Below are 72,089 nucleotides of genomic sequence, written 5' to 3'. Positions count from 1 at the left end.
GTTTAGATGTTAACCCAATAACATTAGTTATTCCAATGGGTATGCATTTTGGAGTATTATGTATCGATGAAGTTAGTCATTGTGGAGTTTGATTATCAGAATACCTCATGCTGATTTATTTTGTCATAGTGGAGTGTGCATTTCAGGTTAACTATGCCGATAAAGGGAGGTTGATAGAGTGTCATCGAAATGACTTGTTCGTTCATTCTAACATTTTTTCTTATGCCAATTGTTATGACTATTCCGATGAGTAGTCTTTTGGCCTGAAGGTTTTTAGTTTAGGGTAACCTATGGCGATATGGTCTGTCAGCATGGAGATTGTGCTTCAGGATAACTTATGGTGATATGTGAAATCGAAGGTAAAGATTCAATCAGAGTAACTCATGCCAACGAAAGGGAACAATGACATCACAAGGCCATCAGGATGGGTTGTGAAGGCAAAGTAGAGGCAAGATGTCATCCTGACAGTTAAAGCTATTCTGATAGACCTTCAAGGAGATGTATCAGAATGAGTCAACTCGATATGGGTAGCATTTTTGTAGAGCATACCATGACTGCAGTCTGATTGTCCACATGGATGTTTGACCTGGTTTGATGAAGTGACCTGGATGCAGATTGCGAAGAATTTGAGGACACATTGCATGCTGACAAACATAGGGATGATGTGGCGTGTGGAAACGCCATGATGGCGAAGTCCTCCTAGTTTAATCTTGCAAATCAACAACTTAGATTCAAAGTTGATCATGAACACATGATTGACGCATTTGGGAACTTGAATTTCTGACTTTGAGAATGCAAACCGACTAAATGGATGATCTATAAGCTGCTGTAGAAATTGTACAGATCATGGAGCATGACAATGGGGAAGAACAATGATTGTCCTGTGTGTGATGAGTTATGATCCAACCGACTGTTTGGATGTGATGTGTGGTTTATGAACTCAATAGTGGACATAGTATAAAGTTGTTGAAATAGAAGGAGAGAGTAGGATAAGTTTGATTGAGTGATTACTAAATAGGTAAGAGAAGAAAGTGTTGCAAAGGTAAATCTAAGAAGAGAAGCAAAGCCAAAATTAAAGAAGTAATTATAGAAGACTAATTTGAAAAGACAAGAAGGTAGAGACAAAGAGACAAAGATGAAGTATCATTAAGGTACATCCTTCAGATCAACAAATAGGTGTTACAAAACTCATTTGTAACAAGGTTTTTGTAATTGTAATAAATTGTTTATTAAATCATTGTGTATCTCTAAGTGGGTGCTCAGAGAAGGGGTAGATGCTCCTTGAGTTGGTGCTCAAAATATTCAGAGTTGGTGCTCCTTGGGTCGGTGCCCTAAAACATATTGTAACTATGATTTTCTTATGAGGTTGGACTGGAGAAGTAGACTCTAACAACTATTGTCACTGAGGTTTTTCCCACATTGGGTTTTCCTCATAATTATTGATGTTATGTGGTGTATCTTTGTGTGTGTATGATTCTAGTTTGTTTTTATTTCCACACACACTAGATTGAAGTTTTATATTATCACTAATTCACCCCCTCTTAGTGTTCACGTGTGTTCTTCACCTACCCACAATAAGATGATACCTTGCAGTAGTATGTGAAAATATTACAATGGGAAGTGCACATACATTCAAGCACACTGCCTAGAGCTCATTGCTCAAAATAAGATGACCTAGAAGGCTCCAACCCTCAGTGAAGGTTTACTACCTTACAATAAGATACAGACTACAATCCCAATTACATGAACTAAAAGAATAGCATCTCCTAATGCTTGATGACAGTTCTAGTTAAGCACATTTGTCTACCCTGCAACAATGTATGCTCAATGCTCAACATTAAAGGATAAATTCTCTTAGGCACACATACACCACTCTTTGATAATGTAGACATGCCACCAATACTCTAATTACATGACTATATCATCTATTTATACAAATCATTAACCTTGACTATAAGGTTGGCCAAACCCTCAAACCTCAATTACAAAATTACATCTCACAATAAATAAATCAACCACCAGACCAATACAACGATATACATGTCATATCATGGAACTGAACCAAATCTACAAACATGCATCACCATCAAAAATATCGCCAAGATCAATCACAACACACTACACCACCAAGAATACTGCATAACACGAATAATATCACTAGATCTACAAAATCACTTAAAATACACACAAGAATAAATGTGGACCACCAAGACAAATAGGACATGATCAAGAAACACCAACAAGCACATTAGAACCAACTGCAATAGTTGCACCAACACCACTTATCCAAATCTTCATCGATCAACACGCTAACTCATAAGAACACTCAATAGCAACAATTCAGACTAGAAAGATAACCTGCGAAGCACCGAATCATGAACCGTCTAAAAATGTAGATACACATGAACATCCAAAACATTCTCCCAAATCTGCAACCAAAAATATTATCATACTGGATCTCACTGGATCAAACACCAAAAAGCTCTCTGCAACACCAAAATACAAGAATATGTTGATATTAATGACAACAACATATCCTAGCAGCAACAATATCCAACAATCACCCCCTTTGGCATTGATGCCAACATATGACTGTGAAAAAATAATCAATGCAAAGGAAAATCACCAGCAAACTGCAACAAAACTCCCCTTAAGATCATGCACACAAAACTCCAAAGATAAAGCAGTTTTTCATATGACTCTCTCTTCCTTCGACAACAATGCCAAGGACAAAATACAAATCATTTTCTCCCTCTCCCTCTCTCTCTCTCTCTCTCTCTCTCTCTCTGAATAACTCATCCTCTAAGAAGGACAATCTCCTCCTTAGGATTAACTCACAACCGATCATCAAAATCACACACTAACTACTCTGTCTGAGTAGCAGTACCAACTCATCAACCTGAATAAAAAAATTAGGCTCTAAAATCCATTGGATTGATACAACTTAATGCAACTAGTTCTCAATAGTAGAGGCAGAGACCCCTAACTTGTCTCTCAAATAAGAAAATGTATCTGCAGGCAAAGGTTTAGTGGAAATATCTACAATATGATCCTTTGTAGATACATATTCTAGTCTGGCTTCTTCATCATTGACCTTCTCCCTCAAGAAATGATACTTTATAGATACATGCTTTGTTTAGAATGCAACACCAAATTATTTGAAATATTAATAACACTTGTATTATCACAGTAAATAACAGTAGGCTCATCAAAAATCACTCTAATATCCTTCAACATCTGCTTCATCCAAAATACCTAAGTATAGTTACTATTAGCAACAGTGTATTTAGCTTCAACAGTAGATAAAGATACAACATCTTATTTCTTACTGGACCATGAAATCAACTTCTTTCTCAAAAAGAATGATCCATCGGTAGTACTCTTTTAGTCATCAACATCACCAGCCCAAACAACATCAGTATAGGCACACAATAGGAAATCATATTTCTTTAGATACCATAAACCATAGCCAACAATCCTCTTCACAAAAATAACATGAGTCTCTTTAAGATATGCTTGAAATCTATCACAAAGACAAACAACATTCATAATATCTGGTCTAGTCTAAGTTAAGTATAGTAATCCACCAACCATAGATCTATACAAAGTTTGATTAACTTTTCGAGATTCATCATTCTTAGACAATTTGCATCCAGTCACCATAGGAGTTCCAATGGGCTTAGAATCAGCTAACCCAAACTTTTTCAACAATACCTTCACATACTTAGATTGAGAAATGAAAATACCTTTACTGGTCTGATTGATCTACAATCATAAGAAGAATTTCATTTCACCTATCATAGACATCTCAAATTCCTTTTGCATATCATCAACAAACTTCATACTCAAATCATCATCTCCTCCAAAAATGATATCATTAACAAAGACTTCAACAATCAAAATGTTATCATTATCAACCTTAAAGTATAGATTACTATCAACAGTACCTTTACAAAATCTAAACTTTAACAAATACTTATCCAATCTAGCATACCAGGCTCTAGGGGCTTGTTTCAGTCCATACAGACCTTTCATCAATTTGCACACCATATCACCTTCATCTGATAAAGAAAATCCATCTGGTTGCTCAATGTAGACTTCCTCCTCAAGATCACCATTCAAAAAAGGTTGACTTGACATCCATCTCATATACCTTAAAGTTTTTGTAAGCAGCATATGCAAGCAACAATCTAACAGCTTCAATTCTAGTTACAAGAGAAAAAGTCTCCTCGTAATAAAAATCTTCCATCTGTGAACATCATTTACACACCAATCTTGCTTTGTTTCTGACAACTTCACTGGCTTCATTTAGTTTATTCCAGAACACCCATTTAGTACCGAACACATCCTTGTCTTTAGGTCTCGAAACAAGCTCCCAAGTGTTATTCTTTTCAATTTGATTGATCTCTTGTTCCATTGATTTTATTCAATTTTCATCCTTACATGCTTCTGCTACATCCTTAGGTTCAATCTTTGAAATCAAACATATCTCTTCAACAACAATCCTTCTCCTAGTCATCATACCTTTATTCTTGTCACCATTAATATGATTTTCTAGATGATTCAATCTTACATACCTCGAAGTCTTCTAATTGTTCTAATTCTCGGGTTCTTGCACTTCTTCACTGCCAACAACAATATCCAGATTAATTGTCTACACCAAATCAATCTTCTTCAATATCTTTGTCTGCATAGGCTTAGGAACAACATCTCCATCATTAGAATAATATCCGCATGCTTTGATCTTCTATCCAATACTTTCACCCACTTTCACATTTGCACTTTCAACTATCTTCTTCAGTCTCTTATGGTAGCATCGGTAGGCCTTGCTCTTAGTAGACTATACCAAGAAGATTCCTTCATCACATCTTGCATCAAACTTTCCTATATCCTCATCTCTCTTGATATAGCATTTACTTCCAAAAACTCTGAAATATCTAACTATAGGAACATGACCAAACCATAGCTCATAATGAGTCCTAATGGAATCACCTTTAATATGTACCCAGTTGAATGTGTAAACAATAGTACTAACAACTTCTTGCCAAAAGGTCTATGCAATATTTCCTTTAGTTATCATAGTCCTTGTAGCATCTAAGACAATTCTGTTTTTCCTTTCAATAACTCTATTTTGCTGAGGGGTTCTAGGAGCAGATAACTATCTTCTAATTCCATTCCTCTCACAAAATGTATGAAACTCCCTTGATTTAGATTCTCCTCCAGGCACATCAACTTCAATCCTGTCTATGTCTCTACTCTGTCTTTGAATATCTTGAATTTCTCCTTCGCTTCAGATTTCTCCCTTAGAAAGGTAACCCACATCATTCTTGAATAATCATCAATCAACAACATGAAATATTTGTCACCCTGCATTCTTCTCACTCTAGTTGGACTACATAAGTTAGTATGAACAAGATCTAACAATCCACTTGATGAATAAAACTTACTCTTAAATGAATTTCTTGTTTGCTTTTCCATCTGACATTCCTTGCATACTAGATTAGCAGGCTTCACAATCTTAGGAAAATTTCTAACAGCTTGAGTAGAACTTATCCTTACCATGCAATCAAAATTAACATGACACATTCTCCTATGCCATAACCAACTTTCATCAATCTGAGCAATCAAACTAGCATTCAAGTGAAAGATATTACCTTTAGTCTTAGTTCCTGATGCAATATCTATACCAGAGGCATTTAGGATCTTGCATTTACCATTCTTGAATTGCAAATCATATCCCCTATCAACCATCTATCCAACACTCAAAATATTATTCTTTAAACCTTCAATATACAAGACATCATCAGTATTATGCTTACCATTGAAAGATATAGAACCCCTACCACGAATTACACAAGCTTTATCATCTCCAAATTTCACTATTCCACCATCATACCTTTCCATATTTACAAATTTTCTTTTATCACCTATCATATGATGTAAACAACCATTGTCAATTACCCATTCATCTTCCTCTTCAATCTTAGCAGTTAAAGCTTTCTCATCAACAATACAACTTGTAGGATTCATTGGTACCAGATTATCTTCCTTGACAACAATAAATACAAATTCTTCTTTTGAATTCCCATTCTTTGATTCCTCATCTATCAAACCTTCATTAGTAGCATAATAGCATCTCTTCTGATTTCTGAACTTTCAGTAGGGCTTATAGGGTTTATCATTCTGATCATGCTTCTCATATCTATCATACTTGCCAGATCTATCATGCCTTTCAAATTTATCATGCTTATCATATCTAAACATTCTCAGGACACCTATCTTCAAAGCAAAATTTCCTATCTTATACAAGAGAAACATTTCAAAGGTAACTTTCCATCATACTTACTGGCTCCTTTAGGCAATCTCTAAGCAATAAGGACTTCAAGCTCATATAATTCTCTTTCTTTCTCTTCCATCTCTCTCTTTTCTCTTTCAAATCTGGATACCCAACAAGAACTTTCTCCTGAATCATATGTCTGCTTCTCGGATAGAGAGGCTTTGAATGCAGTCTCAGATTTACCATGTGATTCTCCAAATTCACTTAGCTCAAATGAAGCAAGATTCCCAACAACATATCTCTAGTCACAATAGTCACACTCTGGATCTCATCAATAGCAACTACTTTATGTTTGTAAACAAGAGGCAATGATCTCAACACCTTAGCAACTATCTCATCTTCTTCAAGGGTTCCACCGACAGATCTCATATTCATGACAAGTTCATTCACCTTAGCCATAGAGATTGTTATATTTTCATCTTCTCCCATCTTTAATGCTTCATATTTCCCTTTCAAGCTCTGCAACTTAGTAACTTTAACTTGCGCATCTCCTTCATACAAGGTCTCTAGATTCTAGATCTCATGTGCAGACTTCAAACCCATCACATTAGTCATCTGTAAATCAGTCAAGGCTCTCAGTAATGCTTCCTTAGATCTTATGTTATGTTCAGCATCCTTGATCTTAGAAAAAGTAATCGGTCCATTCAGAGGAACATTATAGACATTCTTTGTGATCTTCCAAAAATCTTCTCCAAGACAATTTAAGTGAACTTTCATTCCGTCCTTCCAAATAGTGTAATTGCTTCCATCAAATCTAGGACTTTCCTTTTTGAACACATAAGTTGCCATCCCAGATCTCATCAAGCAGTCACGCTTCTTCTGGAGGATCTAGCTCTGATACCAATTGTTAGCAACAACTAAGAAGGAAAACTGAGAGAAGGGGGGAGGGGGGTGAATCAATTTTCACCGGATTAATTATTTTAAGCACAACCTTAGATCTAAACAACAACAACAAGAATAAAGATAAACATGATAATACAACAACACATAACACCAAGAAAACTAGGTTAAGGGAGAAACCACAGTGGGAACCTACCCACAATAAGATGATACTTTGCAGTAGTATGTGTAAATATTACAATGGGGAATGCACATGCATTCATACACGCTGCCTAGAGCTCATTGCTCAAAATAAGGACCTAGAAGGCTCCAACCCTTAGAGAAGGTTCACTAACTTACATAAATATTCAGACTACAATCTGGATTGCATGAATGAAAATAATAACATCTCCTAATGCTTGATGACAGTTTTGGTTAAGCACATTTGTCTGCCCTGCAACAATCTATGCTCAATACTCAACGTCAAAGGATAAATTTACTTAGGCATGTATAAAACACTCTTTGATAATGCAAACACAACACCAATACTCTAATTACATGACTGTACCATCTATTTATACAAATCATCAACCTTGACTATAAGGTCGACCAAACCCTCAAACCTCAATTACAAAATTACATCTCACAATACATAAATCAATCACCAGACCAATACATTGATATACATTTCATAGCATGGATATAAACAAAATCTCCAAACACACATCACCACCAGAAATCTTTCCAAGATCAATCGCAACACGCTACACCACCAAGAATACCACATATCACAAAGAATGTCATCGGATCAACAAAATCACCAAGAACGCGCACAAGAATCAATGTAGACCACCAAGACAAATAAAACATGATCAGGAAACACCAACAAACACATTAGAACCATCCGCAATAGTTGCACCAACACCATCTATCCAAATCTTCATCGATCAACAGGAACACTCAACAAAACAATTCGGACTAGAAAGATAGCTTGCGGAGCACCAAATCATGAACCGTTTGAAATGTAGATACACATGAACATCCAAAACATTGTTCCAAATCCACAACCAAAAATATGATCATACCGGAGCTCTCTGGATCAAACACCAAAACACAAGAATATGTTGACATCAATGACAATAACATATCCTAGCATCAGCAATAATATCCAAAAATATAGATAGATAGATAGATAGATAGATAGATAGATAGATAGATAGATAGATGTGTATGTTTATGTGTATGTGTATGTGTATGTGTATGTGTATGTGTATGTGTATGTTTATGTGTATATGTGTGTGCGTGTGTGTATAGGGATGAAATAATATTAGGGGATGCAAGAGCTAAAGATTTAACTATGATATGATTAAAAAATGGATGTTGTTAGTGTGGAAGATGCAGGTGAAACAACTGTAACTGACAAGTGATTAAAAATGAGTGATGTTGTTGTTAATATATTTGGACTCTAAGAATAATAATAAATTTTTTCAATGTAAACAATATATGAATTTAAGGAAACATGAATTAGCATCTAGGTACCAATCTGAATAAGTGGGAATGTACCTTTCTGAGCTCCGAATATTTCAGTGGGTATTTAGTGAAGCGAAGAAGAATTGGTTATGAAAATGACTTTCGAAATTCCCTCTTATTCTTTGATTCATGGTAGTTGATTTTGAATTTTGAGTGTAAGTGGGAAACACTCGATCATTTCATACCGCATCTACAATTAATGTATGATTTGAACTGTGGCTTCATGAATTGTGTCTTTATATTGTGATTTATATGATGGCTTAATGAATTGAGTTTGATATTGTGTTTTATGTTTGATTGATTTGTTGGTTTCAACGTTCATTTTATTTTATGTTTTTTTTGGTTTACTGGGGAGCCTTACACTATTTATTTCAAATGCAGATATCAACAGTGGACACAGAAAAGGCATCATGATGTCAAATGAAGTCTGGGAGAAAGTGTAGTTTATAATTTTCTAAAGTAAATATTTATTTTTATCTTGTCATATTATGTACCAATAGTGGTGTACGTGTACATGTAAATTCAGTGTATTTTGACTTTTGAGCCACTTGTTTTCAGTGGTAATTGTAAATATAATTTATTTTAATAAATTAAAAAGTCACCAATTCTGTGCAACTTCTCTTGTATGAGAATAACAAATTTTCCAATAGTGGTTTATTTTTTTTCAATTTTTTGTTGTTAACCACTCATTATGTAGTAACATGTATTGGTGTAAAAGCTAATTTTTTCGCTTATTTAAAATTGTGTTGCGACTAAAACAATATTTTTTTGGGGGAGCCAAGTTGACAAAAAGATGTCCACTATTGGAACCGATGCATGGCCAAATGGACAAGTTAGATTAAAACCTGTGGTCGTATAACACACACAAACAACAAGAAACAAGGATTAAAGTTAGTGTTATTCAACCAAAGATTAACCTAAGCAGGCATATCAAAAGAGACACTAAGATCATGCTAACATATTTAACTAGGGAAACAAATATAACAAGGCATCTCCAAATGCCTTTTAACATGCTCTTAGCTCCTTCTCCTTTGTTCCTCTCCTCTCCAAGTTCCAAATTAGTGTAGCTCTCAGCAGCTTTTTGCACTATGGATGCTTATGGAGGTTCAAGATTGTAGATGATTACTCTAAAATGCTATGAAAATGTGGATAAAAGCTAATATTAGATGCTATGATGCTAAAATGATTTATTTTAGGCCAAAATAACAATATATTAGTGATTTATGCTAAATGCTCTCTAGAATTCACTATAGATTAAATGCATGCAAGTTTTCAGGATTTGAATTACGAAGAAATGGGCTCTATTTATAGTAAAAATGGAGCAATGGATGGTTGAGATTGAGTAATCTCAACAAGGGTCAGGATTGAATAATATTCAATCCATGTGAGGGCTTTCAACCCAATCCCAAGATGACAAGTGTCAACATGAGAGGGGTTGAGAGGAGAGGGAAGAAGCATTGAATGCTTGACATGACCTGAGGGTTAACTTGGGAGGTAAGGGGTCAAGGTTTGGTTGAGTGAATAAATTCTTTATTCAAAGAATAAAGCTTTTATCCAATGGATAAACTCTTGTGCAAGGGTTAATGGGATAACTATGGTCAAAGCAATAAATGCTTGAGGAGACACAAGAGTGCAAGTTGAATTAACCATAAATGGTTATGTAAGAGCCATAAATGGTCATGTAAGAGCCATTAGTGGTTTGGAAGACTTTGGAGGTTAATTTGTTGAACACACAAAGCATTTAATGCTTTTCAAAGAGTTTGGAGTATTTGAGAAGTGACTTCAAGTTGCTTAGGAATGTGACAATAATTAGGGGATGGATTAGGCTAATTAGGAAGGGGTTAGAAGAATCTAAAAGGGGGTTAGGATTGCAAGTGGGTTTGGTGGGTGAGGGAAAATAGGATTTTTATTAAAATAAAATTCATTTATTTCAATAAATGGGTGCAAGTTGCATTTGTAGGAAAATGCAAGTGGGGGGGAATAAATGATTTAAATAAATCTTTTATTTAATTTATTTAAAAGAGGAAAAGGGGATTAAATTGAATAAATAAGATTTATTCATTTAATTGATTTGTGATTTTGGTTTAATGAATGAATTAAAATAAATTGAATAATTTATTTAATTAATAGGAGAATATTTTGAAGAAGAATTAATTAAATGTTAATTTAATTAACTGATGGCTAGTGGATTTTTAATCAAATAAATACGAAATATTCATTTAATTAAGCTGGACAGATTTATGTGACTACAGGAACTATGTCCACTTAATGCTAGTAGATTTCCACAATCCATGTGATTGATATGAGATGTTTCTAGATTCGATTGTGTGTGTTTTTTCATCAACTTTTTGGATCACACTTTGTGATCCATCATCAGGATGAGAAAGAGATCATAAGGAGAAAAATGATACAAGTTGCAGACCAACACCTATTTAGATGAGCAAGTAAGGAAGGAGGTTTCCTCCTATAGTACAACAGGAAGTAAGGAAATAACAAATAAGGATGCAAATGAAAACAAAAGGATATATATATATATATATATATATATATATATATATGTGTGTGTGTGTGTGTGTGTGTGTGTGTGTGTGTGTGTGTGTGTGTGTGTGTGTGTGTGTGAAACAAATATTTATAAAATATTAAATAAATAAATAAATATAAAAATTAAAAATAAATAAATAGCAAGAATTTACCAAACCCACACACACACAATTAATATATATATATATATATATATATATATATATATATATATATATATATATATATATATATATATATATAAGTAAATATACAAATCCAGAAAAAGTAAGATATAAAGAAAAATAAAAAAGAATGCATCGAATAATGCACAAGACCTAAGTGTATGTATGTATATCTATACATATATGCATATGTATAAAACAAGAAGACATAGGAAAACACACCCACCTACAAAACCTCACACAAAACATATATATATCCAACAAAACACAAACCACCGACCCATAAGGACAAAAGGAACAAAAGCAAAGGAAACCAAGACAGATCGATATATACACACACAAATAAGAAAATGTGCAAGCAAGCTTATAATTGAAAGGAGGAGAAAAAAGAACCAAATTATAAAAGAATGAAAAGGAAACGCGAGAGAGAGAGAGAGAGAGAGAGAGAGAGAGAGAGAGAGAGAGAGAGAGAGAGAGAGAGAGAGAGAGAGAGAGAGAGAGGTACAAGGATAGAAAAGTGGGGTGGCAAAGGAAGTGAGGGGGAGAGGGAGACGGGAGACCAAGGGGTAGGACAACCTGAACCAAGGAACCAAGGGGGAGAAGGAGAAGGTGGGGAGGGAGGGAGTGGGGGTTACTGTGGAAGGAAAAAAAATGAGAGGCACAACAAGGAAGAGTCTAACGAAGGTTTCTAATGCTAGAAAGCAAAGGCTTCCACGACAAACTTAAATTCCACCCATCATCACGATTTAGGTTTGAGGGGTGGTTGTTTATACCAATGGCTTCCTTTAGTTTCCTCTTAAAGAAGTTGTCTTCCTTGAATAAGCTTTTAGTGCCTTTAAGGCAAATGTGGTGTTTGCTCGACCAAGAGTGCTCAACCAATGTGGACTTAAGAACACGTTCATGTTGAATGTCGACTTCATGCTCTTTGATTCTAGCATTGAAGGAGTGCCCTATTTCACCTATATAAGGTGTACCACACGAACAAGTTACCTTATAGGCACTCGACTCCAAGAAAATGTCTCTAGAGTCTTTGATAGGTGGGATGTGATTCTTCATTGTTGAGAAGGGCTTGAAAGCACAACGAAATCCTTTTTTGGAGAGGATTTTAGCTAATTTATGGGAAATGCCTCTGAGATAAGGTAGGGAGACATATAGGAGGCTAGGAGAGGGAGAATGCAAGGAGTAGGAGAGGAAGTTGGATTTGGCTTGACCCAAGGCTCTACATATTTGCTTGCTAGACTACCCATTTAGTCTAAAGATGTGCCGGAGATAGTCAAGCTCTTCGTTTAAACTTTCACCATCACAAATACGGTAGGCTTTTAAGGCCAATGTTTTAAGGACTCCAACTTTATGGGATGGGTGGTTATGTGATAAGGAGTGGAGATAAAGGTCAGTATGGGTGTCTTTGCAGAACACATGACGACCTATGGAGCAATCAAATTTCTTGGTGAGCAATACATCCAAGAAGGGGAGTTGGTTATTCGACTCAAGCTCCATAGTGAAGGAGATATTAGGATTAATGTTATTGAGGTGGGGAAGGAATTCCTCTAACTTGCATAAGTCGTAGGACCAACACACATTGGTGTCATCCACATATCGTTTCCACCACTTCGACTTGAGAAGGAAGGAAAAAAGGGAAGATTCTTTAAAACTCTCCATGAAAAGGTTGGCCATGATAGGTGAAAGGGGTGAGCCCATATACCCCATCAACCTGTTCATAGATGACACCTTGGAAAGTAAAAATTATCGACCTTCAGCATAATTCCACCAAGATAGTGATCTCGACATTCACTTTACGTTTAACAATCTCGATGAAGTCAAGAATGGGAACCTTGGTGAAGAGGGAGACAATGTCAAAACTCACCAAGAGGTCATTGCTATCTAATTTAGCATCCTTAACAAATTGACAAAGTGGGAAGAATCTTTGACAAAGGTTACCCACAAGAGGGGAGAGAAGCTTGGCCACTACTAGTACCCTTCCCCTAGGTGTATTTTTTATAAGATACAAGACTGACTGGTGAACCAGGCTTTCACACCATGAAGATGCTTTTTCCCTTAAATCACATTACTTTCGGCACGCTTACTCCATCATGTCTTTTCACCTTGCTTTTCCCCATAAATCACATTATCTTTCTGCATGCTTAGTCCATCACGTCCTTTTACCTTGTATTGAAGCATTCAACATGACTCCACTTCTCACATTATCTTTAATTTAAAACACTAACACTTAATTGCCATTTCACATGGATTAGCGGGCAATCTAGGCATGGAATTTGATGACCATCTTTGCATGTAATATGAATTTTTATGACGATTTAGTCATTGCAATGCCTTTCATTTTATGATTTAAGAAAAATATTTAAGTTTCAAAAAATTTTAATTGAAGATGTACTTGGTAAATGGCAGGGATGAAAAGTTTGGGCAAATATCAATTCAATTTTGCAAATTTAAAATCGAAGAAATAGATGTAGATTAGAGGGAATCATAAAACTTTTATAAAAAAGCTTTTGAAGAAATGAATGAGGGAAAGTAAGAAATTTTTTATTTAGTCTTGCATCGTTTATGCTTTACTAGAGGGAATCATAAAACTTTTATAAAAAAGCTTTTGAAGAAATGAATGAGGGAAAGTAAGAAATTTTTTATTTAGTCTTGCATCGTTTATGCTTTACTGCACACCGTTGATGGTACAATTCAGATAGATAAATTTCAAATAAAAAAATAATAAAAACTTGAATAATATAAAATCTTATGAATTCATTATAATGTAGAAAAATAAAATATTTTATAAATGTCTTAATATAATTGTGAATTAACAAATATAATTAAAAGATAGTATAAATAAAATAACTTAACCAAAAAATAAATAAATATTAAAACACTAAATAAAATGAAAAAAAGTTGATGTGAAAAGACACCGATGACAAAGATAGGAGGATTTCTTTGTGAACACGAGAATTCTATTTTAACACGGTACAAGACTGACTTTTGAACCGCGTTTTCCCGCTTTCACACGGTGAAGATGCTTTTGTCTGTCTATCCGTTCGACACGTTTGCTCCATCTTGTCTTTTCACCTTGTATTGCGCATTTAATATGACCCCACTTGTCAAATTTTCTTCAATTTAACACTGTACATTTTCCCGGCCTTTCACATGGTTTAGCGGGTAATGTCGGTGAAAGAGAGATAAAAGTGGGCAAAATACACTGTTCTTTTCGGATTAGGTCGGTACTTATATTTTTTATAAGATACAAGACTGACTGGTGAACCAGGCTTTCACACTGTGAAGATGCTTTTTCTCATAAATCGCATTATCTTTCTTCACGCTTACTCCATCACGTCTTTTCACCTTGTATTGAAGCATTCAACGTGACCCCACTTCTCACATTTTCTTTAATGCCATTCAACACGGATTAGCCGGCAGAGTCGGTGAAAGAGACATAATGATGTTTCTCCACTTCTTACCTGCACATTTCTCCATCTATTATCCACTCATTCTCTCTCCGTATTTTTCTCACCACTTTCCTCTTTATTTCTATACAACTTCCTCTTCGCTGCATCATACAACTACCATTAGATCAGCCTTCTGTTTTTCAAGCACTCGTGCATTAGGCAACGTAGATTTACCTATTTATTGTTTTCCTGTTCTGTTCGCCTCAATTTATAGCAAAACCTCAGCTTACCTTGTCAAGCATTTCAAATTATCAAGAAATCGCTTTTATCAGCATTCTTCTTTGCATCTAATCATAATGGCAGCCCCTTCTAACGCCGCTGGACAACCCAAATGTGACCTGAGAAATGCTTCTGATGGCCTGAGAAATGTCCTGCCTGCCCATTTGGCATCCGGCCAACAAGTGTATCCCAGATTAAGTGCTTCCGATGCCCTTAGATTTGCATCTGGACAACAAGTGTATCCCAAAATAAGTGCCTCTGATGGCCTCGAAAGTGTCCTACCTGCCCCTGCCGCTTCTGGACAACAAGTGTATACCAGAAGAAGTGCTTTTGATGGCCTAATAATCGCCCCACCAGCTCCTGCTGAATCCTCCTCTGGAATGAAACACCTGCCCTATGATGTCTTTATAAATCATCATGGACAAGATACTAAAAAAACGGTTGCCAAGAGTATCTACGAGAAGGTAAATGCTACTGGGCTGAGAGTGTTTTTGGACAAAGATGAGCTTCAACTTGGAGATTTTTTCCCTGATACTTTACAAGAAGCAATGGCTAGTGCTTCACTTCACATAGCAATTTTTTCTCAGAATTATGTACAATCCCCTTGGTGTTTGGCTGAGCTAGCATTTATACTGGAACTACGCAATATAAAATTTATCCCCATTTTCTATCATCTTGAGCCCTTTGCTCTGAGATGGGCGATTAAAGGAAAAGGAATTTATGGAGAGGCCTTGAACGAGCCTGAAATGAAGATCAGGTACATATCAAATGCATATCGTTTGACCCTAAATCTTAATTAATTACATTAAAAAAAAATATTATTATCAAATATTCCCGATTATTATTATTTTCTCCTTTTTATTTGTCATATATGAGAGTGGAGTCAATTTTATTCTATTGTGCTTGCGTCCTGTACCACGTGCAGATACGGCTCAGAAATGGTTGAAAGCTGGAAGTTGGCACTCCATAAAGCTTCCTTGTACACCGGCGAGATAATTAATCACCAAAGGTAAGTACAAAATAATCTCTCTCCTTCATTTAGCTTATCAAATCTTCCTTGCTCTGTTTTCTTAGGGTTGTGGTTATACAGGGAAAGTTATAAAGGGGCGTATATTCCGTGTCTTTTTTTTTCTTTTATAATTTGTTTTTAAGTTCTTTTCTGTTTATCTATTAAACGTGTCATCCTGAAGTTAAAGTATGTTTTTTTTTTTTTAATCAGTTTTGCTCGATAGGTGGTTTTTTTTGGTGGTCACATAAAATTAATATAGTAACCTCAAAAGAATTAGAAAGCCCATAGTTATTTAGAGAGCTTGTCATACTAAATTTTACTGAACATATAAATTTATGTATAGATAACAATTAATTTAAAAAGAAAAAAAAATCAAAATTTTTAATTAAAATAAAAATAAATCACGTTTTATATTTTCTTGAAAATTATGGTAATAAGTCTTATTAATTACATGGTTCAGATTCTATTCACTAATAATGTCAATAAAGCTGACCAACATGTGGAGTCTAAATTTTCAACTAGTTTTTAGGCATCTTTAAAACATACCTACAAATTTACAATTATCAATGCATAATAGTGTCAATTCAGTTTGGATTGATAACTTTCGTGTTACTAGGCACAAAAACTATAGAATAGGCACAAAATGATTGCGGGCCTAGAAGTGTTGCAACCGTTGTCCCCACTATAGTATAACATGAAAGTTATCGTTGTATGACAAGACTTTTTTGGAGCTAGAATAGCTACAACCCTTATATTTTGATTAATAAAAAAAAATTAATTGAGATTATTTTTTAATTTAATTGTGTAGGAAAATTTTAATATTAATATTTTAGTTAACACTTGATTATTTCTTACTAATATAATTATCTTCAAAAAAATATGTAAAAGATATCAAGCTATATCCTTCTCAAGGGATCTTTTTTGTTTATATAAATAACATGTTTTTTTTTTAAATAAACAACTTAGAAAGGATATCTTTGGACATCTTTTACATCAATTTTATATTAACTAATACTAAATTATGAAATGCCATCTTATAAATGACAACATTTACTACTTTTGACAACATTTACTACTTTATCAGTAGAAATCTAGGAACTCTATCTATGAATAGATAGTGATATGACATGACTTGATTGAAGACTTATATCTCCCCCAACCTAATTACCCTACCCAAGATAAATAGGGCACATCAAAAGCTCTAACCTTATTGGCATCCCTCACATTCAATGTCATTACTTTTGCATGTCTCCTAATTTGTCATACCTTCCTGGCACCAAGCTAGTGCCCTTATTGGTGTACATGTAGTCCCAACTCTCTAGAATGAATATGTACTTTATGCAATTTTAAATTTGCACCATTTTTTGCACTAGTTTTTGGGAATGTATTTTTTCTTTTATAAAAAGAAGAAGAATGATATATTTGCTTTAGAGAAGTAATGCATATATTTTTAAAATTAATAAACAACAAAATAAAATATATGATATTACACCTGGAAAAACTTTTATGGATAAATAGTAATTTTTTTCCCATTGTACAATTCATATTTCATGTTTACCTTTTACATGATTTGTGTAATGTGTAAAAGTGCTTTTGATGTATCTATCAAAATTAGCACATTTTTAAGTAAGAGTTTCTAATTATATTGATTAACTATAGAATTTTATACAATGGGAAAAAAATTACTATTTTTCCATAAAAGTTTTCCCAAAAAAATCCCCCACTTTTTACTCGTGCTTTTCACCAACAAATAAATATTATCTACTCATATATTGCTATAGAATTTAACCGCTTCTTTCTTAATTACTAATCTACAGTTTAATTCTTTTTTTATTTTTTGACCATCCTTGCATTAATTCAATTTTATTTGTTTTACTTGTTTCTATTTGTCTCATTTATAACAAAGCCTCAAACTTAGCCTATGAAGCATTTCAAAGACTAAGTAGCTTTTATCAACATTCTTCTATGTTTCAATTTGTATAAAATGATGATCTCTTCTCTTTTAACATTGTGGATAACCCAAAAGAAGGCCAACAAATGATTTTGACGACTAAGAGTTGTCCCACCTACACCTATTGAAGTCTTATTGTATATGAAAATTAAGTTTATACCATACTATACTCTTTTGGTACTCTAATAATTGTGCTGCCTACTTTAGGTTTTGATACAATAATACCCTCTAGCGCTTATACTTTTGTTACCTCCTTATCTAGAATGAAACATGTCATATGATATATTCATAAATCGTTGTTGACAACATGCCAAACACGTGATGGCGAAAAGTATGCATAATTCGCTAGATACCATGAGACCACAAGTGTTTTTCAACTAAGATGAGTTCAAGCTTGAGGATTTATTGCCTAGAGCTTTAGAAGAAATCATGGTTACTTGTTTTAGTTCATTTTAGAGCATTATGCACAATCACTTGGTCTTTTGCGAGTCTTTTTACTTAAGGTGGGTTGTTGGAGGGAAGGGAATGTATGTAGATGCCTCTTTTAAGCATGAAAATAAGGATACATACAATGTGGAAGTGATTTAGTAATGAAAACAAGCACTCCAAGAAGTTTAATGTTACATTGGCTACATAATTAAGAATAGTGTCATATTGATGTATAATTGAAATTAATTTAAATAAATATAAAATGATATTTAATGGTAAAATGTTTTCTTAAAATTTGAAGTTAAATATTAAATTTCAAATTTCAAATTTGTATTTGAAATTCATATATTAATATTACCATTGAATTACAACAAAGTATTTTATTTTTAGGTGCTCATAGTATTATGGATCTTATTTATTATGAGACTTTTATAAAGACTTGTAGTTTTATTTCTTAGGAAGATGATCTGAAAAATAGTCTACATTCTTAAGAGTTGAATCAATACACCTGTTTGCCTTAATGTTTTCCTCCAAATTTCTTCCTACAACCTTCATTCTAAAATTATAAGCAAAGGGTTAGTGCATGAAGATGGGGAACCAAAAAGTGGCTAGAATATATACATGAAATATAACATTTAAGTATAAGAAAGTAAAAATATAAACAAAAATACAAGAAACCCAAAATCAAACCCAATTTTTTAATTATGTTCATTTTTTTGATGAAATATAACATTTAAGTATAAGAAAGTAAAAATATAAACAAAAATACAAGAAACCCAAAATCAAACCCAATTTTTTAATTATGTTCATTTTTTTGATGAAATATAACATTTAAGTATAAGAAAGTAAAAATATAAACAAAAATACAAGAAACCCAAAATCAAACCCAATTTTTTAATTATGTTCATTTTTTTTGATTAAAAAATATTTCTGCACTCCTTACCTATGCTTTCACCAACAAATAATATTATCCACTCATTCACTACTGCAATATGTAGTTTAACACTTTATTTATTTATTTTTTGAGCATTCTTGCATAAATTCAATTTTATTTGTTTTACTTGTTTCTATTCATCTCATTTATAACAAAACCTCAACCTTAGCTTATGAAGCATTTCAAAGACTAAGTCGGTTTTATCAACATTCTTTTGTGTTTCAATATGCATGCAATGACAATCTCTTTTCTTTTAACATTGCAGTCAATTTTTTGATTAAAAAATATTTTTGCACGTCTTACCTATGCTTTCACCAACAAATAATATTATATCATCCACTCATTCATTGCTACAATTTAACACTTTATTTATTTATTTTTTGAGCATTCTTGCATTAATTCAACTTTATTTGTTTTACTTGCTTCTATTCGTCTCATTTATAACAAAACCTCAACCTTAGCCTATGAAGCATTTCAAAGACTAAGTTGCTTTTATCAACATTCTTTTGTCTTTTAATATGGATGCAATGACAATCCCTTTTCTTTTATTTTAACATTGCAAACAACCCAAGTAAGGCCTACAAATGATTTTGATGACTAAGAGCACCTATTGCACTCTTGTTGTATATGAAAGATAAGTGTGTACCATATTATATTTTTTTGATCCTCTAATAATTGTGTTACTTACTTCAAATTTTGATACAATAATACCCTTTAGGGCTTATACTTTTGTTACCTCCTTATCTAGAATGGAACATGTCATATGATGTATTCATAAATCATTGTTGGCGAGATGTCAAACACATGATGGCCAAAAGTATGCATAATTACCTAGATGCCATGAGACTACGTGTGTTTTTCAACTAAGATGATTTCAAGCTTGAGGATTTATTGCCTAGAGCTTTAGAAGAAGCCATGGCTACTTGTTTCAATTCATTTTAGAGCATTATGTATGATCCACTTGGTGTTTAGCGAGACTAGCATTTATGGTGAAAACTTCAACCACAATTATCTCCATCTTCTATCATGTTTAGAAGGATACATACAATATGGAAGTTCTTTAGTAGTGAAAACAAGCACTCTTAAGAGGTCTAACATTATATTGGTTGCATGCTTAAGAATAGTGAGTGTCATATTAATGTATAATTGATTACTTAAAATAAAAATAAAATAATTTTAAATGGTAAAATGTTTTCTTAAAATTTGAAGTTAAATATTAAACTTCAAATTTGTATTTGAAATTCATATATTAATATTACCATTTAATTACAATGGAGTATTTAATTTTTAGGTGCCCACAATATTATGGAACATTTATAAAGACTTGTAGTTTTATTTATTAGGAAGATGATTTGAAAAATAGTCTACATTCTTAAGAGTCACGAATACACCTCTTTGTCTTAATGTTTTTCTCCAATTCACTTCCTATAATATTCATTCTAAAATTATAAGCAGAGGGTTAGTGCATGAAGATGGGGGACCAAAAAGTGGCTAGAATGTATAAATGAAATATATCATTAAGTATAAGAAAGTAAAGATATAGGCAAAGATACGAAGTTAGAAAGTATTTAAGTTAGATATTTAAGTATAAGAAATTATAAGCATATGTTTATAACTTCTTATCTTTGTCTATAGCTTTACATTATTATACTTTAAATTATATGTATAAATTGGCAGGATGTTTGAGAATGGTTTTTAGATCTCCAAGAGTTATAACGAAGATTCTAGATTTTAGGAGATTTAATAATTTTTTAACATACTCCTCTCTCTCTCTCTCTCTCTCTCTCTACCTCACCCTCTTCTCTTCCCCAAGCTCTAGAGCTTTCTTTTTACCTCTCTCACCCTCCACTCTCTATCTACCCTCTCTCTCTACCTACCACACACACTCTGTTTCTCCTCTCTATCTCACCTCTCTCTCTCTCTCTCTCTCTCTCTCCCTCCCTCCCTCCCTATCTCTCTCTACTTAGTTCTATCTTCCCTCTCACTCTCTCTACAAACCTCCACCTCTCCCTCCCTCCATACATCTATTTCTCTACATACATCCCTCTCTACTGATTTATTTCTCTCCCTGCCTCTCTCTACTTACCTCTCTCTCTCTCTCTCTCCATCTCTCTCCATTTCTCTATATCTCACATCTCACTCTTTTATTATCTCTCTACTTATCTCTACCTACCATCTCCCTCTCTACATCTCTCTCCTTCCATCTCTCCCTCGCCACTTATCTCCATCTCACATCTCTCTCCACTCCCTCACTCCCTCCTCCCCCCCCCTCTCTCTCTCATGCACACACACACACACAATCCCTCCATACTCCATTTCTCTACATACTGCTTCATCCTTGAGTCACTCATTCCCTCTTCAGTTGTCTCTGTCTCTCTTTTTCTAAGCTATCTCACCCCCCTCTCTCTCTCTACTTATCTCTATCTCTCTTCTCCCTCTCTCCCTCCATACTTTCCTCTCTCTCTCTCTCTCTCTTTTTCTAAGCTATCTCACCCCCCTCTCTCTCTCTACTTATCTCTATCTCTCTTCTCCCTCTCTCCCTCCATACTTTCCTCTCTCTCTCTCTCTGCTCTCTCTCATATTTATGGTAAAAGGATTTATGATATTGTTAAAGATAAAACAAAATGAAATTTATCAAATAGAAAAACACATTGAAATCTTTGATATATAAGCATGATTGACAAACAATTCTTTAAAAAGAAATGTATATTAAAAGACCACAATAAAAAAATGAATGATATTAAATCTTATGAATTCACTATAATGTAGAAAAAATAAAATACCTTGTAGATATCTTGATTTAATTATAAAACAACAAATATAGTTAAAAATAAAGTAACTTTACCAAAAAAAAAAAAAATGTGAAAAAAGTATATGTGAAAAATAGTCTTTGAGAACAAAGATACGACTCCTTTGAGTAATTAATTCTTCTTTTCTAATACCGTGACAGTATAAGACTGAATTTTACACTATAAATTTTCTTTGTTCATAAAGAACATTTATCCATTCTACACGTTTTCTCCACCTATTCTCTTCACCTTGTATTCAACATTTAACATGATCCTAGTTCTCACATTCTCTTCAATTCAACACAGTACACTTACCCGCTTTTTCACATGGTTTAGTGGGCAATGTCGTTGAAAGAGAAATAATAATGGTTCTCCAGTTCTTTCCTATACGTTTCTCCAACAAATGTTTATCAACTCATTACCTCTCTACATTTTACTCGCTACTTTCTTATCTATTTCTATACAACTTCATATTTGAATTAAGCATTTCTTTATTAAGCTAGATGCTTCTCTATTTCTCTATTTTGCTTGCTACTTTCTTCTTTATTTCTACATAATTCTCCCTTTCTACCTTTGTTTTTCTCTATCTCCTCTCTCCCTCCCTCTCTTTATGACATAAAGAGAAGTATAGACGGAAGGAGGGATGGAGGGAGAGAGGGAAAGGGAGGGAGGGAGGGAGAGAGGGGAAGGGGAAATATATAGAGAGATAAAAATATTGGGCTCTTTCTCTCATGCATTATGAAAACACAAAAACATTTATGCTATTAGAATCAATCTAGGTTGTAGGTTGATGTGAAATACTATTATTGAAGAATCTATTGTACTGGGGTTGTATTGTACTCACCATTTTTAGCAATATACAAAGTACTATCGTGTGGGTTTTTTCTCTTGATAGAGTTCTACCTACATTTATTGTCTGTCATTATGGTATATTATTTGTATGTTCATTTCTTTATCTAAATGTGTTTCTATTTTTGTAATCATTAAAGATTGTAAGGAAAATTAGCATTATCTCCCCCACTAGGTTAGCATTAGGAAGTGTTTTCCACACCTTTGCTTCCTTTTAGAGATAATGAGTCTCATATTGTGAACATGTACATAAAAACCTTTTAACATACTTTTAACAACTATTGACAAGTCAGATTTTAATATTTATTTACTTAGACACATACATGCATAAGCATAAAAATGGTTGGTAGATATGTAGGAAGTGAGTTTTTTCCTTGGCCATAAGTTTGTATTAGGTGAAGAAGAGATGAAGTGCATATGGTGTCCTTTCCACTCTTTATCAGACTTGCATATAGGTGAGCTGCTTTTGCATTGCATAGAAGTCATTGGCGGTGTCCTACACATGCTACAAAGAAGTTACCACAGGGCTTTGGATGCAACCCTATTGTTTAGAGCTCTCCAATCTAACTTAGAGAAATTAGTTGGAAAGACAAATGTCTAAATCCTCAAATAGGAGCTAGGGGCGTTATATACACAACTATCACTTCTTTAACAAGTGGAATAATTCATATAGTCTATTCCTCTTGGTGTACTGATGTAAGGTTGTAATGATGAAATTTGCATATTCATGTCAATTCTTATTTAATTATATTGAGAGGAGTTCTATAATAGAAACATTGAAATCTTATGCTGTCATTTAAATTTATATTTAACAATCATTTACAAGTCAAAAATTGATATCGAATATTTATACATGTACATATAAATATATAATTTATTCACTATATTTTTGAAAAAAAAATATTGAAATAACAAAAAATGAAGTTTTCAAAAGTAAATTTAAAATTTTCATAAAAATAAATAGCTCTTCAAATAAATATAAAATAATAATATAATAAAATAAAATAATTCTAAATGTATATTAAAATTTATCTCATGTAATATAAATATAATTGTGAAATAAAATAATATAAATCTTGGTAAATATATAGAAAATAAAACAAAAGCTTATTGAACTAATGAAGGATGGTTTTTCTAAAATCAGATTAAAATTAATTTACTCTTGGAATAAAATAAACAAATAATATAGATAAAATAAAATAATTTTTAAATAAATAAAAAATTATTTTGTAATTTCAATTTTGTCTAAATATATTTTATTATATTTTAATTTTTTATGCACAGCACAATAAAATCTATTTATGTTCATTTAAAATTGACAGTTAAATATTTCTTTATTTATTAAATATCCAAATGATTGGATACGCGCGACTGAAAAACGATATATTTATTTAAAATTGACAGTAATTAATTCTGTTTATATTTCTACGATTATATTCCAAACCACACAATTCTATGAGGGCAGCGGTCTATTTTATTTTATTTTAAAAAATTCAATAAAAAAAAATTGTTTGACAAGGACCGGTTACACTTATATAAAAAGCTCGCCTCACACCTATCAATCTTTACAAATCTTCATTTTGTTTCACATTTTGATTTTTCAGTGACGAGGAGGAGGCGGTGATGAATGTAGTGATTCGTGTATTGAAAGAACTGAAGAAGGATCTGTTAGATGTTGCCAAGCATGCCGTGGGCTTGGATGAATTGGAACAACACTTTCATGACAACATTTCAGTTCAATCTTCTTCTGCTGAGCCAGTGCAAATTGTGGGCATCTGGGGAATGGGTGGTGCGGGCAAAACCACCCTTGCAAAGCAACTCTATAACAAGAAAAGCTTGACCATTAAGAAGTCAAGTTTTCTTTTCGATGTTCGTGAAGCTGCAAGGAAAAAGCGACTGCATGAGACGCAAAAATTGCTTTTGAAGGACCTTGACCTTAAAGGCACAGATTTTGATTTTGACAATGTAGACAAAGGCAAGGGGACTCTGAAAAGCCGTTTGAGATCTGCTTCTGTGCTTATCGTTCTAGATGATGTTGATCATATAGACCAACTGGATGCTCTAGTGCCAGCAAAAGGGAGCCTTGGCAAGGGAAGTCTGATTATTGTTACCACACGAGAGTTGAGTGTTCTTGAACAGTGGGACATCTCCGCTATATATAAAATCAGAACACTCAATCCTGCTCATGCCCAGCAGCTTTTTTGCTGGCATGCATTCGGACAACCCTCTCCATTATCGGGATTGAAGGAATTTGCTGAAAAGTTCATAGATGCTTGCCGTGGTCTGCCTTTATCACTCGTGGTCTTAGGGAGTCAGCTCCATGGGAAGTCTAGCAAGAATTATTGGCAGTCTCAATTAAACAAATTGTCGAGACTAGTGCCAGACGACATCAAATCGAGACTCAAAATAAGCTACGATGCTCTAGATAAAGAAGAGAAAGAAATGTTTTTGGATGTAGCGTGTTTCTTCATTGGATGGAGAAGCAGTACGGCCATTGTAGTGTGGGACGGATCACACTGGGATGGTCTGCACGGTTTGCAAAGGCTTGTGAACAAGTGTCTTGTTGAACTAGATGACAAAGAGCCTTATTTTTTCATTAGAATGCATGAACATTTGAGAGATTTGGGGAGGGAGATTGCCAATCAACAGTCACCCTATCGTCTTTGGTCTGGACAGCAGATTATCGAGATTCAGCCTCAACAGGTGAAGTCCGTGCTCTCTCTCTTGGCTTTTTATTAATCATGGCATGGGAACGAGCCCTGAGCCTGCCCTTTAATCAGTTCTATCCTTTAAAATATTTCTTATTTTTAATTTTGACTATTCAGGAAGCAATACGAATCCGAGGAATGGCAGACGCATTTGGTGACAATTGCTACCCCCGGCAAGGAAGTATCATAATACACACAAGCCAAGGAGAGCGTATCCTCGCGCCCGGCTCGCTTGGGTTGAAGATTTTTGCTGGCAGTGGAGATTTCATTAATGAGCAATGTAGCGAAATATCAAGAGAACTGGTCTACCTTAGCTATGATAGATTTGGGCGCAAAAATCTTCCGTCGTGGCTTTTATTAAAAGAATTAAGAGTTTTAGAACTTAATGAAGCTCCAATATTAGAAGATCTATGGGAACGTGATGTTGATGTAAGTATGCTGATTTATGGTACTTTAAAAAAGGTTAAACGAAAATATTTTTTAATTTATGCTAATGATGTTAATTTACTGAAAATTGGCAGCAGGCTCCTTTGCAATTAAGAGAGTTGGTTATTTATGAAGGCCACGGATTGAAAAAGATAGAAGGTTTAGGAAGCATGAGATCATTGGAGACACTCTTAATACAGGACTGTACAGAATTGGACACCCTTCCAAGTCTTGCAGAGGCAACTTCTCTAAAGATTTTTGAAGTGGTACGCTGCAACAAATTGGAGAAGATAGAAAGTTTAGAAAGACTGACATCATTGGAGACACTCAGTATATATGACTGTACAGAATTGAACACCCTTCCAAGTCTTGCAGAGGCAACTTCTCTAAAGATGTTTGATTTGAGACGCTGCAACAAATTGGAGAAGATAGAAAGTTTAGAAAGCTTGACATCATTGGAGACACTCTGTATATATGACTGTACAGAATTGAACACCCTTCCAAGTCTTGCAGAGGCAACTTCTCTAAAGAAGTTTGATTTGAGACGCTGCAACAAATTGGAGAAGATAGAAAGTTTAGAAAGCCTGACATCATTGGAGACACTCTGTATATGTGACTGTACAGAATTGAACAGCCTTCCAAGTCTTGCAGAGGCAACTTCTTTAAAGTGGATTGAAGTGATAGGCTGCAACAAATTGGAGAAGATAGAAGGTTTAGAAAGCCTGACATCATTGGAGACCCTCCTAATATATGACTGTACAGAATTGAACACCCTTCCAAGTCTTGCAGAGGCAACTTCTCTAAAGAAGTTTGATTTGAGACGCTGCAACAAATTGGAGAAGATAGAAAGTTTAGAAAGCCTGACATCATTGGAGACACTCCTAATATTGGACTGTACAGAATTGAACACCCTTCCAAGTCTTGCAGAGGCAACTTCTCTAAAGATGTTTGATTTGAGACGCTGCAACAAATTGGAGAAGATAGAAAGTTTAGAAAGCTTGACATGATTGGAGACACTCTGTATATATGACTGTACAGAATTGAACACCCTTCCAAGTCTTGCAGAGGCAACTTCTCTAAAGATGTTTGATTTGAGACGCTGCAACAAATTGGAGAAGATAGAAAGTTTAGAAAGCCTGACATCATTGGAGACACTCTGTATATATGACTGTATAGAATTGAACAGCCTTCCAAGTCTTGCAGAGGCAACTTCTTTAAAGTGGGTTGAAGTGATAGGCTGCAACAAATTGGAGAAGATAGAAGGTTTAGAAAGCCTGACATCATTGGAGACTCCTAATATATGACTGTACAGAATTGAACACCCTTCCAAGTCTTGCAGAGGCAACTTCTCTAAAGATGTTTGATTTGAGACGCTGCAACAAATTGGAGAAGATAGAAAGTTTAGAAAGCCTGACATCATTGGAGACACTCATAATACATGACTGTACAGAATTGAACACCCTTCCAAGTCTTGCAGAGGCAACTTCTTTAAAGTGGGTTGAAGTGATAGGCTGCAACAAATTGGAGAAGATAGAAAGTTTAGAAAGCCTGACATCATTGGAGACACTCCTAATATATGACTGTATAGAATTGAACACCCTTCCAAGTCTTGCAGAGGCAACTTCTCTAAAGAAGTTTGATTTGATATCATTGGAGACACTCCTAATATATGACTGTATAGAATTGAACACCCTTCCAAGTCTTGCAGAGGCAACTTCTCTAAAGAAGTTTGATTTGATACGCTGCAACAAATTGGAGAAGATAGAAAGTTTAGAAAGCTTGACATCATTGGAGACACTCTGTATATATGACTGTACAAAATTGAACACCCTTCCAAGTCTTGCAGAGGCAACTTCTCTAAAGAAGTTTGATTTGAGATGCTGCAACAAATTGGAGAAGATAGAAAGTTTAGAAAGCCTGACATCATTGGAGACACTCTGTATATATGACTGTACAGAATTGAACACCCTTCCAAGTCTTGCAGAGGCAACTTCTCTAAAGATGTTTAATTTGAGACGCTGCAACAAATTGGAGAAGATAGAAAGTTTAGAAAGCCTGACATCATTGGAGACACTCCTAATATATGACTGTACAGAATTGAACACCCTTCCAAGTCTTGCAGAGGCAACTTCTCTAAAGATGTTTGATTTGAGACGCTGCAACAAATTGGAGAAGATAGAAAGTTTAGAAACCCTGACATCATTGGAGACACTCATAATACATGACTGTACAGAATTGAACACCCTTCCAAGTCTTGCAGAGGCAACTTCTCTAAAGATGTTTGATTTGAGATGCTGCAACAAATTGGAGAAGATAGAAAGTTTAGAAAGCCTGACATCATTGGAGACACTCCTAATATTGGACTGTACAGAATTGAACACCCTTCCAAGTCTTGCAGAGGCAACTTCTCTAAAGATGTTTGATTTGAGACGCTGCAACAAATTGGAGAAGATAGAAAGTTTAGAAAGCCTGACATCATTGGAGACACTCATAATACATGACTGTACAAAATTGAACACCCTTCCAAGTCTTGCAGAGGCAACTTCTCTAAAGATGTTTGATTTGAGATGCTGCAACAAATTGGAGAAGATAGAAAGTTTAGAAAGCCTGACATCATTGGAGACACTCTGTATATATGACTGTACAGAATTGAACACCCTTCCAAGTCTTGTAGAGGCAACTTCTCTAAAGATGTTTGATTTGAGAGGCTGCAACAAATTGGAGAAGATAGAAAGTGTAGAAAGCCTGACATCATTGGAGACACTCATAATACGGGACTGTACAGAATTGAACACCCTTCCAAGTCTTGCAGAGGCAACTTCTCTAAAGTGGGTTGAAGTGATAGGCTGCAACAAATTGGAGAAGATAGAAGGTTTAGAAAGCTTGACATCATTGAAGACACTCCTAATACATGACTGTACAGAATTGAACACCCTTCCAAGTCTTGCAGAGGCAACTTCTCTAAGAAGTTTGAAGTGATAGGCTGCAACAAATTGGAGAAGATAGAAGGTTTAGAAAGCCTGACATCATTGGAGACACTCATAATACAGGACTGTACAGAATTGAACAGTCTTCCGAGTCTAAAAGACCTGATATCACTGGAAGCACTCGGTATAGACGGCTGTCCCAAATTGGACAGCTTAGAAGGTTTAGAACGATTGACATCATTGAAGGAGTTGGAAATAGATACCGGCTTCAGTCAAAACGATACGAGATTCTGGGTTTCAGCGAAGACAAAGATGTTAATTATGGAAGCAGAGGAGAGCATACTATGAGGCTTTCCATAAGCTTTCCCAAAAGGTAACGAGTGCGGAACTAGCTTTATATAAAAAGCAAATTTAAATCTTTTTCTCAAAAATAATTTTATTATTTGTCTTTGGTCGTATATATGTGTGATGGTGTAATAAGAAGAATTGTAGGTTAAGAAGGGTAGAACAATAGGAACACAAACTTAATTTAGCAGTTTCGGAATAAATTAGAGACGGAAAACTCAAGGCACTGAATAATAGAAAGTATGATTAAATTATAAATAGTAACAAATGTATGAATCTATGATAGATTATTTAGTTTTATAATAGATTATTTAGAAGATGAGATCTAAACTGCATATCACAGGGTTAAATCTAGTATTCACTTTATCAAATTTCCTGCGCACACATTCTCTTTCTAGGAATAGGTGTGGCCAATGAGAGTTTTTGAGATGATTAAATCCGTCTTTTGATTTCACTATTATAATGTTTTAAACCTCCTTTGAAAACTGCTATTTGATTTTCCATTTTTTTGCTATTTGATACCGTTTATAGATTAGTTAGTAGTTGAATCTGGAACTTCATTTGTTGTTGGATATTTATGCTTCATTTGAGAGTGGTTTATTTTCCAACATCAAAATATCTTGAATGTCTGAAAAAGAGTTGTTATTCAGTCCCCACTTATATATATGCTAATCTCATACTAGATTTGCCAAATAAAATTCTGTTTGTTTAGGCCTTTTAGTATATTCCTATGTGCATTTACACTTATTGCCTATGATTACAGGGCCCCAAAATATTGTTTAGAACAAAGAATTTAAATAAACATTCGCTAGAGTATATTGTTGAAGATTTCCTCCCCAATTTCTGATCGCAGTGTCTCTTGGTCGCAGAGTATAGTGTTTCAAAATCATGAAGATTTTCCCTCCAATTTCTCGCCAGAATAAAATCATGAAGATTTTCCCTCCAATTACATTGTGAGAAGTTATTTCTTTCCACATTACAAAATGTATTCACTTGCACTCTCGCCAATAATGAGAATGAAAGATGTTAAGTTTTGTGTCCAATTTTAGGCCAGATCAATTGGAAGGCTTGGTCAACTATGGATCCGCCATTCAAGCAAAGGAATCTACTGAAATGTTTGATGATTCTAAGTGAAAGAATATATCTTTGCAATTGGGGATATGGGGCAATGGCAAATTCTATGTTTATGGCTTAAGGACTTGTGATTGGTGTCATTGAGGAGTACCACCAGAGGAAGGGGATTTCTATTATGGGCAGCCACATGGAAGAGATGGATATGGTGCTGGATTTTTGAGGATATTGAGGAGTAGTACCACCAGAGAATGCTTGTGGAATATTTTTTCAATTATGTCATTATGCTCAGTTTCTGCATAAGGTTAATATTTTTAGTATTTTAATTCAATTTTTTTATTCTTTGTACATTTGTTGAAGATGATTTAAGACATTGTTGAATTGGAAAATTGATGTGAGAGATGTAATTTTTCACGTGCTTAGCATTCTAAGCATTTGTAAATTGTATAAGTACAAGTGTTAGGATTGGAGTTGTATGATTATTTACAGATTTATTCCAGAACTCAACATTTGTGTATTCTTGGAAGAAACTTGCTCGGCAAGTGTATGTAATCAAATTGTTTACCATAATAAATCAAGCAGGTATTTAGAGTGGGGTTTTTTTCCCGAAAGGGTTTTCCCCACGTATATCATGTGTTATGAACATTTAATTGTGTGATATTTTTTATATTTTCTGTATTGTACATCTTCACAGCAATTGCTAAAAGGTTTTAAAAAATTGTACAATCTTTTTTGAGAACATATGAAAATGTAAGACTCAATAAAATTAAATTCATTTATTCTCTACTACTCTTATATGACTTTAATTTCTAAAATTAATTGTTTCTCTCTGATAATTATCCTACTCTGATTGCACCTTAATGCAAGAGAAATAACACCAACCTTGACAATGGTGAAAACCCTCTTTTCTAACATTTTTGTCTAACTGATAAGATTTTTGTCTAACATTTTTGTTAAATTTGCAGCAGCAATGGAAAAGCGTCTAGATGGTGCATTTGGCTTAACGATAAATATTCTTCCCAACATAAATAGATTGTGCCAAGTTTTACCAATTACAAGTACACTACTTTGCAGAATTTCTGAACAGCAGCAGAAGTTTTCAGTATTTGATGAATTTGCCTATCCTATTTGAAGTCTATTATATTTTGGTCTTCAATTTTATGGGGTTTGAGAATTTTTTAATATAATATTGAAATTGTTTTCTTAGAAAATAATTCATGGCAAACAGTTAGAAAAAACTATAATAACGAGAAAAGTTGTTCTGGAATATTGAAGAAAATCTTAATGTGGTGATGTCGGGAGGAATTTTCAATTGTTAGAATAAAGTTTTAATAAGATAAAATCTGCAATGTTAGAAATAAATGATTAGGTAATTTCTATATGAATGATTACAAAAAAAATTGTTTTATAAATGAATATTAATTTAATTTCTTTTCAAAATGAATAGAGTTATAAATTAATAATTTAATATTTTTTAAGTTCTTGCTACCACTTTGCTTCAAAACTTCAATTCTTTATTATTAGAAAGTTTTCAAGCAGTGAATTTTCTTAGTGTGAGGATGAATAATTTTTGTATTACAATTTTTTCAATTTTACACTATATAAGACTATCTAGTGGAGAATAACCTGAAAAATAATTGCTATTAGAAAGGCGATATAAGTTCGGAAAACTAGCCGAAGGGTTGTATTGCTAAGTGGCATTGCATGAGAAATTGTGTGAGAAATAAATTAATATAGGAATCAATACTCTGACATGTGTTGCTAAATTGAATTTTAAACTCTTATAGGCCAAGGGAGAGCTATGCTAAATGTTTGTAATATCAACATAAGGGCTTTATAATTAGGAAGCAAGATAAAAGAGATTTAATTTAGGGAGAATAAATTAAGAATTTTTTTTTAATAGATCTAAATAAGTGTAGGAAAGGTGAAATGTAATGCCCATCTCACTTTTTTATTGCAAAACACTCCTAAATTTACTCAACATCACTTTTAGAGAAATGATAGAGAAATGACTTCCATGGTACCATTTGCCTTATCTTTCTTAAGGGACATTTTCTACCGTTAAATCACATATTAGCAAGACATACTCTTCTTTTTTAAAGCATATAATATAAATTTTCTTTGTTCTCTTCAATTTTAAAAATATAGAAACATATTTTTTTTATAAGTACTACATTCACTTTTTATCATGTAATTAGCAATTATATCCATTATATGATTTGTAAAACATTTTAAAAAATCTCTTTTTTTTTTTTAACTACTAGTTTAAGTCAATTTATATTTTATTGTTATTTAAAAAATCATTTCATGTTTTTAAAAAAAAATGCCATGATGACCTATACATTCCATTTACATTACAAATAAATCTCCTTTGAATTGCCTCGTAATGATTAGGTTTTGCAAGTTGTAACTACTATTATAATATGTAATGGATGATTTTGGAGAGGGGATTGCCATCGTGATATTGAGTTGGAGAATCAATAAAAAAACATAGGCTTTCTCATTACAATGATTGATTATTTGCTTGATATATAAAAGCTAATAGCATACAATTGAATATTTAGGGTTCATATATATGAAGAAAGTGAATAGATCATGTCATGAGATGTATTGAGTTATTGGATAGAACATATGGTTAGTAGATGCTCCTTACAAGTATGATGATTGTTCCAATTGCATTCACACCTAACAATGGGAGAAGTGCTAGCAAGAGTCATCAACTTCAATAGAGGAAAGTAACATATATTTTAGTCTAGCCATACATATTGAATATTATAATTTCATTTCACTTATTCCATTTAAAATAATTATGTCTCTCCCTAAAGGATAGAATATCTAGGAACACAAACTTTAATGACATTTTTATATTTATTTCCATTTATCGCTTCTTGTATGTAGATTGTTTACCCTATTTGATGATTATTTACCTTGTAGAAAGTGGTTTTATAATAGATTGTGAAGCTTGTGTAACATAAATGATTGCTTAGTTTTCCTATTTAGATAAATAATTACTAAGAGAAAGGTTTAAAATAAAGCTAATAATAAGGTATTGGGAGTAATATTTATTCAATATATCCAAAAAATTATTTGGATCATCCCAACATATGATACCATTTTCCCTTTCTAGATTCGTTATCTCTAAAGTATTGCACTAACAATTCTAGGTTCCTCTAGAGTTTTATATGAGATATATCCAATGTTAAAGCACACACTAGGTATGTATCATACCTAGTCTAATCTACTACTATGCATTTAATTATTACTGTATATATTTTTACTAATGAAATATGGATCAATGAGTTTGCTTCAAAAGCTAGGTAGTGTTGGACATAGTGTTTCCATTGATGTCAAAGGTGTTACCAATGTTGTCATTAATGTCACATAGATTGAGTTATGTTGGGTTTGATGTTATCATAAGGTTACAATTATAAATTCTTCTTATTTGTCTATAATATTTGTGGAGGTCTAGAGGTATTTGCTTTAGGTTTCGAAGGTTGTTTTGCATAGACAATATGTCCACCGAGTTGCCCTATCATGGTTTTTGATACCACATTCTATCAAAATTAAGAGTTAGAGGACAAAAAGTTAGAAGTGAAAGAGTGCACAGTCTACTAGTTACCACTCAAGTGTACTAATATTCATGATGGATGCACTAGAATAAGGTAGTTGGAGGAAGCATGTGAAGGTTGTCTGGGACCAATTGAGTTTTTGTTGGGTAAAACACAACATGATCCTACTCTTGGTGTAACATGTGCTGGCAATATGGTGGATTTGGTTAAGTGTTGTCATTGATGTCAATACTATATCTCGGTTAGTCTTGGTGATCATCTTGGTTTTGGCAATGATTCTGATCCGGTATGATCAGATCTTTGGAATCAGTTTTGGATGCTTATTTTGGGTGGTTATATGCTTGTTATATTCTTTTGGTTCATGATTTGGTGGTCTGGTTGTTATCACTTTTGGCATTTACTGGTACAAGCTAGCTTTTAGCTTTACTGGCTAGCTTCTAGCTTTCCCGATTTGCTTTATCGGTAAGCAATATTTGGTTATTTGGTCAGTGGATTTTGGTCCGACTTATGTAATCAATTTCTATCATGATGAAGGTGTTTCTTGATCGTGTCTCGAGCATTTGGTGACTTTGCATTGGATGGCATGTTGTTATGATGGTCGCATTTGGATCCAATTAAACTTTCTGTTATTTCATTGAGGGTTTCTACTAGTTGGTGAAACGTGTTAGATTTTGGTCTTAGCAGAATTTTTGGTGGATATAATTGTTTGGATACTTGAATTAGGTCCATGCTATGTAATGCAAATCATAATATTGGTTTGGTGGTATCGTGTGATGTAATTTTTGTAATTATGGGGTTATGGGTTTAGTCGACCTTGTCAATAAGGTTGATGATCTGTATTTATAGGAGACTTATTCATGTAATTTGTATGGATGGTATGGATGATATGATTATTTTTGCATTATCTAAGAGTGGATTATGTACAAATAGAGTCATATAATTCCAGTGAAGGTTGGAAAGGTTTTGTATTACAGAGAAGACATCTGTGCTTAACTAGAACAATATCAAGCATTAGTAGATGCTACTTTCACAATTCATTCTTTCTGGATTGTAGTCCAATGTTTATGTAAGTCAGTGAGACTTCCCTTTGTGATAAGCAGTGCGCTCTAGGCAGTTGGCCTTTCTACAAGTACATACCCCATTGTAATTGTACACAATACTACTGTAGAGTATTCATCTAATTGTGGGTAGGGTTTCCCACCGTGGTTTATCCCTTTTCGGGTTTTCCACGTCAAAAAAATTGGTGTTGTGTGTACTGTGCTTTCATGTTCTATCTTTCATTGTGTTGGTTTCTTTGTGCTCCGGTTAATAGGTTTTGATATGCATTAGTTCTGATTTCTGTTAGTAACACTAGTACATTTGGGGCTGATTTCCGACGGCCTATCCTCAGAATTTTGACTATTTTTCGTCAGACTGCCGACAAATGAAGCTGTCGAAAACTCGTCATCGGTTTATCTGGTGGTGCCATCTAACGTTGGAATTCTGACGACATCCTAAACTCTTGTGACAATGGCCACGATCGCTCATCCGACCAAAGAATCGTCGGGCATAAAGCATCCTCGTCGGGTGGACGCCAAAATTATGACACCTACCAGGAACTTGCAGCGACGACGATTACGACGAGCGTCTGAAAATAAAGTGTCATCGGATATACAATATCCTTGTCAGATGTTTCTTCAATTGGCGTTGAAATTTCGATGCTTGCCAGGAACTATGGACCGACGAGGATGTTGTTTGTCCGACGATTTCGTTATCAGTGCAAAGTTGGGATGATGTTAGAATTTCGACGGTGATTTTTTTTTTTTTAAATAATACGCATGTCAATTACAATGGTGCTTGTTGGTTCCCTTTTAACATGTCCTACTAGATGGACCCAAGTAGTTCAATTTCAACTATACTGGGAAGAATTCAAAATGCCAACATCATGTTTTTTTTTTTTATTGTGTGTGTGTGTGTGTGAGAGAGAGAGAGAGAGAGAGAGAGAGAGAGAGAGAGAGAGAGAGAGAGAGAGAGAGAGAGAGAGAGAGTTTTCTTTTTCCTATCCAATCATTTTAAATAAAAGCAATGTAAGCAAAAAGTATACCCATAAACATTATTTAAGCACTACATTCATATTTTTAACTACGCATCTAGATTACTATTAAATGCACAACAAAACATCATAATGCAATATGATTGTACTACGTGAGTGTGTGCATGCACAGGGTTTCCCATCATAACCATTCTAATTGAGTGGCTTGAACATTTCTACCTCAACCATGTTCTCGTCTTTGACAAAAACTTGCACATCTTCCTACACTCGGTCGTGCACTCAAATTTGCATTAGTAGGTTATCCCATAAAACCATGGCCAAAGCATGTACGAGAAATAAAACTCATAATTGTAAACATAGTAATTTATCATCATTTCAATTTCAATTTCATTTTCATCAATTAATAATAACCCACTTTACCATTCACACACGTGTAAAAATTAGATAATGAAACAATCATAAAGTCATGTCCAATAGTCTCATCAAATATATTGAATAAAAAATGCAAACATAGATCAAGATGTGAAATGAAGTCTCAACACGACATGTTGCAATGATATTGGAAAGGTTTCAAGTTTCAGTTTCAACCCTACCCAAGTTGCAAATTTTACAGTACTTCGATTTTTCCTTGTGCATTATGTTACTTGAGTTTTTAAAAACCTTGTTGAGACTTTGAAAGGAGGTTGATATGAAGTTATAAAACTGTAAAAGTCTTGCTTTAAATGGGTAAGTATGAGGAAACCCTTGATATAGTGATGAGGACCTTGTAGCTCATAAATGATAGCCATTAGTTAAATGGATTGGTCTATCCTAAAGACAAACAAAGTTGTATATCCTTAACGTATATTTATCATCTCAGATTGTGGAGTCAAGTGACTCTACATCTCTTTCAGTTAAAGAGGAGATTATAAAGATTTTATTAAAAGGGTGGGAATTGATGAATTCAAGAGGACTGTTAGTTAGTCACAGTGATTTCTACAGTGCAAGAAGTATGTCAATCGTTGGTAAAGTACATAAATATTAGTAATTTTGTTAAGATTCATGAGTCACAGGGTACATGAAAGGAGATCTACAACATCCAATAAGAGTATTCTTCAAAACTCTAAGACAACAATTGAGATATGACAGAGTAAAGGTAGCCATCATGATAATATATAGTCCATTAAGCACATGGTGCTATGAAGGTAAGACAAACAAAGAAGGCCAGGTTTTGAAAATAAATCACATGAGGTTATGGAGTTCATGAAGAGACTATCACAATCATACTCTTAAAGTCTCATGATAATGTCATGGCCTTGCCATAAGACAATTCCATAGATTGGCTATCAAGATGAAGGTGAAGTCCAAAAGCATGGTGGATGTGTTCATGACTATGACAAAGCAGGGACCTAAATACAGTGAGTAGTGAAGAAGAATTGACAGTGAGTTTAGAAGACAATTAAAAGACCAAGACAGTCAACTTATATGACAATAAGAAAAAAGTTTTGTTTCTTTTCTTTCAGTCATACAATAAAGAAAATAGTTTTGTTTCTTTTCTTTTAGTCATACAATAAGAAATATACAATGAGAAGAGTGAAAAGAGAATGACCAACTCAAGGCAGCCAAGATCAGTTATAATAGTCTATACCAAAGTGATAGAAGACAACCATAAAGAACTATCATCAAATGAAAGTAAGGAACAAGAAGCTCATGCATACATGCCAAAATGGGATGGACATAGAGGTTTGTGAAGGGATAAAACAAGTATTAAACCTTTGCTACTCAATCATCAAGAAGAGAAGAAGATATGTTGGCAATATCTATTGTCTGTTACAAGGAGAATGAACAGTGGTAGCAAAATGGATAATGGCAAGTCAGTGAAGTGAAATGCAACCTTTGATATCAAATGATACTATCCTATCAATAGCATAGATCCTACTTGTATGGAAAGCATCAAAAAGAAGGAAATTTGGAAAATTCAAAGACGGAATGTGGACAACTGGGAGAGTAAATTAGTGGTTATGGTTTCCTTCAGTGCACATGAAGACAAGTACCAAGAAATAAAGAGCAATTTTGATGCAACTCAGAAGTTGGACACAAATAAGAAACAATTGGAGGCAACTAAGACACATGTACAAAATGTGACGACTCTATGAATGGATGGCTATGCGTTTTGACAGTTTTTAATGCTCTTATGACTCTCATGCTTGATAAAAAATGTTATCACTGTCTACATGGATGACATCCTAATCTTTAACAAGATCTTAAAAGAATACATGCTACATGTTGCACAATTACTAAATACACTACATCAACACAAGTTGCAAGCTAACCTTGATAAATGCATTTTGGCACCACACAAAATTAACACTTTGGTTACATAATCAGCCACACTTGCATTCATGTTGATCCAAAGAAAATCAAGGTGATTAAATAATAGCCTATCCCATACAATATTGGAAGAACATATGTTACACATTGCACATGTACCACATATGCTATTCCAACACAAGTTGCAAACCAACCTCAACAAATAAAATTTTGGCACCATGCAAATTTAGTTACATTATCAACCTCTCTTCCATTCAAGTTGATCTTGAAAAAATCAAGGTGACATGATACTAGCATACCCATGCAAACTCAAATAATTGCACAACAACATGAGTATGCATCAGGGAGGACCATACATCCATGAAGTTATCATGCTGAAAGCACACCAACATGAGTCAGCCCTATAAAGGATAAAGTATTTACATAAAGTATGAAATATACCTTTGACACATATAGTGTGCAAGACACATGAATACAGATAAGATATCGATCAAACGTAAACCTTGGATCGTACCAATAAAGAAGTATATATAAATACATGAATATATTTAAGGCATGATTTGAATAAGGATCATACATGTGAATATATGTATCTTATAAAGCATGGGATGCTCATTGTAATACGTAGAGTGTCCATGAATTCACTTAAGCACACATGTTGTGCATGGAGCATGAAGAATACACTTGAAATGTGAGGAATACAAATGAATACACATGAAGGCATACAAATGAATACCTTGAAGCATGAAGCACACAATGAGAACTTAAAGCATGAAACATACAAACGAATACACTTGAATTATGAAGCATACAATGAATACTTAAATCATGAAGCATACTCATGAATATACTTAATGCATAAAGTAGGAAGCATACATAAAGGGTGAGGAATCCAGATGAATCCATTGAAGTCATAATGCATACACTTAAATATATGTAGAGCATGAATTCTCTTTAGTCATGAAACATGCATATTGCTACATGCAAGGCAAGATCATGAAGCATCCACACAAGACATGAAGTAATACATACAAATACCCCCTAAGGTACAATGCATATATAAAAAAGTACACGTATAAATCATATAATGAGGAAATCATGTTGAAGACACAACAAACACATTAATATCCATAATTTATTAGGTATATACACCAAACATGCATTTAAGAGAAATATGCATGAGGCACATGGATGCACTTAAATCATGAAGTATGCACATAAAACATAAATAATACATATAGAGCATATGCATGAATATACTTTGGGCAAGAAGAATTCATGCAAAACATAGAGTGTACACATAAGGCACAAATACATGTAAATCATATTGAAGTGTACACATGAATTCACTTAAGGCATGCAACATACACGTAGCATAAAGTATACATAAATACCATAAGATGTGCATACACATAGCATAAAGTATACACAAATACCATAAGATGTGAAGTGTACACATAAGGCATAAGATAATGGATACATGTAAGCAAAGAATCAACATACATGAATATATGCAAGGCATGAAGTAATGCACATAAGGCATGAAAGAGCTATGTAAAGCACAAACCATACATATGAATACATGAAAGACATGAATCATACATGTAAACCATGAGTTAATACATAAATACACATAAGGTACAAGCATATATGATAAAGGTTCTCATGGAGTGGACATGCTGAAGACACATCGATCATGAAGCATACAAGAGAGAGGTATTCATGGAAAAGACATCTGAAAACATCTCATTCATGAAGTAGCACAAATACACATATGATATAAAACACATATGCCAGACACATGACATACATGGTGCAAGCACAAGGTATACATGAGGGAAGTGTACATATAAAATACCCATGGAGTAGACATGCTCAAAACATATTAGACACTTAACAGTTAAAGGCATACTCATAAGAATGCAATGCTGGCTAGATCAATTCAATTTTTGATTTATTTAAGAAGAGGGCTGAATCATTAGTTCTAACTGAGTATTTGTTAAAGCAGGTTCGTCCAACATGCTAGCAAAATCATGCTCTGAATATTGTCAATTACGTTTGACAATATAATTTTCATGCTCTGCATCACAATGCTCCAATGTTGACCTTACCTAATTCTTTGTTTCTCATTGAATCTTACACAAATGCTACTGAGGATGTCATGGGAATAATCTTGTTATAAGATGATAAAATAGTATGCTACTATTCAAAGGTTTCCTTTTCAGCAATGAGGGACTATCTGGCTTATGATAGAACTTTATGCATTAGTCTAGACGATGAGAAAGCGTATAAAAAATAGTATGAGAAAGACTCAAATTATGGGGAATACAAATAGCAAGAAAATACATGATCATCGAGGGAAAATCTAAGATTGGTTGACAAATATAAGATAGCAACGATGCAGATCATACAACAGTGATAAGGAGAATGCCTAAATAATAGTCCATATTAATCACCAAGTAATAGTAGCATATTGTTATAATAATCCTCACACAGAGAAACCATGGAGTCAAAGAACACTGTTCATTCATGTACAGTTATAGCAGGATAAATTTTTTATATCCATCTATTCTATTGATACATTATTATAGGAGATAAATAGCTATAACAGTCCCAATGATGCTATAATAGGACAGTCATACTGGATTAAGAGCATGCAATAGTGAATGTACCAGTATCAACACAGTGCTAATGAAAAGATCATGCATGAGGAAAATTCATAACAATCAATGGCACAAAGGATAGTATAAGCCCAAACACAAAGGAAGATCACCACACAGTGTATATTTGTCACAAGAATTAGAAGTCACAAGAAAAAAACAGTGTTATGAGTCACAATAAGTGTCTTGGAGAGTGAGAAAACAACAGTGTTCCATGGAAACGTGTTTCCCCCTCCCAAGCCCAAGTCCCCCGTCCCCAAATTTTTTTCCCTTTGTCCCCCTGTCCCCAAAGCCCGTCCCCATGTCCTCCTGTCTCCCTGTCCCCAACTAACCTGTAACACTAGAAAACACCAAAAAGAAGGTCATCCAGATTGTAGAGCAACACAAAAGCCATAGATTGGAGGTAGAATACAATCATGAAGGCATTTTTAAAAAAAAAGATAGGGTTAGAGCCCAGTCATGGCAGTATCACAAGCACAATGTTGTCTAGATCATTTGACAGTCAATGGTGAAAACAAAGTCCCACACTTAATAGTTAAAGGACAGTCTCAAAGTTAGGTACATCAAAATCATAAAAGAAGTAGTTACAGTGACTAAGGGTCCCAAAACCAAGAGATTAGTAATGTATAAAGGATTAGGTGCAAACACCATTATCATGATCATTGTACAAAAGGTCATAGTCCATTCACTGGAAAACAACCAAGAGAGAAACAATGACTTAAGATGCAAAGCACCGTATTCCATTCATCAAGACAGTGGCATCAAAGTAAATACAATGAAAAATATAGTCTTAGAAAGGAATCTTGATATTAATGAGGACATTCGAATTTATAGCATTATAACTGATCAAAAGTCACCATCGTGGAGGTATCCTTCACAATCATATGATATAACAAGAATTAATAATGTATTGATAGCCATCAAAGAGTTTGTCACAGTATTTTATTGTAGTAGTACAATGATCATGATTATGATTTCAATCCAAATGCCTTCAAAGGAGCAGCTTCAACATAGGATTAGCAGTCTAAGGACAATTTGCAACCATGAAATTCATAAATAGTTCAAATTCCAACACAGTGAATAATGAAATACTGCTACAATAATTCTTCATAAACTGTCTTAGAGGATTGGCAAAGAAAAACTAGGTGTTCTCCTCATAGAACATAGAGATATGAAGCAATAATGAGATGTGAGGTAGCAGTTATAAAATTTGGATGAACTCAAAGAGACATTTACAAATACAACCTACCCTTTATAATACCTAATTGAAAAAATGGATGCAATGCAAGTCCTTGTATCAATAATGTCTGATAGATAGTTAAAAACTAGAACAATAAATTCCATATAAAAGTGGCCAGACTTAAAATGATAAGGAAAATTTAAAAATGCTAAAGAAAATGTCAAGTAATAAAAAAACTTACAAGGATGAGGCATATTCATAACTTTTGCAGTCCCGCTATGGATATCAACACTAGAAGCAACTCATACTATTAGTGTACATACATGACAATCTGGGAGATCATTATACCCAACAACTTGTGGGGTTGTTGTTTGTGTTGGCTTTGTTGGACCTTGCAATTAAGATTCAATATACATTATTCAATAAGATTAACTGTGCAACATAATGAAATATTGAAAAGTGTGTTATCTTATTGAGCTTCTCTTGGTTTCGAGAATAGTTTAATATTTTCTACTTAACAGGGCCAACCACGTGAAGGTGGAAGCTCATTTGGCCCCTCCCCTCCCTAACACCACTCTAAATTCCCCGATAACATCTAACATTCATTCATTAATATCACATAACATTCATTAACACATAACATTGATTAACATTAATTAACACACAACATTCATCAATATTAAGTAACACATATCATTCATAACCATTCATTAGCACATAATTACATTCATTAACACATCAAAATCAGTCATTATCAAATAAGGTAGATTACAATCATTTCTTTTTTTGTTTTTTGTTTGAAGCTATGAAAAGACTAAGTGGAGCATCATTTTCTTCATCATTTCCCCCCTCTTTAGTTGTTCTGCCTTCTGCTCATGATCTCGATGTATGCCTAGTTCTATACTGAGGGCAAGTTGTACACTTAAGCGAAGAGGAGGTCCTCTGCAATAACAAAGAAATGGGTTAAATTCAAAACATTTTTTATTATTGTTACAAGTATTTCATTAATTTAGAGAACATAACTGTTGCGCTCTTTACCTGGTGGGGCCACATCATTTTGTCTAGCCTCAACCTCAACATGTTGAACACCCTGTAGATCCTTTGGAGTTGAAATACTAAAGGTTACATTAATGCTGAACACCAATTGCAATTAAATTTGTTTAAATGAATAATAGTGGTCCTCTTTACCTGATTGGGGAACATCACGTTCCTGATGTTGTGTACCTGGATCATGCTCCACTTGGTCACCACCAACTACATGCTCTAAAATATTAACAAAAAAGGTTACATTAATTACTACTCTAATTACAAATTAATATGTTTAATTGTATTAATAATTACATAAATAAATTTGAATAGCAAATGAATACCTCCACTACTAGGATGCACATCTGAACCTTCATGTGCAAGTGGTGTTTCATGATTAGTAGGCTGCATTCCAATGTCATGCACATTGTTATCATTGCTTGCTTATTTTAAACAAATATAGTCACTTTATGTTGGAAATCAACATCAATTAGATTACTGGTAAAGTATTCAATTTGAAACAATTTTCATTTAGCTTATTTACCTGTGTGATGGATGCACTAGAATCTTATGTTTGCCAACTCAATTCTCATAGCCGATCAGCCACGACTGTATAGCCTTGCTGGTAGAAAATTCTCTTGTCATCTTCTGTGGGTGCTCTATTGAATTCAGAGCCCTGCATTTTTGCTTGGTATTGTGAATTTTGCTTGCATCGTTTGATAAAAAAAAGTCATTTACAATTTATAAATATTTTGATGCAATATTTCATTTACAAATACTTACAATTAGTGCGGCAAGTTTCATATAACCACCAGAGCCAAGTTTGTGTTGCTTGTTCTTTTCTTGTCTTGCCTTGGTTTCCTTTGACGTGTCACTTAGTCTATGAAAAGTTTGAAATGTTAGATTATATAAATATAAAGAGTAATTAATTAGTACATAATTACATTCTTAATAGTATCCCATACCTTCTTTTGGCATCTGGTGGTGTATTTCCTTTTTTCCTTTCAATTCTCTCCTTGGCATCCAAAATCAAGTCCTTCCACTCCCTCTCTGGAGTCATGGGGGGACGCTTGTACTTTACATTCTTCTCTAAATGGGTCCTGTATTGGTCCCTCACATATTTAGATATCTGCCAGCTTTTTCAAGGAGCTTGGTTTTGTCGAAAGTTTCATTTCCAAACCACTCAACCATACAGTTTGTCAATTCATCTTTTAACCTTTTTTCTTGGTCATTCAACCTTTTAAAGCAAAAACAAACCTGTTAGATTTAGAAATGAACTGAAGCTACATTTATTATAGTTCAAGAAATTGATCAAAGGAAAACTATTCTAGCAATGATATGAAATCAAAATAGTGGATTAGGTTTAGTTCACATATGATGTTCCACCTTTTACATATCATGGGCCCAAATATTTTTATAAAAAATATCATTTCCTGAAAAAAATTCATGGGATCATTAGCCCAAAATGAGTGATCAGAAAGTAAATTGCAATTAGACTATATATAATAACAATTTTAAAGTACCTGGGACCTTTTGTATCTTTAAGGGAATCATTTCTTCATCGCTCACCACCAATGTGACCTGCAACATTCCCGTACTAGCAATACGAGAAGATCCAGAAAATGATGGTATGTTATTAGCAGTAGTTGCCTCTGGCGCATCCTCATGTGCATCTTCTGCTGTAGAAAATGAATCCACTATGAAATGCCCCCAAGAAAGAACGCTTGAAGGGAAATAAACACATAACAGAAGATAGAGCAACAGAGGGATCTACCAACAGTGGGCGGGCCAATATGACGTGTAGTAGAGGATGTCTGCATGTTGTGTGTTACTGACATTACAGTCGACAATACAGGTGGGCCTAGCCTCCGATGAGGCACCAACGACCTTTGTACAGGAGAATTGACAACACCTGAAGAATAATACAATAAATATATGAAAAGTGCAAGAATTGTAAACAATGATGAACCTTTATTATGAACATTGACAGTATCAAGTATGATGTATTTTGGGTACTCAAAGTGATAAGCCAAGAAAATACTCATCACCTAAACTACTTGCAATACCCTGATCATGGCCACCAGGTTGATGAGGATGCATAAATTGTTGTAAAAACAACACGTACATATTTTAGTTAATGACATAAAATAGTATAAAATATAAACCATTATTGAACTTTTGTTATAATTAAAGCTTTCATTACTACTTACTTGCAAGTTTTCTGTTGTCCGAATCAATTTTTGCACCCTCTCTCATATCTCATCAGTTTGAGGCTCCATGGATGCCAAAGCAACAATATCTCTACTGATTTTTCTAATAGACTTTTTTATCAATTCCATAGGGTTTGTGGAATTTGTAGGGTCATCATCGCTTAATCTCATTGAGTCCACATCCCTAGAGAGGTGCTCAGGTACTGCAGCTCCCTTTTCCTTTCCCTAAACATCCATTTGTGACAAGAATATCATTAATAATTACAAAATTACTCTAAAACACTAAAAAAAGAACATAATAATGTAACAATTTGCCTCTATCTAATTTGTACAATTATAATGAGGTTTACCTACTCGGTAGAAGTGTCACGACGTACATCCCTATCTGTGCCATGTGATGGATCCATGTTGCCCTGTGACAAAGAAAAAATATAAAAACGTTAGCAAAATGAAACCAATAGACTTAGAAAAAACATAATAATAAAATGGTATATTAAAGTCATTAATTGGAGGTTGGTTAATTTAAATGGTATATAGTACATACCACCCCCATGATAGTAACTTTGTTTGTATCTATATGATTAAAATTATAATCGATTAGCAGCTCTTCCCCTGCACTTATTGATTTTATCGCACATACGAATACATGATTTCCCTCGTGCGCCTCAAATATACAATTGGGTTGTTTATTAGTTGACCCAGGTCGCGTACTATTTATAAAACCTGCAATATTCCCTGTTGCTTTTGGCCTTCCATCAATGTATACAACCACTTGTTTACTTTGATCATTATCTTTCTGTTGTATATAATTTGCTAACAGTGCATACCTACGCATACTTTTTTATATCAAACAATCTACATCCAATTATTGTAATTGTAACAAGGCCTGACAAACTCCACCAATTCAACAACTTTGTTGTAATAGAACTTTATGTCGTCCATGGAAAATAGGCCCAAACCATGTAACGACGAAGGTGCTATGCGATATATCCTATCATTAACACAAAAATCAGTGTTTATTGGAGGAAGTTCCTTGGGTACCCATTGTTTCTGTAGATTTTTGTACCTCAAGGGCACCTCAATGTTGCCTTTGGTCTCATCATCATAAGAACATGACCCTCCTTGAGGAAGGAAAAATTTCATGCGTTTATTGAATTTTCTTATAATCTTTTGACCTCTAGCTGATCTCCCTATTGTAGACCTACTACATGTCTTACTTTCATTTGTATTCCTGCATTTCCCTCACTTGAGGAAGACACATCTAACAAATACCTATTTGGTGGTACATGCACTCCATCAAATGAGAGAGTTAGTTGGTAATGAGAGAGATATTTTTCAAATGAGGGCAATGTTGATGAAGAAGTCGACCCTAAATTTGATGTTGAGATTAAAATTTGAATAACTGTATTAAATTTACTGCTAATGTCGAGGTTTGAAATATTGAGGAAGTTTGTTTTCCAAGTAATTTTTTAAAAATAAACTGTTTCTATAGGGTGTATTGACTTATACCTGTCGATCCACGAGATTGTGCAGGATCCTTGTCAAAGGGGTTCAGGTTCCTGCACATGTAATTCAATTATCTCATGTTAGTTAAAAATTACATAGTACACAACATGAACAACATGAACTTTGTAGACAAAAAGAGTATTAAATAAAAAAAAAATGTTGTCATCATAATCATTGTAAATTTTTTAATTCCTTACCTTTACTTTATGTAGACTATGCAGGATCCTCAACTAAAGGTTTGACGATGTTTGTTGTCAATGACCTGTTCCCACCAAGGGTGACAACATCACACAAAATATATACATGAAATCAGCACCATTAATTGAGCATCATAAGCATTACATTTATAAGTTGATAAACATTAAATACATATGTATCATAAGCATCATAAGAATCACATATGTATCATCATATATACATAATTGAGCATCATAACCATCACATATGTGTCATCATAAACATGTAATCCATCACATATGTATCATAAATCACCATCCATCACATAGGTAATAAACAATCCACATTCTATAAATAAACACAAAGTTCAAAAAATGTCACATGTATCATCATAAACATGTAATCCATCACATATATATTTTAAATAAACATCCATCATATAGCTAATAAACAATCCAAATTCGATAAATAAACACAAAGTTTAAAAAATGTCTCATAAATAGTCACTCTCCCTATCTCCATCTCCTTGAGGTGGCATAGTTATACTATTAGGACCTGCTAGAGGTGGAACATGAATTAAAAACATTAAAAAGTGCATCATGAATTAATTATGTAATGACATTATAATTTAAAACATATTGAATTAATTATGTAACCATGTAAGTCAAATAAATTTCTATCAAGAAATCAATATTAAATAGATAATATACTAATCTCATACCTCATACATTTCATTCATGTCATCATCATCATCATCATCATCATCATCATCATCATCATCATCCTCATCATCACCACCACCACCACCACCATCACCATCACCATCACCATCATCAGCTTCTTCTTCTTCTTCATGTCATCATTGAGTAACTGTCGATTGTGATCATCTTCTACTTCTTTGGTATCTTCTTCTTCCATCACATTATACTTTATCGGCCTTCCTCTATGATCATGTCTAACAACAAATGATCAACCCGGTTTATGTCGAACCTCTGAGTAAAATACCTGCTCACATTGGCTTGGAAGAACATAGGGCTCATCCCCAACTGGTTCAAATGACCTTGTATTAACCATTATAAAACCATTATCATGTTCAATAATAGTTCTATCAGGATCATTTTAATTCAATCGTAGCCTGTACCATTTGATGACGAACAAAACTAATTTGAAGGAATTAAAGTTACACTCAAGTATATCATCCAAAATGCCATAGTATCAATTTTGAGACTCTTGAGGATGTATGTCGTTTCTCGATGAAATATTTTTCACCTAAAGACTGCAGTTATCCCAGAATCACAAGTTTTCTTCATGTCATCCAACTTTTTGATGCAAAATTTATGACCATTGTAGCACATAGCGTTGTGGTGTTTGACCTGCAATATGTCAAACATGTAAAAATTATTGCATCGTGAGTTGATAAACATATGGGTGATTAATAAATTTATATGTACCTGTTTATCTCTTAAACCATATGCTAAATCAATTTCCCTTTGCGTAACATTGTAATCTCCATTACGATGAGCTTCTTTAACCAATAAATCCACACCTTCCCATGTTAATGTGCGACCAAAATATCGACAACGTTCAATCCATACCGTCATCCAATCAAGATTGTTTGCAATATATAAATGTAGTGTATCGCACTCTCGACCAACTGTACAAAAAATAAATAGAATTCTTACAACCGATATATTTTGAAGATTAAAAATTAATTAACTACAATAACATCTTATAATTACCTCTCGCTTTCCTCAATCTACCTTTCCCCGTCGAGTACCCCCCTTCGTATTTGTTAATGGGGTTGGGATCCGAAATGCGATCCACGTGGATCTTTGTTGCAAACTTAGGAAGATATTCAAAAATGTACACCATAGTCTGGTATACCATATATCCCTCCACCATAGAACCCTCAGGATGTGCTCTTTGTCGAATCAAAGCCTTGAAAAATTTCAAGTGCCTCTCAACCATCCACATTGACCTAGTGTGTATAGGTCCACACAATTCAATCTCCTCAACTTGGTGTATGAGGTAGTGTTCTTGTGCATTGAAAAAAGCTAAAGGTAGACACTTTTGCATTTCACACATTAGATGAGGAATTTTTCTCTTCCAATATTTTATATCTTCTTTATGAATTTTTTTACATGACAACCACCTACAATATATTCAAGACACAAAAAAATATATTACATAACAAGTAAAACAAATCGCAAATATAATATCTATACAATGAACTAAATAAATATCAATACTTACCTCATGTATTTTCCAAGATCATATATGACTTGCTTGACATTATTGTCGAAGTGGTCTGGGAGAGATAGAGGTAGAATGTACTACAACAATTATAAAATTTATTCATTTTTTTCTAACATAATACAATGAAAAGTACATGCGTAGTATACAAATATATAGTAAATATATAAGAACATGAATTACCTTAATGAAGGTATGCCAATCATGCATTTTCATCCTTGGCCCAAATTCACTTTTCTTTGATATGATATTGTTTATGTTCACAACAAATCCTGTGGGAAATCAAATTTTTCATATGCCTTTTTTAATAGCATTGCTTTGATGGTCTGTTAATAACCAAGGAAGGTCACCTATATTAATCTACTCTCCATGACTATTTGATTGAATGACATTTTTCACTGCATGATTGGATTCCTGAATGTCACTACAAATTTTGACTTTTTTTTCTTTGTCATGCCTTCCATCCAATATTTTTCATAATGTCTCTATTATATTCTTTCCAATATGCATAGTATCAAACAAATGCACAATTTGTAACTGCTCGTAGTAGAGCAACCTACTAAATTGTCGGGGATAACTTTTTAGTCCCTTAGGAAGGTGGTCATTAATGCCTTGACGACCTTCATGATCATCAATCACATCATCAGTAAACAAAAGACAATAGAAAAGATGTTTTATGACATAAACCATTAGATGGAATGACATTACCTTGACAATTAATTCTATTATATTCTAACATCCACAGGTGAGGTGTCATTTTTTGTGGCTTTGATGTATTCTCTTCTTTCCCATTGAAAATATGTTCTTTCAGTATTTTGATACTTATGATTTTTGTGGAGAAAGTGCCTATACTCATCAAACACCTGCTTTCCTAAACTTTTTGAATGATGAGATTTCATCTTTGGACCACAAACTAGACATGCAAAATTTCCCTTTGTTTGAAGACCTAAAAGATAATGTATAATTGGATTAAATATGTTAATTTTTTTAATTATAATTATCATGCGCAACTTGAACACTATAACATATCACAAAAATGTGTTAGCCCTGGGGCATCATGTATTGTCCATACAAGCATCGCATGGAATTGGAATTGTCTTTGTGCTATAGATATAGAGACGTCATACATAGTGATACCATTCCATAACTCCAACAACTCATTGATAAGAGGCTCAATATATACATTAATATCTTTAACGTGGTACTTACCTAATCGAATGAACAAAAACATTACATAATTATTATGACCATTTTACTACAATATTTATAATTAAATGTAGACGACTACTAAATGATAAAATACCTACAACAATCATTTTCAACATTATGTGCTCCCTCTTTATTGACATCCATGGAGGAATGTTATTGTTGATGTAGTCACATAAAACTGTCCACTTAATTAAATGAATATTTACTATTTATTTGATTAATAAACCATCCATAACCAGTTAATTAAATTAACATTTAATTAATTCATTCTCAAAACATTCTCATATTAATTAAATAAATTATCCAATTTATTTAAATTAATTCATTAAACCAAATGCACAATCAATTAAATGAATAAATCTTATTTATTTAATTTAACCCCCTTTCCTCTTTTAAATAAATAAATAAAACATTTATTTAAATCATTAAACAAACCCCCCACTTGCATTCTCCTACAAATGCAAGTTGCACATATTTGTTGAAATAAATGACTTTTATTTTAATAAAAATCCTATTTTCCCTCACCCACCAAACCCACTTGCAATCCTAAATCCCCTTCTAGACTCTTCTAAACACTTTCTAGACTCTTCTAATCCCAATCAATTAAGCCTAAAACCCTTTAACCATCCCCTTTCCCCAAATTTGAAAGAAAGTCTTCCAAAAAAAGCAATAAAGGCTTTATCCATTCAACAAGCTAACTTGTTGATTTTTCCCAAATTTGGAATGACTCTTACAAAGTTGTCCCCAAAGTCTTACAAACCATTAATGGTTAACTTACCCTTTTGGGAAAGGTTGAATACTTTTTGCCTAACTCAACGTTAATCTTTACCCTTGGTTATTAATTAACCCTTGCACAAGAGTTTACCCCTTGGATAAAAGATTTATCCAATGGATGACTCTAACCCAACCTTAACCTTACCCCCTAGAGTAACCCTCAGGTCATGTCAAGCATTTAATGCTTCTTCCCTCTCCCCTCAGCCCATCTCATGTTGACATTTGTCATCCTAGGATTGGGTTGAAAGCCCTCACATGGATCTTAAGCCCTTCAATCTCGACCCTTGTTGAGATTACTCAATCTCAACCATCCATTGCTCCATTTTTCCTATAAATAGAGCCCATTTCTTCATAATCCAGATCCTGAAAACTTGTATGCATCTAGCTTATAGTGAATTTTAGAGAGCATTTAGCATAATCACTCACATTGTCATTTTGGTCTATAATTAATCTTAGCTAGTTACATAATATCTCATTTCTTAGCTATGTTCATGTTTGCATTTTCATGAGCATTTACTCCATACTCTTGAATCTCCATAAGACATCCAAAAATAGTGCAAAAAGCTACTGAGAGGTACACTCATTTGGGAACTTGGAGAGGAGAGGAACAAGGGAGAAGAAGCTACAAGCATGGTGGAAGGCATTTGGAGATGCTTTATTGCATTGCTTAGATTCACTAAGCTTTCTATTTTGTTTGTTGTGTCTCTCTTGATATGCTTGCTTAGGATAGTGTTTTACTTGTGATTTCTAACACTAACCATTGATTTGTTGCTTGTTTGTTTGTGTTTTGAAGTGACAATCGATCCTAACAAATCCTCTTTGTAGAGCATACATTTGGTGAACCCAACGTGAAGGGCAATGAGAATGTCATGAGGGAGATTTTAATCATACTTTCTCATTCATGTTTTTCGTATGCCTAATTTTTTCTTGATGTGTTATTAATGAAATGAATGCATTTGTGATTTGTCATGGCAACTAACAATCTTTCTAACTATTTTGGCTTAATGGTGGTTGGTATTCAATTCAATCCTCTATTCATTTCTCATTCGGAGTCAAGTTGAGGAGTCACACATGAATACATTATAAAGTTGCATGTTTCATATTTTAAACTGTTCAAATAAGTTTGGGATTGGTTTATGGGAATAGAGTTATAACATTACTCCATCATTAGTGCTCAAAATTGATGCTACACTATTCACACAAAACTATGGAGTATGCTGGCAAAAGTTGTAGTTTTAAATGTATCAATCACATTCATCTCTTTAGTTTCATGCATTTGGTCCAACAGTTCAATTTAGTGCTTTTATGTTGCAATCCTTGTCCATTCCTTGTTTATAAGCTCCATTTACAACATAGGCAGGGAGGTAGACTCTGGTTTATGCCTGTCAAATGGCATTTTACTTGAAAGTTTTTATAATGTATCATATGGTTTCAAAACAAAACTGGAAGTTTCTAAAGCCTTCTCAACAATTTAATTTTGTACAAATCTTGTAATCACACACTCCATGAGATAGAATTTCTTTGAGTCGACATCTCTTTGTGACCAATGTCAAACCGTGCCTCTTATATGCCTGCACGAGCTACAAACATGTCGACTAGGACAGGCAAGGAGGCTGCTAATGAAGATTGTAAACTTTAGCTTTACAACTTGCAATTGCATTTGCTTGTAGATTTCTTTAGAAAACTTGTTCGAAGTTCCCAATACAACAAAGGCAGGGAGAAGAAGTAAAAACTTTGGCTTTGTAATTGTTAATTGCATCTACTTAACAATTTCTAAAGCTGTTTCTCTTGAATCCATTTTGTGCATCTCTGTGAGGCATTGTGTCAAACAGAGAGGTGCCTTGTCTACGGTGGAAAAATACTGGAAAACGTCTAAGGCATCATAGTGAAACCATTTAATGTGTATATCTTGCAATTATCCTTGCGATAACACATAGGTCTTGGAATGTGGCGTTAAAATGTTGGCTCTCTTTTCATGGTTTTTGGATACTCATCCAATCTATTTTTCAAAAAGCTATGAATGTATCAGACTGTCAATGATCTTAACATGTTTATTTAAGCTACCAATGTTTTTTTGAGTAGTGTGTTAACTACAGCAGATGTGACAATAGGGGCAGGTTGCAGAGCCCACACCATATCAAGACCTCTCAAAATTTGTGCATGGTAATCTCACGACAGATTTTCTCTTGATGTCGACTTTGCAAAATAACTTCTTCGTTGACTTAGTCTAAATAATTTATTTCTTCACGTGGTGTCAATCCTACTTTATTCAAGGATTTAAGCAGGTAAACTAATGGAGCGTTAAAATCTTTATTATTTTATGGTTGTTATTAAAAATTTAAAACACCATTTATGCTAAGTTTGTTAGCGAAGAAGGGTATGCAGAGGAGAGAAAATTGTGAGTTTAAGTAGCTTCTATGATACATTCAAATTTCAAAATGAAAAATGAGACAAAAGGTGGAAGACATAGATAAATTGACATGAGAACGGATCACATAAACTTTGTAAGTTACATTTGTCTCTTCAAATCTTTTGATTGTCATTGCGTTTGATTTTCACTAATCAAAATTGTCTAACAAAGTGCAATTGCAGGATCTCAAAGAGGCACTTTAACAAAATTGTTTTTGCAGGTTAATACACATATTGCAATATGGGCTAAAAAGAACAATCAACTTGTTATTTTTCAAGTTTAAAAAGAACAATCACACTTTTCTATCAAGGTTAAAACAAACAATCACACATTGCTATCTTGGGTTAACACACCAATTCACATTGTCATTTTTGCTATTATCTTGGATAAAATGAACCATCATTTTACAATATTGGTTAAAACGAACATTCAACTTGTCTTTTTTTGCAAATCACTCTACTTTCTAGCAATGTGCTTTACTTTATGTTGACCAAGATTTCCTCTTCCTAGTCTAGAGAATCATTGCTATGAGGGATTAAAAAGAACACCATGGTTGTTGGAGCAACATCTCCAAGTAGCAAATAGATCACATTGCAATGATCGGTTAAAAAGAACAAGTGTCTTTTGTGATTGACACGCTTGTGCAAAATCTGTAGAGTGGTCCTACTTCTAACACACACTATCCTCTCCCTTGGCTTTCGTGGTCCTAGGTGCAAGAGAAAAGTGTTAGTAACGCTCTAAATTTTCCATTTTTAAGAGAGATCTGCCAAGATACACATCACTCTTGGGAACGACCTCGCACGGTAAATCCTTCGAGCCGTTATAGAAATCGGGTGAGAGAGAAAGTTGTAGCCTTGGGTATAGCTGTTTCTATAGTGTAACTTTCCGAAAGGACATATGGGCCTCACCACAAGCTACAAGGCTCTTAAGTGAATCACTGTAGAATGAACTTATGTCCAAAAACATCGAACATTACTAGACACCTTTTTATATAGAATCCCACTTGTTCTATTGATTGAGGATATTTGTCAGACGTTCAGTGCAAGATCATAGATGGTTTTGCTCCCAAGATACTCACCATACATATTTCCTTGAGTAGAAACATAGCTTTTTGAAAGGCTACTTGTAGCTTGATGAAAGTGGTGACTCCACCATCATAGGGATCATCTATTTGTTATGCTCGCGCAAGACTTAGTATATCGCATCCCTACCTGCTACAGCAGGATTCATAAGGTATGTAGTACCAAAGTTGAAAAAATATCAAGACGTGGGCTGAAATTATCACAACCGGCCATTTGACTTTAGGGATAAAGTGTGTTTGAAGTGTCTTCCTTTTATGTCAGACCAGTGATAAATTGAGCCGACTTCAGGCTTTTGGAAAAACATACCCAAAAACATTTGAAAAGGGGTCAAAGAGTTCAAAGATTGGGTTGATTTAGACCCACACTTAGTTGTGCCTTTTTGAGGCAACATTGTTGTGTTTGTGCGCTTGCTCTATTTTCTTGTCAAAGAAAATCAAAACCAACTAAAAAACAAGTATTCATCAACACAAAATTTTCAACACCAACTTTTGGCAAACAGTCAAAAATAAAGTGATAAACAAGGTATCAAACTATATGACCATCCTTCACATTTTGAGAAGGAAGAATCTTCATCAACATATCAACTTGAAGAAAAGACCATTGAGCTCAAAGGCTTTCATCAAAAGAAGGAAATTTTTCTATCTCAATAGACAAATCTTTTTCTCATATAGAACCTTCTTATGCCACATGCGTCTATATCTTCAAGGAAAATCCAACGAGTTTAATCAAGAGTTTTTAAACTGCAGAGCTTTTACTCAATATAGAGCTTTGAGTTATCATAAAAACAAGGGAGGCAAAATCAATCCTGCCTTCTTTCCAGACATCTGCATCACATATAACATAGCTCAAAAATAACTACCCACCCTCGAAAGAGAAGAGGAAGAATTTGTCCCATTTGTAACACATAGTTTTTATTGAAGTTAACATTTCATCCATTCTCACATTCACACATCATCAATCCATTCCAACTCTCAAAACATAAAGAGGTCTTGTCCTAAGTTCTTTTTTGATATTGCTTGAATCCAACACAACACATCACTTTTTAGAGTGTCTCTACATCTAGGATAAACTCATCCTAAGAGGAATTTCTACGTAGGTTAAAACTAGTCTATGAGTCCATCCTTTCATTGCTAGGTAGCTTGGTTTGTAACACATCTCAAACCTTGTTATACCTTATCATATCAAACATTGTCAACAAAAATAACAAGCAATTCACATAAAGACTTTGGTAACATCTACCTTTTAAACACTTCACCAAACATTTATCTCTCATTTCATCACCAACTCATAATCATTTTCACCAAACTTCAACAACAAATTTTAAACAAAATGGCTCAAACCAGATCAAGGTCTAGACAACTAGAGATAGAAGAGGAAGAGGAGGAAAATCTCAATGAATTCCAAGAAGCCCTTGGAGGAAATGCAAATGATGAAAATCCAAGTACTCCTATTCCTGCAGCAATAGAAAGGGCACAACACAACCCCCTCTTCAATATAATTTTTTACGAAATCCTCAAGAACAACGCTGATGCTCACTTTTTAAGACTTGCCCAAGAGGGAGCCAAACTATCCTTTGATTTTGATACTACACAACTAAGGCAAGCATCAGAACACCATAGTTTGTAATGAAGGTGGAAGAGGTCGAGATAACTTCAGATATAACCTTCATCAAGGAAACCGCCCACCTCCTCCTCCTCCTAATGACATTGACATGTTGAGGAAACAAGTCGAGAATTTAGCCCAACAACTCCACAGTTGTGTGAAAACTATCCAATTTTCACTTAATGATATTTGTCCGTATCCCTTTGATAGGAATCTACATATGCCACCTTTTCGACGAGGGTTTGAAATACCTAAGTTCGAAAAGTATTGGGGAAAAGGAGACCCTCGAGATTAGGTTAGAGAATTTCATTCAGCTTGCCTAGAAGTGGCATATGAAGACATGTACCTAATGTGACTCTTTCCTCAAAGTTTGGGAGGGACAACCACATCATGGTTTTCCTGACTAGCAGGCGGCATTAGGACATTCAAAGAACTGGTCCATAAATTCATTACACATTATTCACACAACATAGAACACGATGTCACCATGGCTGATCTATGTAACACCAAACAAAAACCAGGGGAGCTATTTTCAGCTTTCCTGCAACATTGGCGACAAATGTCTAGCAGACGTTCTCTTCAATTACCTGAACAAGAACTAGTGGAAATATTTATTTCCAACTTGAATGAAGAAATGGAATTCCATCTAGACATGAAAGGCACAGTGTCCTTTAATGACATGATCAACCAGGGTTTAAAATGTGAATGGGCCCTCATTAAAAAGGGGTTTATCAAGATATACAATGAACCAAAAGATGACCCTCGCCTATGCTTCAACAGTGACAAACCTAACTTCTGGAATAAAAACAAAAACATCGTCAATGACGGGGTTGTAGATGCAAGGACTATTAAGAGTGCACAACCTATGGTCCGATTTGCAGGGCAAAACCCCCCTCCTAAGAACAACATGATTGTTCCCCTGCCAAATCAAGGACACATGTACCGCAAGAGGAACCAAGACAATGCCAGCAAAATTATAAACCAAAACGTACATACACTCCCTTAGAGGAACCTATGAACCTCAAGTCAAACTTTCATGGTGGAGGGATAATGAGCATTGCGAATTCCATCAAGGGAAAGGGCATACAACAAGTAATTGGCATAGATTGAAAGATCTTGTTCAGGATCTTATTGACCGAGGAGAGATTGAAATTGAAGGACATGACCCAAAAACCATGAATAATGATAATTTTATGTTTAAAAATCCACTTCCATCACTAGATCAAATGGGTCCTTCCACTTCCAGACGGAACACAGATACCGATGATTATACACGAGCCGCTTATAATTACACTATGAATCACCTATATGATGTCGATGAACAAATTGCAACCATTACCATCAAAGATCCAACCTCTACCTGCAATGTTGTTACGCGTCGTAGCAAGATCACCATTAAAGTAGCTCCACAAGGCACAACTTCCATCCCAAAGAAGTATAACCTTGTGGAACAGTTAGATAAGACGCCCACACTTATATCCATGTTAGAGCTTTTGCGCCTATCCCCATCTCATAAAACACTCTTTGCTCAAGCTCTGCAAGAGGCGTCAGTCCTTGCCAATCTAAATACAGATCAATTTCAAGCTATGGTTGGTAGTTTGAGGTCATCACCATGTCTCACTTTCTCTGAAAGGGACAATACATCTTTCTAACAACTTCATAATGCCTCACTCCATATTGAAGGATTTATCAACCAACACAGAATCAAGCGAGTCTTGATCGATAATGTAGCAGGCCTAAATATTTGTATATTACATTTGGTCACAACATTGGGATAAGCAAGTGAATCAGTGGATCCCTGCAAAAAGATAATCATAAAAGCCTATGATGATGCAGAGCGTTCATCCAAAGGAGAAGTTTTGTTACCAATCCGAGTGGGCCCAGTGGTGAAGCACATCATATGTCAAGTTCTAGACCTTCCTCTGCCTTATAATTTATTGTTAGGAAGACCTTGGATACACGCCATGCAAGCCGTTCCATCCACCTATCACCAGTGTATCAACCTCCCTCATGTAGTGCCCCTACCCTAGTCAGCTTTGTAAAACCGGTTTGACCTTGGTTGACTTTTTATGTGGCATTCTTGGATGGTTGATTTACCATTATGTAATGTTGTAGTAAGATATTATGATTATTGTGCGTACCTATTAATGTGCTTTCACATCGATTCTTATGTAAGTTTAATTGTTCTCCTAATTCTTGTTATTAATCTCGAGCTAACACCTTCATTATATATATATATATATATATATATATATATATATATATATGCTTTTGTGACTCCTTGTTGGAGGAGATTGCAGGTACAATACTGCCTAGGTGTGAGGTTCGTCTTCACCTATATTCACAGGGTAGAGTATACCTCTTTCGTCCTTAGAATTTGGGTTAGGTGATCATAAAACTCTCATTTTACCCTAGTCATGCTCAAGTGAGCGTCGTCTGTGGTCCATCAGTTTTCCTTTTCATTTGGGTTTGCGCGTCATGTATTTGGTTGGCTTTCTTGGGTTGTGTGCTTGGCGTGTGGTAAAATTGAGTATTTAATCCTAAGTATTTAATTTGATTTAATGTGTACAATTATGCATTAGAAATTGAGAAATTAAAATAAATGGGTTTCTTTTATGTGATTAATCATTAATTAAAAAGTTCGCTCTATTTATGTTTGTAGTGAGTTTAATTTAATGGTTAATTTTAAATAACGAATTTATTCAGTTTATGCATTTTGAAAAGGAAAGATTTAAATTTATTCGAAATAGAAATAATTCAATCTCTTTTGCTTTTCGGAATAGAAAGGTTAATTTTAATTATTTAAGAAAATCAATTTTAATTAGAAAAGCAAGTTTAATATATATATATATATTTGATATAGTGTGAAAGATTGATTTTGGGAATTTATTTTAATTAAAAAATATTTACCCTCATTAATATTGTGAAATATAAATGTTAGCTTTGTTGATATTGAGAAAATTAAAATTAAATGAGGGAGAGAAGCATTTTGATTTTTAATTAGAAAAACAAGTTTAGATTATTTGAATAGTTGAAGAGAATGATTTTTTTCATTTTATTTAAAAGATGTTTAAATTCAAAAATAAGGGATTAGGTCAAATATTCTTCCATTTACCCTAGTTTGAAAATATATTTTTGGGGATGATTTTTGTAGAGCATTTTGGAAAATATTTTTGGAGAAGGATTTTTGGAGGAGATTTGGGCATTTTGGGAAGGAAGGATTTCTTGAGTTGCAGGTTGGGCTCTTCATCAGATCTTTTCCAGGAATGCTTATTGAGGTAGGAATTTGTTTATCCATTTGGTTATTTGTTTTTCTTAAAAAAAAAAAAAGGGTTTGGATGTTCTTCATGTGGCCCTTTTTTAAACCCTCCTTTGAATGCCCTCAAGATTAAGAAATTCATAGTGGAAATTAGTTAAAGATTGGCTGATTGTTTGAATCATTGTTTGGGAAATGATCTTCTTATGCCCAAAATTTGCTTATTTGGATTAGTTATTCAACAAAGTTTGTGTTTTTTAAAAAAGCCAAGATTATGCTGGAAATTTTTTCAATATTGGTGTTATTGGTCATTCTGAAAAATATTAGAGGGGCCGTGAATAAATGGAATTGGGGGTTTAAGTTTATTTTTATTGTATTTTTATGCGATTGAAGTTTTAATTTAAAATCAATTTGATTTAATGTAAAATTGAGATTTTTTTTTTATTGGGTGTTATTTTTAATTGGGGTTGGAGGGCGAGGAGCTGAGGGCTCAACCTGCACCTCCCCCTGCACAGTTCGCAGCCCACGGGTTTTGCGACCATGCCGGTGGCCATAGAACCCTGCGACCACAGGGTGGCTGCAACGAACTGTAGCCACCGTGTGGCCGCAAATTTCCTCGCGTCCATTGTGTGGACGCCGAGGGACCTGCGTCCACCGCGACGGCCGTAGCCCCGTGGCTAGGGCATGACCGCCCCACTCCCGTGGATGGGAGGTGGGTCCACGACTGCCCTCCTTTTTTATTATTTTGTAGTTAATATATATATATATATATATATATATTAAATTTAAAGTTTTTTTATATATAGTTTTTAATTAGTTATTAAATATTATTAATATATATTTTATTAATGAAGATTAATATATATATTAATTAATATTTACTTGAAATCTGTGTAATATTAAATTATTATTAATATATATTTTATTAATGGAGATATATATATATATATATATATATCATATTTTATTATCCAGGGATTAATAAATATATAATAATTAATATTTAATTTGGGTATCTGTCTTAATGAGGAAGTACCCTTTGAGAATAGATAGAATATTATTCTTTATTGGAAATTTTTGAAATAAAATAGATTTATTATTTGGTGATTTTTAAATAATAAATTATTCAAAAATATATTATTTTTTGATTTAAATGATATAGGTCATCTGGGAACTTTAGAAATAGAATACTAAAGTATATGAGTAATGGAAAAATGAAATATTTATCATTGGATATTTCAAAATTTTAAATGGTATGCTATTAGAATTATTGGAAATTTAGTAATGTATCGATTGGAAAAATTGGTAAGTTAATGATATTTTCATTTAGTGAAATAAATGGTTTAGTTATATTCTTCCTCTATAATGAGAAATAGACAAATGACATTATTGCAATTGTAGTATTGTATTCACCTTGTAATGGTGATTTTTCTGTTAATGTATTTTTAAAAAAACTTAGATCATTTAGAAAACTTGTTCGACTTTTATTGTTTAAATCAATAGGAAAGAAGATTGTCCTTTCCCGGTTATTGTCTATGCAAGTTTAATTTCTATATTCACTTTTGCTTAAAGCAACGACAAGGCCTTGATATGTTTGTTTTGGAACCTGTCGTTTGGTTGATTTGGGGTACCGGTTTATATCCTTGGTCTCTAGTTTGGCTGTTGCCTTGTGATAGGGTTATAACTGGTCTTGTCCTTTATGCGGGTGTCAAGTGTTGATTTGTGGTTGACCATAGTTGGTTAGGTCTCTAGTTAGAGTACCATCAGAAATGGACCTTTCTATTTGTTTTTAATATGTTCAGTTGGATTCATTTCTATGTAGGGATCATTTATGTATTTATTGACCGATGTGGTCATTTGTATATTGGTTATGTTCGCCTTGATGGCAGGATTGTAAATGATGTGAACCTTATGTATCCTTAACTTATTTAAATGATTAGAGGGGTCTTGTAGTTGAGAAGACCCGAAGATGTAGCCCTTTAGGGGTGAACTCCGATATCAATTTGGTGTTATGTGATGCTTTTGTTCTTATGTTTCATGTTTAGTATTAGCTTGTATGGAGGGCATTTTGATAGAATGTATAAAGTGGAATAGATGAGGTTTATCGTAAATGCATGTATGCAGTCGTCTTTTAAATGCAGTAATGTGGATCATGAAAGAGTGTAGTTCTTGATTAGAATATTGTATTCTGTTATCGTTAATGAAAATAAGTATGCTTGAGAAGATCTCATTAGTTATGATGAAATTATAGTGTGTTTTGGAACAAGATGTTGTTGGTATTTTGGTAAACAGTAAACTGTGCAATAGTTACCAGTATATGGTTCACCGACAGGATATAATGTTCACCGACAGGATATAATGTTCACCGGTACCTGAAATGACATGGAAGACACTTGGTAATGTCGAAGACATCATGTGGACACTTTATTTTGAACTAATAATCATTGGTATATTCTTATTTGCATATTTGCTTTTACTGGCAAATAGGTCTAGGTTATCTAGGGTTACACCGACAGGTTTATCTTTTCCAGATCAGCATGGCACGCTATGGAGATGATTTATTATTGTTGTAAATGCATTAAGTCGACATGTTCAATCGGTTATTGCATCGGATATTGTATTATTTGTAAAATGTTTTTATTGTAATATCTTGTAGAGCTGACCTACTAAAATTGGTCATAGGGTATGGTATAAATGTAAGATCTTATTTGTAAGATCAAGTGTGGAATGTGAAAAGATTTAAGGAAGGGTATATGCGAGATCAAGCAGGGATATACACGAAGACATCATTTGAAGGTGAAGTTAAGTTTTTGTAGAAGCATATCAGCACTACACTGGTACTGAATCTAGCATATGAAGATGCTATTTTGTGCAGTACATTCTTATTGGATTTAACCATCCAACTGTAGTCAGTGTGACTCCCATTTGTGATTGAGCAGTGAGCTCTAGGCTGTTGGCCTTTCTGCATGTGCAGACCCCTCTTTGTACACTTACTATCTGCAGTAGTATCATCTGATTGTGGGTAAGGTTTCCCACCGTGATTTTTCCCCTTACAGGGTTTCCACGTACAAATATTGGTGTCATGTGTTGTGGATGACTTTGTGCTTATGTTTCATGCATTAATTCTTACCAGTACAACAATTTTCTGTTAACATTGTCTACCGGCATACTTAACTGATTTACCAGTATTAAGCATTAAGTTGGTTAATAAGTTTTTGGTTTGAATTTATTAGACAACTGATTCAAACCCCCCCTCTCAGTTGTCTCCGGGACCTACAGATGCATGGCAGGTGTTTAATGTAAAATTGAACCTAATGAATGGTTAAAAATTATTGGATGAAATCATCATGTTACCTAAATTGTAATTCTAATGGATGAACTTCATTTGGTTATCTACATTTTAACCTTAATAAATGAACTTCGTCATATTAGTTATATTTTAACTATAATGGAGGAACTCATTGGTTATCTACATTTTAACATTAATGAATGAACTTAATCATATTAGCTATATTTTAACTATAATGGATGAACTCATTTGGTTATTTACATTTTAACCTTAATAAATGAACTTCATCATATTAGCTGTATTTTAACTAAAATGGATGAACTCATCAAGTTAACTATATTTTAACCATAATGGATGAATTCATATGTTATCTATGTTTTAACTTCAATGTGTAGATTTCCTCATGTGAGACTCATCTTCAACCATAATGGATGAGCACATCCTATTATCTATAATTTTAAATTACTGAACAAATTATATCCTTGTTTAAAGTAATAACGTGAAATTAAGTTAACCTTCTTTACTGGGTCAGATGTTGTGAGCTGAGTTAGATGTTAAGTTACGCAATCACGTTGGGAAACTCCTTAGGTTTTGTTTAGTCTTCTGCTGTGTTATCTGAACTTTTGATAACTCATTGTATCATTATGTTGTGTCTTATTTAAAAAAGAATATTGGCACTCCATTCATGTGTTGTAGCTTTATCCCTTCGGGGTTTCCTGGTGGGGCATTATACCTCATAATGATGTAGAAATTACAATCCTGGGCAATGCAAATCCATTTGCATATTGTAATAATATCAACCATCAACCAGAGATTACTATTCCCAATAACAGAGAAGCTATCCCATCCACATAATATGTAAGTCCAGCCTCTCTTTCCAGTTCAAACACCACTATACCCAAGCAAGAGAAGCTAAAAATGAAAATAACAGAGGAAGGTCCTGAGGAGTACAATCTAAGCCAACTCTTTTGTGTTGGGCAACTACCAACTTCCCCTAGAACTCATGGTAAGCCTCCAAGGTTACTTCAAGCACCACTGGTTAAGCTAGAATGCACTTTGGCACCTTTTATCCTTGGAAAGAGTCAGTAAGAGGAGACCAGAGATGAGGACTTAGCAAAATGGATCTATAAAGATCCTATCACCACAGAAATCCCACAAGCTAAGCTTCCCACAGATCAATATGGAAAAGGCCTTCTCATTATGAAAAGAATGGGCTATGATGGTCAGAGTACGTTGGGACCTTGCAAGCAAGGATGACATGAGCCGCTGCAGCCAGAATTAAAGCCTAAAGATAACACTAGATTAGGATTTCAAAAGCAGATTCTTCCTAAGCGCGAATTCAAAGGGAAACCCAACAAACCTCTATATTAGCGTAATACTCTAAAGATGTCACCCTTGATTATATCAGTAGCACCAAAAACCACACCAATTTCCCCAATGTGACTGAGAATACTAGCAATACCATCCACAGCACCCATCATCCCACCAATCGAACCAGCAAGCCCCTCCACAACAACAACTGCATCAATCACACCATTAGCAGTATCAGAACCCCCAATAGTATCGACAACACCAATAATTCCACCAGAAGCAGCAGGTTCAACAATGTCGATACTCCCGGTATCAGATTCACTGATCCTAATAATCCTTCCTGCAACACCAACCATTCTATCTCCCAAGGTACATCAACCAATCACACTTACGATATTTAACTCAAAGGATATCCCAGTATGGTATAGTAATCAAATACTGGAAAGAGACTTAGAGACCAACTCACATGAGTGGGAATTTGATTCAGTACATCTCAATACTTCAGACGAGGAAGATGCATCACCACCTCCACCTCACAAAGAAATCCCTTTTTACGAAGAATCATAGATTAAAACCTCTTGGGTTCCTGAACTGGAAACACCTTCCACAGACCCTACGTCACATCCTATGCCTGATTTTGACAGGGAGAGTACCATCAATGACCTTCACCACAATGTCTTAACCCTCACTGACACATCTTATGAACTTAACCTGATCGATGAGGTAATGCCCATTATCCATCCTGAACTCATCAAATGGAACCAACCCAATCCCCCATGCCTTGACCAATTCCAAAATGATGAGGTGATCATTGAATTTTTGGAACTATGGGATAACATACCAAGAGGGGATAGTAAAGTTGGATTTGCCATTGAACTTAATAACGCAACATACTTTGGGGTGGATGCCAAACCTTTTAGCTGCAAAAATATAATAATAAAACATGGATCTTCTAGTGAAAACCACACTGTGGCACTGTTTGATCCCAAAAAAGTAAAAAGAAAGAGCTTATCCAATGGTAAAAACCTCTCTGAGGTGCCTATGGATGAAATGTTTGACATCCTCTCCTCCAATGCAAATCATGAATGATCAACGATCCTTATTGAGGAACCAAAAGAATTCAATGTGGGGACCCTTAAGACTCCTCATCACATACATCTGGTATCTCTTTTAACTTCAGAGGTACAATGTAAGTTTGTCAAATTATTTCAGAAGTGTTAGATCAATTTTGCATGGTCATATGAAGACATGCCTAGTCTTGATCCTGATTTAGTCATGCATCACCTCACCATAGCAGAAGGAGCTAAGCCTGTCAAGCAGAAGCTTCGCAAGATGCACCCCTGGATTGCGGTACTAGTCAAAGCATAACTTAAGAAACTCCTGGATGTTGGTTTTATTAGACCAATTGATTATGCAGATTGGATATCCAACATTGTACCTATTGGCAAACCAACTAGGGGCATTTGTATCTGTACTGACTTTAGAGATCTAAAAAAGGAATGTACTAAAGATGACTTCCCCCTACCAAACATTGACATGATTGTGGACCTAATAGTAGGACATTCCATGCTCTCTCTCATGGATGGCTTTTCAGGATACAACCAGATAAAGATCATACAAGAGGATCAACATAAGACAAACTTGACATGTCCATGGGGAACATATTGTTGGAATGTAATGCATTTTGGTCTAAAGAATGCAGGAGCGACCTATCAAAGAGCAATGACCACCATCTTTCATGATATGATGCATACCATAATGGAAGATTATGTTGATGACTTACTGGAAAAATCATTAACAAGAGAAGGTCATCTAGACATATTAGAGAAAATCTTTGATAGATTGGAACAATATCATGTTCGACTCAACCCAAAGAAATTTATCTTTGGAGTAACCTCAGGGCAGCTGCTAGGATACATTGTCTCAAGAAAAGGCATTGAGGTTGACCCAACAAAGGTCAAAGAAATCATGGACATGCCACCTCCAAGGAACATCAGTCAGCTAAGGACATTACAAGGACGACTACAATCCATCCGATGATTCATTGCACAACTGGCAGATAAGTGTCACCCCTTTACACACTTGTTACACAAAAACATCTGCTTTCAATGGGATGCTAGATGCCAGCAAGCATTCCATATGCTTAAAGACTATCTCATGAATACACTATTGCTGATCCCACCAGATCCAAGTAGGCCTCTATTGCTCTATATTTCAGTAACTAATACAGTATTGGGAGTACTACTGCCACAACATAATGCAGAAGGGAAAGAGTGTGTTGTTTACTACATCTCTCACACACTGGTTGGCTACGAACTCAATTATACACCTATAGAGTGAGCTTGCCTAGCAGTAATCTTAGCAGCCACTAAACTGAGGCACTACCTATTAACACATAAAGTACAACTCATTGCAAAGATTGATCCACTAAAGTACTTACTCAGCAAAGCAACATTGACAGGCCGCTTGGCCAAATGGGTGATTATTGTGAGTGAATTTGACATTGAGTATGTGGACCGTAAGGCTATCAAGGGCCAATTTATTGCAGATCAATTGGTCGATGCACCCCTCATAGGTGATAATCCTCTTGTTTCCAATTTTCTAGATGAAGAGATCTTCATGATCACAGCAATAGAACAATGGAAACTATACTTTGATGGTTCATATACTAGACATGGCTTGGGGGCAGACATTCTATTTATCACACCTCAAGGTGATTGCATCCCGAAGTCTTATAGGCTAACTTTTTCATGCATGAACAACATAGCCGAGTATGAGGCCTTGATCACAGGACTCCGACTAGCCATACAATGGAAATTGAAAGAGTTATAGATATATGGCGACTCCCAACTGGTCATCCAACAAGTAATCGATGAATATCAAACCAAGGATGATAAACTCCTGCCATACAAGAAAATGGTGGAAAATTTAAAGGCATCATTTACTACTATCACCTTTGAACAGATACCCAGAGATTAGAATTGAGCTTCTGACGCTATGGCTACCATTGCATCTCTCCTAGATCTTCCACAGAATTCAACATGCTACGAGTTCTTGGTAGAACAACTTTGGATTCTTGCTTATGATCTATCCCCGAATCCGAGATGATATGTCACCTTGTCGATTCCGAATCCCCATGGTATGGTGAGTTCTACATCTATCTCTGTGATCACACACTCCGGCCTAGCCAATCGAATAACCAATGCAAAACCTTCATTCGCCAAACCATTCGATATACCATTATCATCGAAACCCTATATTGGCGTAGTCTTGATGGTACTCTCCTTCAATGTTTGGAGAAAGATGAGACAACAAAGGCCTTAGAAGAGGTATATGAAGGAATTTGTGGTAATCACTCAATTTGTCTTTCACTAGCCAAGAAAATCATGCGCGCTGGATACTATTGGTCGTCCATGGAAAAAGACTCCTTTTATTTTGTCAAAAAATGCAAGAAATGCCAAGTTCATGGAGACCTGATACATGCACCAGCATAGGAATTGCAACCAATCACAACACCATGGCCCTTTTTTCAATGGGGCCTTGACCTTGTAGGTAATATCCATCCATCTTAATCCAATGGCCATAAGTTCATCATTATCACTACTGAATATTTCACAAAGTGGATCAAAGCTGTTCCACTTACCCAAGTCATTGACAAGAAGATTGCCTCATTCATCCTTAATTATATCATCTTCCGGTATGGTATACCCATGTCCATCATCACAGATAACGACCTTCCTTTCAAAAAACAGGATGTCTGTGAGCTCTGTGAGAAGTTTCACATCCAACACCGCTTTTCCACTCCCTATTACCCACAAGGCAATGGTCAGGCTGAAGCATCAAACAAGAACATATTGAGAATCCTCAAGAAGACAGTCAATGATGTGGGCTGTGATTGGCACGTTCAATTGAATCCAACACTATGGGTGTATCAAACTAGTATTCGAACCCCTACAGGCGCAACTCCTTACTCACTGGTCTATGGAGCCGAAGATATCTTACCTATTGAGGTTGAGATACCATATTTACGAGTTTCCTTGCATAATCTCATAGATGATGAAGCATATAGAGTATCACATCTCCAAGATTTAGAGCTACTTGAAAGGCGATAAGATGCATACAACCACCTCAAAGCCTATCCGTAGCGCATGAAAAGAAGCTATAATCATCAAGTTAGACCTCGTACATTTGAGGTAGGTGATCTTATTTTTTGAGAGAATCCTCGTAAACAACCAATAGAGAACATTAGGGAAAGTTTGAATCAAACTGGCTGGGTCCATATGTTATCACTACTGTATTTGGGTTCAGGCCATAGCAATTGGCTGTTGGCATCATAACAGACAATGAGAGACTGTTGACATTTCAATAAGGATATTGAGAAGGTTGTTGATGATTATGGATATAAATGATTAACGATATTTACTGTCTTAATATCATTATTTTGTCATTGATGTCAAGAAATTGATTTTCTAATTCACTATGATGTTGTCATATCTTAAGAAGTATGTTTTGTTGAGTATAAAGAAGTCGGTAAAAGACACAGACAGAATATGATGAATAAGGGGATGAATAAGGTATTCAATGGGCAACTATTATCGAGTCAGACAATGATGAGATCATGATGTTTTAGATTGTTTTGATATCTTACACATGTTGTAAATTGTAAGGTTAATACTATACTATGTTACCGAGCAAAGAACCTAGTCAGTAAATCCTAAGGAACCTAGTCAGTAAACCCTAAGGTTATCGCTATCGGTTAATAAAGGCGGAATGTCTATCGAGTGAAGTTTAGTATTTACCGAGTTGTAACCGAGTAATAACAGAATGCATTAAATGATTGAATGCATTATTTAATGAAGGAAGCTGATGAGATGGAGTTGATTAAATGATTGGTAAGCCATGAATGAAGTTTGTTAAAGAATCTATGGCAATGGAAAATCGACAGGAAGATCTACAACTCAGATTGAACTGCAATACCCTAGCACAAGTTCCAAGAAATGTATGCAAGTTCTGAGGCAGGGTAAAACATTTTCAGATCGAAGGATACATTGAACTCGGACAAGATTGAAGATCTGATGGCTATGATTGATCATGGGAAATGTGATCAAGGAGATTAAGCGGTTGGCAAATTGTTTATAAATAAGGAACTGTTGATAAACAATGAATGCCGACAAATGTAAGCATAGGGTTGCTACATAGTGATTACCGAGCATAGCAAGCTTGAAGACTTGTTTTGATAACAGAGTATAGAAGCCCAACAGATGGACAAGATTAGTTCTATGTCTAGATTGTATTGAGCAAATAAGAATCCACTTCAACATTTTAGATGTGAAGTTGCAGATAGATTTTTATTACTGTTGTTTTGTGAAGTGACAGAAAATCTCTTAACTGAGTGGACTTAACAGTCTTATTTGTAAATCCTCTAGCAAGGTGACATTCTGATTGAGTGTTTGAAATCCTTTGATAAGGTCACTTCTAACAAAGTGAAGATCCTAACAGATCTAAGGGAAATCCCTTATCCGGGTCACATCTAGCAATGTGTTTTGTAATCTTTAACAGGATTTTCTTTTAACTGAGCATACTCTAGAAGAGTATATTTCTTAGTGGGTCCGAAATCCCACAGTGGCTTTTCCCTATTTGGGTTTCCACGTTAAATCTGGTGTTATGAGGTTTATGATGTTTATATTCTTTTGAGTTTGTATGTTTAACAGTTTTGGTTATTTTACTAAAGTATATGTTACCGAGGTTGAATCTGATGTTTTTATGAAAGATTAAGTTTGTATGATTCACCCCCCCTCCCCTCATCTTGTTAGCTTGGCATCTGTACTAAACATTTAGTATCAGAACTATCAATTGGTATCAGAGCTTTGGACTCTGGAAGAAAAAGTTTAAAGGTACTTGAAGCAAAGATCCAAAGATGTATAAGAGGGATGCACCGAAGCTGAACAAGTCAAGTTTCTCTACATGGCAGAAAAGGATGAAGCTGCACCTATCAGGAGTTGGAGAATGTGCTATATATTATCTGGAGAATGATTTCATTTCACCGAGCACCTATCCATTGACAATGGAAGAGATAAAGGCAAAGCAAGAACATATCCAAGCAATGATTGAAATAACATCTGCATTGACCGATTCAGAGTTTAATGATCTACAAGGCTGCAATGATGCAAAGGCAATGTGGGATAAGCTTATATCTGTGTATGGTGGTGATGAACATGTTCAAAGAGATAAAGTGGATAGTCTAAGAGGACAACTTGAATCTATGAGGATGAATGAAGGTGAGAACATAACTCAGCACAATACAAGACTAAAGGAGATTGCCAATCAAATCAAAGGAGCAGGTGGAACTATTGAAGAAAAGGATATAACAAGTAAGTTGTTAAGAACCCTTCTACCAACTTATGCAATCTGAGTCTCTGCAATTAATGAATTGAGGTCTGTACCGAATATGCCAGTTTCTTTAGATGCTACTATTGGTAAGCTACATGCTTTTGAGTTAAGTAATTTTGATAACAGTGGGTCATCAGTTAATAAAGTAGAATCTACTTTTAGTTCTTTTCATCTTGATGAATCTGATGATTACAATGATAGAATGAGTATGTACACTGAAGGAGATCACAATGGAGCAAGTGAGAGATTTTTGCAAGAATATGGAAAAAGTATACAAGCTGTATGAGGAAATCAGGAAACAAGAAGAGTTTGAAGCACTATTAGCTAGAAGGCTACCAAGAGGCAAAGGTAAGTATAAAGGAAAACTACCTTTGAAATGTTTCAATTGTGACAAAATAGGACATATGGCTTCTAACTGTCTTGACAGAGAATCTAGTGAAAAGAGAGATTACCGAGATGATAGGCAGAAAGATAATCATTACAGAGGACACCGAGATTTCAGAAGAAGAGATAAGAAGACATGCCTAATAGCTGATGAGGAATCTAATGATGATAAATCAGATGAGACTGATACAGAGGAAGTTGTTTATGTGGCTATCAAAGATAGATCAGATGAAGAAAGGTATGAAGAAAAAGCCCTACTATCTCATATAAGTAAAAATGATTCTTGGATCATAGATAGTGGATGTTCACATCACATGACAGGTGATGAACACAAGTTTGTTATGTTAGAAGACTATGATGGAGGCTATGTAAGATTTGGTAATGATGCATCATGTCTGGTAAGAGGTAAAGGATCTATAACACTTCTTGACAATGTAATATGTAATGATGTTTATTGGTTTGAAGGTTTGAAATACAATTTGTTGAGTGTAGCACAACTAAACAACACAGGTTACCGAATAGAATTTCAGAATGGAATTGTCAAAGTTTATGACAAGCATGGAAAGTTAGCTGCTACTGGGACACAAACAAAAGGTAACACATTTCACCTTGACTCAACTCGGAATAAGTGTTTAAATGCAAAGATAGATGATACCTAGTTATGGTATAAAAGGTTTTGTCATGTAAATTTTGATAATCTGATCAAAATAAGCAAGAAGCACCGAGTAAGAGGTCTACCAAGTCTTGAGAAACATGAGAATGCTATGTGCCGAAGATGCTAGAAGGGTAAGATGACAAGATCAAGCTTTACAAGTAAGTCCTACACTTCTAAGGGAATTTTAGATCTTGTGCATACTGATCTTTGTGGTCCTATGAAAATTCAGAGTTATTATGGTGATAAATACTTCATATTATTTGTGGATGATTACTCAAGGATGATGTCAGTAATGTTTTTAAAAGAA

General features: G+C 34.5%; 2 protein-coding genes across 3 annotated transcripts; both read left to right on the top strand.

Annotated features, from left to right (window-relative positions):
• The first annotated feature begins 14,809 nt into the window (after positions 1–14,809).
• On the top strand, positions 14,810–27,163 carry LOC131048756 (disease resistance protein Roq1). Of its 2 annotated transcripts, none has more exons than XM_059211952.1 (5): positions 14,810–15,816; positions 15,985–16,068; positions 24,625–25,723; positions 25,846–26,157; positions 26,253–27,163. In XM_059211952.1, exons 1-5 carry the CDS (start codon positions 14,831–14,833, stop codon positions 27,159–27,161), a joined length of 3,390 nt encoding a protein of 1,129 aa, XP_059067935.1. In that variant the 5' UTR covers positions 14,810–14,830; the 3' UTR covers positions 27,162–27,163. The 2 variants fall into 2 exon arrangements, with proteins under 2 accessions (XP_059067935.1, XP_059067934.1); XM_059211951.1 differs by having other exon boundaries at positions 26,250–27,163.
• A 337-nt stretch (positions 27,164–27,500) lies between these two features.
• On the top strand, positions 27,501–30,979 carry LOC131858646 (protein SUPPRESSOR OF npr1-1, CONSTITUTIVE 1-like). Its single transcript, XM_059211953.1, has 2 exons — positions 27,501–29,454; positions 30,296–30,979. The coding sequence occupies exon 1, from the start codon at positions 27,511–27,513 to the stop codon at positions 29,131–29,133; it is 1,623 nt and encodes a 540-aa protein (XP_059067936.1). The 5' UTR covers positions 27,501–27,510; the 3' UTR covers positions 29,134–29,454; positions 30,296–30,979.
• Positions 30,980–72,089: the final 41,110 nt, after the last annotated feature.

This window comes from Cryptomeria japonica, chromosome 9 (assembly GCF_030272615.1).
Source record: "Cryptomeria japonica chromosome 9, Sugi_1.0, whole genome shotgun sequence".
Lineage (NCBI taxonomy): Eukaryota > Viridiplantae > Streptophyta > Pinopsida > Cupressales > Cupressaceae > Cryptomeria > Cryptomeria japonica.
Note: the sequence above shows the minus strand (reverse complement) of the source record. Positions and strands in the feature narration are given on the sequence as shown.

What these genes read in the sequence shown, in the direction of transcription:
- LOC131048756 (XM_059211951.1), top strand. Translation starts at nt 14,831, where the DNA reads ATGATGTTTCTCCACTTCTTACCTGCACATTTCTCCATCTATTATCCA. An exon ending in GAGCCTGAAATGAAGATCAG is followed by an intron (nt 15,817 to 15,984) that starts GTACATATCAAA and finishes TACCACGTGCAG; the next exon opens with ATACGGCTCAGAAATGGTTG. An exon ending in TATGGGAACGTGATGTTGAT is followed by an intron (nt 26,158 to 26,249) that starts GTAAGTATGCTG and finishes GAAAATTGGCAG; the next exon opens with CAGGCTCCTTTGCAATTAAG.
- LOC131858646 (XM_059211953.1), top strand. Translation starts at nt 27,511, where the DNA reads ATGTTTGATTTGAGACGCTGCAACAAATTGGAGAAGATAGAAAGTTTA.